Source organism: Peromyscus leucopus, chromosome 5 (genome assembly GCF_004664715.2).
Source record: "Peromyscus leucopus breed LL Stock chromosome 5, UCI_PerLeu_2.1, whole genome shotgun sequence".
NCBI lineage: Eukaryota > Metazoa > Chordata > Mammalia > Rodentia > Cricetidae > Peromyscus > Peromyscus leucopus.
Window position 1 is genome coordinate 22,856,003 of NC_051067.1, and position 57,362 is coordinate 22,913,364.

General features: G+C 44.2%; 1 protein-coding gene across 1 annotated transcript; it reads left to right on the forward strand.

Annotated features, from left to right (window-relative positions):
- Positions 1-3,337: 3,337 nt before the first annotated feature.
- Positions 3,338-49,426, forward strand: Elovl2 (ELOVL fatty acid elongase 2). Its single transcript, XM_028867764.2, has 8 exons — positions 3,338-3,394; positions 30,799-30,862; positions 35,916-36,103; positions 38,924-39,001; positions 40,966-41,137; positions 44,191-44,315; positions 44,721-44,855; positions 46,595-49,426. The coding sequence occupies exons 1-8, from the start codon at positions 3,392-3,394 to the stop codon at positions 46,718-46,720; spliced, it is 891 nt and encodes a 296-aa protein (XP_028723597.1). The 5' UTR covers positions 3,338-3,391; the 3' UTR covers positions 46,721-49,426.
- The last annotated feature ends 7,936 nt before the right edge of the window (positions 49,427-57,362 follow it).

The window sequence follows — 57,362 nt, forward strand, 5'->3', positions numbered from 1 at the left end:
TACTTTCATGTCTCTGTTTTAGTGACTCACTGAGTTTTAGTGACTCAGTGAGCATGAGTGTGGGTTTATTTACTAAAGCATGACCTTTTTGCCCATGGCTATACCATTGAAGAATAATGCCTCCCCTTGCTTCAGCAGCCATTAACTACCAACAACTTCTTAGCTAGGGATGGGGCCTCAGAAGTCCCTCCCCCATGTGTGTTGAAGGGCTCACTCAATACTGTGATCCTGTGCAGGATATAGTTATAGCAGCTGTGGATTCAAGAGTCTAACAGCCTTGGCATTTCCAGAAGGTTCCATTTCACAGCACTCCTCTCCATCCTCCAGCACTCACATTCTTCTGACCCCTCTTCTGTAATGCCCCTTGGGCCTTGGGTGGGGTTGTGGGTTGAAGCAATACTAATGCCACATTTAGGGCTGAAGACTCAACAGTTACCTAATCTCAACATTTTGAGCAGTTATGCATCTCTGCGTCAACCATTGCCACTGCCGAACGAAGCATCTCTGACTGCCCTGGTTAGGTCTTACTGACTTGACACAGCCTAAAGTCACTTGGGAAGAAGTCACTCAGTTGAAGAATTGCCTCAATTAGATTGGCCTGTGGCCACATCTATGAAAGATCGTCTTGATTGGTGGTTGATGTTTAGAGTGAACAGCTCCTTTTGGGTGGCTTCAGTCCTGGGTAGATGAGCCTGGGATATATAAGAAAACTGGCTGAGCAAGAAGCCAGAGAGCAAGCCAGTAAGCAGCATCCCTCCATCTTTTCTGCTTCAGTGCCTCATCTGATTGCTCTCAGTGATGGACTGGGGCCTGGGAATGTAGGCCAAATACACTTTTCCCCACAATGGTTTGGGTCAGCATATTATAATACAGCAACAGAAAGCAAAGTAGAACACTGACCACGGCTGATATATGGGAATAAACGTAAGTATTTAGAAGGCAGTTTGACGGCGTGTATGTTTAGCAAAACTACAGTAGCAGGCTGTCCCCTAAGGCTTCTGAATTCCCCAGATATGGGCTTTGACAAGATTTACAATCTCGGGCATGAATTCATTGCTGTGCAGTGTGCTCAGATCAAACCAGAAAGTGGTTACTTATCCCCACAGCAATCATACCACTGTTGCACTAGCAGTCATCTTTTGCCTAGAAATTCAGTATTGTAGTACCCAGGTCCACTTCCAGGTAAGGTCAGAGAGGGGCATTCTCTCCCAGCAGCCTGCACAGTAAGTAGTACATTCTGGCACTCTGAAAGCTACCCAGCAGGGAGGAAGATTCCAGATCAGTTCCAGCTTGATTTCTTTGTCTCTTGCAATCCAAGAGTGTGATGTCTTTAGCAATGGGGTCTTACCATCTAATTCTAGTAGGCAACCAACAAGGCTCTTCAAACCATTGAAATATCATTGGTTTTTTTTTTTCATCTCCATATTCAATAATTTATTGGACAATAAAAATGTTAATTACATACAAGGAGACTAATCTTGTTTTTTGTTTACCTGTGTGCTGGCTGGTTTTATGTCATCTTTACATAAATTTGAGTCATTTGGGAAGAAGAAACCTCTACTGAGAAAATGCCTCCACCAGATTAACCTGCAGGCAAGCCTGTGGGCATTTTCTCCATTGATGATTGTTGTAAGAACACTCAGCTCACTTCAGGTAGTGCCACCCCTGATCTGGTGGTCCTGAGTGCTCTATGGAAGCAGGCTGAGCAAGCATGAGAAGTAAGCCAGGAAGCAAGACATCTATGTGGTTTCTGACTCCAGGTTCTTGCCCTGACTTCCTTCAATGATGGACTGTGACATGAAATTGTAAGTGAGGTAAAACCCTTTCCTCCCCAAGTTGATAATGGTCCTGGAGTTTTATCACAGCAATAGAAACCCTAAGACAGGAACAAAGGTTTACTTTGGCTCATGGTTCCAAGGTATGGTCCATCATGGTTGAAAATTATGGTAGCAAGATTGTGAGGCAGTTGATCTCATTCTGTCCACAGTTAGGAAGCAGGAGAAAACAAATCCTAGTGTTTGGCTCACTTTCTCTTCATATGTGATGGTTTGTCTTTCCACATCATTTGAAACTCTCTGGAAACATTTTCACAGGCATGCCCAGAGGTGTGTCTCCTCATTGGTTCTGAATCCTGTCAAGTTGACAGTAAAGAAGAACCATCACGGGAGGTGTGGAAAAAAGAGATGCTTTAGATGAAAACCACAAAAAGGGACATCAGCCAGTGCCTACACTCCCCAGGTTTGATTACGGTGGGTCCAGGGTGGCCGTGGAGATCAAGAGAACACTGGTTCAGGATTCCTCACGGTCACCATTAGCCGTCAGTCGTCTCTAACTTCTCTCAGATACACTTCCCATGCGTGAAATGTAAGATACACAAAGAAAGAGAGAAGGAATGTATTTTCGGGTTTAAGGTTCTTAGCATTTTTATGATCACCATCTCTTTGTCCATAGAGGTACCTGATACCTGTGCATGTGTTTCAGGTCCACTGCATCAGCTGTCAAAGAAAAACACTAGCTCATTCTGAAGGAAAAATGAAAAAGTTATGTGACACACCAAGGCCTGGGATCTAATTCTCTTCACCGTTAACGAAACATTGACTAAGCCACCCGAGCCCCTGACACTGTCTGGAAGTAAGATCTGAAAAAAAAATCTACCTAGACTGAATATTGGAGCTGATCTGCTCCTGATGGCACCCGAAAGGAATACAACCTATCGCTTGCTTTTTTTATTTACTTATTTGAAGCGGGGTCTCATGAAGCTCAGGTTGGTGCTGAACTCACTAAGAAGCCAAGGCTGACCTTAAACCCTTTCCTATTCCTCCTGTCTCTGTTCCCCAAGTGCTGGGATCTCAGGCAAGCACCACTCACGCCCGCACATACCCCGTCTCTGTAGCTACACCACCTACATCGGGCGAACCTGTGCGCCCAATTTAAATCACCTGGCTTTCGTACCTGCCTACCCTCGCCCGGTCCCCCTCCTCCCAGGGCTGGCGGGGTCGTGGGGAGTGGAGAGCAGCGGGTGACTTTTCCAGGGGGCCTGGGTGGATGGATAGAGAGAGACAGAGAGCTGCGCCTGGGCGCGTGCGGACGGCGTCAGCTGGGCTTGCACATCCCCGCCCGGCCGGCAGGGGGCGCCGCGTCGGGCGCCGAGCGGGGGCGCGCGCAGGCCTCTGGGGGCGCCCCGGTCTCGCTTCCCCCGAGGGCGAGCGGCGCGGGGCGGAGGAAACGGCCCGGAGCGGGCCGGGCGCGGCGCGCGCCCGAGGGGGCGGGGAGGCGGGCGGCGCGCGGGGGCGGGAGTGGGGGGGCGGGGGCGAGTGACTAGCGCGGGCGGCGCGCGGCGCGGCGCAGAGGAAGGCGGCTACCCTGGACAGCGCATCGCGGCCGCGCGGCCATGGTGAGTGAGTGAGTGAGTGGGGCCGCGCGCCTCGTCCCCGGCGGGCGGGCGGGCGGGCGGCGGACGTTGGGGCCGCGGTGTGCGGGCGCGGGGGCCCCCGCCCGGGGCGCCGGCGGGTAACGGGGCGCGGGGGCGTGTCGGCGCTGCAGCCGGGGCCCAACGCTCTCCCCGAGCCGCTCGCCGAGGGTCTCTCCCCCATCGCGAAGCCAGGCGCCTGGGCACAAAGGCGGAGACGTGGGTGCTGCTGGGCTCCGAGGGAGCCGGTCCTGGGGCGGGCAGCGGTTCCAGCCCTCGGGGAGGAGCTGAGGCAGGAGGATTGCCGCGAGTTCGAGGCCAGCCTGGGTCACGGTGAGACACCCTGTCTCAAAATAAATAAATAAATAAATAAATAAACCACCTCCCCGCTAAAGAAAAGAAGTCCGCCAGTCCTGCGATTGTCTTCAAATCCGCATTTGTCTTCATTGGTCTTTGTCTTTTCGCCTCCACTTCAGGGCTTGCTAAATTCGTGAAGCGCCTGTCGCTTTTCTTGCCCTACCTGACACCAGGCAGCCCTAGATTGCCCCCCTTCTTCCACACCCTCTCTACTTGATTGAATGTCTTAGCACTAAAATTCCAGCCCAGCCGTCACTTTCTTATTCTCCCTACCTCCTTCATTTTGTTTTCTCTATTAATCAGCATGCTATAATCTGTTTCTTTATTTAGTGTATTGAATGTCTCCATCGCCAAAATGCAAGTTTTGGTGAACAGTCTTTGTCCACAGTGCGTGACACATTTCATTTATTTAAAAAAAAAACAGCAAAGGAAAGTACTTTGTGCTATGCTAAGTGGGAGACAGCAGTGTCCTTGGAGTGAATCACTACAAGAACTGAACACTTGACAGAGGTGATGAGAATCTCAAGTGCGTGTAGGACGGTGACACACTCTACTCTCAGACAGGAGGGACTCACTGATCAGAATATTGGTGGCCGCCTCATGCTTCCTCTGCCACTCGAGTCTCCTGACATCCGAGTGGACAGAGCATTTTTTTAGCGCTAACTGGCTCTCTGTCTCCCCCGCCTCCACCCCCACCCCATCCCGGAATCTTTGTTCCAAAGTAAACCAGAGATTTTAGTTAGGGAAAGCTTCCAAGAATATTTAACTCAATAAAGCAGTCAATGGGCATTGACTTAAAAGAGCCAACGTCAAGGAAAAGTCTTACAATTTTGTTCTGTATCGGTTGAGCTCCTTTTCAATAAGCATTTTCAAATCTGTGTCCAAATCAAGCAGTGTCACTTTTGAGAATTGGGGCAGACAGGGGGAAAGGGTGGGGGTTGGGTTGGTAAGTAAGTGGGCCAGTTGATAGACTCTTCTACACCCGAGTCAAAGGTGTCTCTGCTAACTAGTCTAATGGCAAAAAATACTATTCCAGTTTCTTTTCTTCCCATTTGCACAGTGTAAATTTATGCCAGTGGTCTGTTATTGGTCTAGAGAAGTGTGTTTATTATAATCAGAGACAAACTGTCAATGCATTGCCATGGAAGATTTGAAAATGATGGAGTTAAGATTGTACACCTGGTGGTCCTCAGCTTGTCTTGTCCAGATAGAAATTAAAGCTTTGTTTTTGAAATTAAAACCAGTGAACTAAACATAAATTAATTATATTTCATTTTTTTATTTCAATTTGTATCGCAGGAGATTTTACTGTTAGGATTATAGCAAAAAATAAGAAAATAAGATTTTCTTTCTTGAACTCTTTTTTTTTTTTTTTTGAGACAGAATCTCTTAGTTCAGGCTAGCTTCAAGATCTCAATCCTCCTGCCTCTACCTCCTGAGTGCTAGGATTACAGGATGGAACCACCATACCAGGCACAATGTATTTTTAAGTTATCCAGCTGGGTAAGCTCAACATTTTAATTCTTTGGTAAAGGGTTGAATGAAATGCATTTCAGTTTGGGAGGTTCAAAGACTGTGGTCTGAAAAATTGCTGGAAGTGTGTTAAGTCTATCTGTATCATGTATTTTAGTTGTGTTCAGAAAACAGGGACCTTCCTTCTGTTCAGGGTTATGTCAATGATGTTTTTCCTCTGTTGAACAATTAGATGTGGTCCACTTAATTTTTTTGGTGGGGGGCGTGGAATTGTTGGGAGTTAGGTGTTCACCAAGGAAAGAAGTTGCAGTGGAGACTTGTTAGCCTAAGAAAGTGAAACTGTGTGAACATTGTTGGTAATTCATCATACTTCAGAAGTCACACATTTACCTATTTTTGTTTTCAATTATGAGTAATAAGATTAGGTCATCACTAAGTCTGACAAGGAACCATTCTAATGAATTGTTACTTTCACCATTTAAAATCTAAAATCTAACCATTTAGTGACTTGAGAACATGACTTGTTTTGAAGTTGATGTGATCTGGTGTCATAAGTTTGAATCTCAGCCTCACATTTAACTAGGTGACCTCAGGATTTTCTTCCATAAAAAGTGATACTATTGCAGGACATTGAAATGCATACATGTAATTCTAGTGTGTGGGGGGACTGAAGTAGGAGGGCCTGGAGCTTGAGATCAACCTGGGTTAGCCATAGGGCCAGCCAGAGCAATAGTGACTGTCTCAAGATACAATATTATAAGGTTTGGGGGAGGAATAAATAAGATCATGTACTTTATGAGTCCATTATATCTAATAGAAATATAATATAAAGGATATATGTGACTTTGAATTTCTTGTAGGCACATTTGAAAAAGAGACTCTGGAAAGCAATTTTAACATTTAACCCACTCTAGGCGAGTGTTACATCCACTTGCAACCAATACAAAAAGCTAAGGAATTTTACGCATCCTTTTCACACAAAATCTTCAAAGTGTGTCCTGGGCATGGGGGTGCATTCTTGTAATCACAACACTTAGGAGACTGGGGTAGAAGGATTGTGAATTCAAGGCTTCCCTAGGCTATAAAAGGAAATTCTATCTGAAACAAAGAAACCTCCAATTTTTTTTTTCTCAGAATTCTAGTGTATTTATACTCATAGCTCATGCCAGTTCAGGGTGGCTGTCCGGGTTTTAGTTGGTCATGCTTTGGAAGTCATTACACTGGACAAACAGCTCTCGGTAGCAGGCACATCAAATTCATCTCTTATCTCTGAGACCCTTTCCACTCATGAGAGCCTCGCTGCCACCTTAGACCCAGCACTAGGCAAGGAAAGGTGCTCACCTTTCAGCCTGCGCTCAGGCTGCTGGTAATTCCACCAGCTCTCTAGGTGACTGTGTCAGAAATCTGATTCTTGGTCCAGTCTTTTCTTTCATGTTGTTTTTTGTCCAATATTCTCAGGCTTTTGTTTGAAATGTTTTTATTTTTAGTGTTTTTCTCACCTCTAATCTTTCTGCCATGTTTGCCCTTCCTACAAGGTTTCTGTTTTTGTTTTTCCCGGTCTCTTGATTTTTAATTTCTTGCCTCTACTGAGAAATGATGTTATTGAATCATTGGGCTCCACATCTCCCTATTCGTCTCTCAGTTCTTTCTCATGGTAAATCAGAATGGTTTCTATTTTGTAGTTCATTTCTAATATCCAAAGAGTCATAATTACTTTAAGTGACAGACTGGTATTAAAATGATCCATCCAAGAAAAGAAAAGGAAAATAAGCCACAGAAAGAAAAAAAGTAAAACTGATCCTGAAAAACATTTTTATAACTTTATTGAACATGAGCTTCATTTAATCTTTCAAGAAAAATCAGTGGCTCCAATTATTAATAGCGATGACCATGACAGTGGTGACCTCCCACTGAGTGATGCTTGGTGAGAAGCAGAGAAGGCACAACACAGACACAGGACACTGGACAGGTGGTCAGGAAACCCGGCTTCAGTGCTGGCTGGATGACCACTGGTTCTGTCCCTCAGGCAGGTCACTCTGACACACTGTTTACCAACTTGCTAAGTGGGGTTAATCTTTTGCATATGATTATTTTGTTAACATCAGATGGGACCCAAGCCAGGCCTCTTCCCTGCAGAGTAGTGGATCTGTCTTCTTCCACCACTGTGATTAGATCTATAAGCACGCTGCTGAAAGCGGAGCCTGCCTATCTTCTCCATATACACCTCAGTACAACTACTAACAGTCCACTCAAGTGCTCGTGGCCCCTTCTAATCCTATACTTACTAATGGTGTCTTTTGTCTTTGTGTCTCTTACTGAATTCAAACTTCCGGAGGACAGATGTTGTCTGTGTTCAGTAATGTATCTCACTATTAGGTGATCCTCCTAGGGATCTGCCTAGCATATCATAGGCACGAAACATTATTGCAGGTTGAGCATGTGAAAACCAGAACTCCTGATTCCCATCACACTGCTTTTCCTCCATTATCTGTAAGAGTCCATTGAGGAATAATCATTTGATTTGCAGAAACACAGTACATTCCTCCAGCCAGTGGCATGCAATAGCATTCAGCAACATTTGCTTTACCAAAGGGAAGCCAGGCTTGTGCCTGTGTTGTATTTAATAAGCTATCATCTATGTATCATCCTGGAGCTGCATTTGCATTTCACAGTCATATTTGTGATCATACTATTACTTTAAAAAACAAAATCTAATCATAAATTCTTCCTGAAATCAAAACATGTAATTGTATCTAATAATGTACTTTGTAAAAGAGGCCAGGTTATATTCTTATTTATACGTAATGAAATTTATAGTGTTACTTTTTTACTGAAATTAAAAATGAATATTTTCTTAATATAGACAAAGCTGTGATCTATGAATTTTCTGGTAGCTTTTCACTTCACATATATTTGTGGTAGTTGGCCATTTAATTATAACTTAAATACACTGTCGGCAGGGGAGATGGTGGTCAGTAAAGAGATGCTGGGTCAGCAAGAGGACTTGAATCCAGATTCCTGGCACCACATAGAAACCAACAATCCAAAGCTAGGCATGGTGCAGAACATTGTAATCTCAGTACTGAGGGGGCAGAGACAAGAAGATCCATGGGCTTGCTGTCCAGCCAATCTAGCGGCATTGGAAAGCTCCAGATTCAGTGACAGACTCTGACTCCAAATGTGGGAGGGAGCATATTCTCAGTGTACATCCCTAGAATGACATGAGCCCCTCTGCCCATGCTGCAAGTATAGCAATACTATTTTGTATTAGTGAATATTTAATATTTGTACTCATTTAAACATAATTAGGCTTTACTATAGCTAAAACATTAGATGGTTTTCAGTGCATTTTTATACATACTATTTTGAAGTTTCCCTCATAAGAAAGTGAATCCTACAACACTAAGCTTACATCATAGGTAAAAAAATTGAGTGTCAAAGAAGATAATTTGTTCAAGGTCACATGCAGAGGTACCTTTTTCATTCCTCCATAGTGCCTTATCCACTAGCCAATGAGTAGACCTTCTTACACATTTATAAAAAGTCAACATTTAATTTCAGTATGGTCCCATTTTTATACACAGAACGATAAAGCGAGTAACTGTCCCATGTAGTTTCCACCCCGTGAGTTACAAACATGGATACGCATATGGATGCCTATGCGGGCTGAACATTCTCTGAAATGCTTCTTAACAGAGGTAGCTTGGATTTTGGATTTTTTTTTCAAGATTTTTAAGTATTTGTAAACACAAATCCTAACACAATGACATATCTTGAGCAAGGTAAATCTAAACACAGAATTTATTTATTTTTCATAACACATCTTGTATACAGCCTAAAGGCTATTTTACACATTTTAATATACTTATGTTTTGACTATAGCATGAGGTCAGGTATGGAATATTCTACTGTGGCATTATGTCAGTACTCAAAATGTTTGATAGTCAACCTGAGTATGTGTGCATACATACACACATTTAAATATTAAATATGTAAACATTAAAGCTTCATTTCATATACACAAGATCTGGAACATACAAGTGTTACTTATATAACAGGAGCACCCATATAGTAGATGAGTAGCTTTCAAGGGTCAGGTAGTCTCTGGTTTGATTAGAATGCCTGTAATATTAAGACCACCAGAAATAACAACAGCAGCTTTGCACATTTTATGTCTTAAGAGTTTATCACTTGGTTTTAATTGCAGTGCTTTAAATATGTAATTATATTGTATCTTTCATGTGTTTAGGCAGAACTTGATTTGTGAGATCTTTGAATTCTGTAGGTATTAGGACTACTTGGAGACCCTTATTTAGTTGACAGGGTCAGAACACTTATTGGCCATCACACTAAGGAGTTAGATTTAAATTAACTTGCACCTTTAAAGTTGAATGTGTCTAATTGCAGAAGCACTGTTTGTTCAGTTCAGTTCAGTTCTGTTTTGAGACAGGATCTCACTTTATAAGCCAGGCTGGCCTGGAACTTGCCACTCTACCTCAGCCTCCTGAGTGCTGGGCTAAGAGATGGGCACACCATGACTAGCAAGCTGTTTTCAGCATTCACTTCAGCTGGCTTTCCTCTCCGGAAAAAGAAGCATCTTGTGTGCCTGATCCCCCCTGCTCCTGTTCTTAGCGCCTTCCTTAAACTGCCCGAGGGAGGACACTCAGACCCATGGATTTCTTGGCTTAGAAATCAGATTCCATAGCCCTTGGTAAGTCAGTGGCAAATTCAGCTTGAGCGGGAGAAATGCCGCTAGGGTACCCCATCCTAACTGTTCCAGGGGGTTCTTTCACATCCTACTCCAGAGGCTGAGCAGTTGTGATTCTTTGTATCGTCAATACACTCAGCCCCCTTCTGGCCTTTGTGTGTGTGTGTGTGTGTGTGTGTGTGTGTGTGTGTGTGTGTGTGTGTGTGTATGTGTGTGTGTGTTCTGACTCCTAAAAAGAAATGGCATTCATCACAAGTCATTTTGCAATTTACAGCCTGAAGTTTGTTTCAAATGCCAAGCACAAAGCAGCCACAACCAGTAACTTTTGTGAGCCACGTTTCTCGTTAAATAGTAGTAGGCTCAGCCACCAGCCACTTGAAAAGTTCTGCCACTGTTGCTAGACGCTGTCAAGTTCATTTTGCAAATTAGGTTAACTGGCTCCTAAGTTTCTTTCCTCTTCCAATTTAAAAAGGGAGTGGAAAAGTCCCTGGGTTAGGACTTTCTGCAGAGAACTCTTAATCTTATCAGCACTTGCCTCCGATGGCAGAACAAGCCTTTGGGACAACAGTCCTCAGTGCAGACTTTGGAATGAATAGTTTGCTCTTCTTTGAAAAAATAAAATCTGCTCTCTGTATTGAGTAACTTACTCTTTTAAAACTGGTTTCAAAGAAACCTACAAATGTCTGTCTCCTGAGGGGAGAGCCTGGGATCTGCATGCCAGGAATCAAGTGCACACAAATTTGAAACTTAGTGCTCTGGAGCTGAAACCAAAGGGGTACTTGTAAAAATGTTCAGTGTGTGCCTCAAGGAGTTGGGATCCACCTGGACTGTGACTAAGTCGGTTTTGGTGTGTGGGAAGACAATGTGTAGAGCTGACTAGAGCCTCACAGGCAGAGGAAATGTCCAGTAAGGCGACAGAAGGTAAAGGATTTGAGAAACGTCATCCTGGGAGCACTTGGTGGACAAGGCCGTGTCTTCACAGAGCCTAGTCCATGCTAGGATAGTTCAGTGAATGCTTTAACGTGGACAGTTGTGGGCTTTGTGACAGGGAGAGATGAATCAGGCCAGGTTTGGACGAGTGCTAAACTTGAGAGGAAGATGTAGGTAAGATTTTGAAGGAGGTAGAGAAGGGTGGTTGTGTGAGGAAGAGGCATTCTGTAGGAAGGTTAACCTAGTTACTCTCCAATCCAAGGCTCTGAGCATCTGGACATGGGGCTTATGTAGGGGCTTAGCTAATAACATGTTGATTCTTTTCACTAGTTTTCATTAGTTTTTAAAAATCCTCTCTTCAGTTCCACACTCTTGGGTTCAGTTCCTTGGTCTCTGTGTCCCCCAAGTTGTTTAGCCATGTGAAGCTCAGCATTCTCATCTCTAGAATGGAATACATAGTGAAGACGAGCTCAGATGAGACACTGAATGTAAAGCCCTTCCCAATGGGTAGATGGTGATTGCTTACTGAAGCTTGGGCATCTCCAACTTTACAGCTGTCTTTACAGCTGTGACTTCCTGTATGCATGAATTAGAGAGGTTTTCAACTGTCTTGATTAATTTAAACACATTTGCATTTAAAAAGAACCTTACATCCCTATGAGGATGGATGTTAAATTTAACATTCAGGATTTCCCAAGCCCCCACCCCAGAAGAATGAAAATGTGGGAAGGTTTCATTGGCTCATCCTCAGATCCCTGAGGCTACAAAAATTCTATTCAAGTAATTGATGAAAGAGGAAAACCTGAAACACAGCGTGCATGTGCATTTTAAAAAAAAACATTTTCTTACTGAGTGATGATTCTCCCTGTAGAGGCTCTCATGTCATAGCAAAGTGCCTGCTTTTCTAAAACTGCCATGGATTTGAATAACAGCTTTAGGCAATCCAGAGAGCCTCCTGTAATCAGATTAAGCCATAGCTATTTGCTCAACCACCCACATCAAATTGCCTGACTTGAGCTTCTTAATGGTGCTTAGCCTAAGGCCTTAGCCCCTAAAAACACTCTACTCAAGAATATTTCTTCCATCTCTGCCTTTCCCAATGCATCCTCATTCCTTCAGTTACTAAATCTAAGCATAGCAAATAATTGGATTTGTGTGTTATAGAGAAAGAATGCATTGCTTCTCTTGTCTATTAGTTTAGAGCTAATGAAAATAGGCGAGACATTGAAGAATATGAGTGAGAACAAAATAAGTGGAGAATGAAAGACTGTGTTATCTAGGCGGGATCATTGGAAATGCAGTTTGCAAGTGCTGGGACCCAGCCTGGCTGGAGTGAGTTTACTATGGAAGGCACTGGTGGAAAACAGGCTTGGGGGGGACTTTGAACCATGCAGCCTGAAGTTTCTGGGTCTCTGGGTAAAGTCTGCACTGCCCTCCAACATAGCGCTTCACGCTTCACTTTTTGGTAGAGTGACTCAGTCTGCCATGGCTTGACTATCCACCCCCTTTCAAGTAAAATGCATCACACGCACACACCTTGTTTGTGATTAGCCCCAACCCTAAAACTGTGAAATATAACACCACATGTTTGTTTGGTATGTTAGTACAGAAACACATCCCGGCATCATCTGTTTAGTTGATAGCTTGTTAATGCTTGCTTTAAAAACAAAAAAATCTCTCTACCACCCAGTCTGTAAGAGTGAGCATTTCCCCTGCCATCTCTACTGCTGATTCCAGACCACAATAGGAGACACACGACACGGAGAATACTGTTTGATAAACAGATTTGTAGCTTTCCGGTGTTTGAGGATACCAAGACTCAAGAGTCTAGTTATAAATTCAGAATCGTAAAAACAAGTGCTAAAGTAGCCCTGCTTGCTAGAGGCAGGGGAATCCTGAAACCTGGATTTTGTAATTTGTAACAAGCAAGTGGTGGACCGGGGACTCAAACTCCCTTCATGTCTGTGTTTCTTGTCTTCTCCAGACCATTGCTTGTGGTGTCGTGTCTATCTGCTTTTCTCGTGACCCTGATGAGGAGTTTGTTTATTTATATTAATTATTCAGTTTGTTTGCTTGACAAACATTGCATTAAAAGTTCTCAAACTGAGGCCCGGCAGTGGTGGCACACACCTTTAATCCCAGCACTCGGGAGGCAGAGCAGGTGAATCTCTGTGAGTTCAAGGCCAGCCTGGGCTACAGAGCGAGTTCCAGGACAGGCACAAAGCTACACAGAGAAACCCTGTCTCAAAAAACCTAAATAAATAAAAGCTCTCAAACTGACCTTTCCCTAAAACAGAGAGTGTCTTGAAGGAGGCAGAGAAGGGGGCACTTAGCGTATTTGTTTGCTTTATTTTTGAGACAGACTAGTCCAGGCTGACCTTAAACTCACAAGGTAGTTGAGGGAGTGACCTTGAACACCAGACCCTCCTGCCATCACCTCCCAAGTGCTTGGATTCCAAGCATGTGCCACACACCTGGCTTGATTTAACATATTTGTAAAGAAATTCTGAATTCCTTCAACGACTTTAATACTGTTTTCCACTAGATGCTATTTCCTTGGAATCCATTTATGTGACAAATACTTATGATAATTATTTGCTTCATATTTATTTACATGGTAGGTATGTCAGTTCATGTTTGTGGTACATAGAAGGGGACCAGACAATAAATGTGGACTCTACATAAAGACTCTAACAAATAGCATATGAGAAGGTAGATGTCCTATGGATAAAACTGTAGAGCAGGATGAGACAGCGGGCATGCTGTAGACAGAGGGAAGCTTGTTAGTGTGACTAGGAATTGGGCATTTTTTTTAAAACAATGTATCATTAGAGAAGAGGTATTTAAAGAATACTTTTACTCATGAGTCATTTTTTTTTTTGGCATTTTATTTGGTGGAGTTCTTCACAGAGAATTGTTTTTGTAGTAATTGGACTTTTAGTAACAGAAAATAATATACACACTACTTTGAGTAATGTAGAACCAAGTGTTGCATGTTCATATGCAAACATTATAATATATTTATTTGGGGCGTGCCACTTGGTTCTAGACTTCTTACATTCTGCAATAGTGATTCCTTAGTTTAAGTCATTTCAAAAGAATATATTAGTTTGAGGAAAGTGTAGTAAAAAACAAAAATAAACAAAAATCACTGCACCAAAACTTAACTGTCACTTTAGCCATTTGGAACATTCAATATTTGATTTTATTCATTAAAAATTTAAATTATGTGTATGTGTGTATGGAGATGGGAAGGGGTATGTGCATGTGTGCAGTCACTCAAAGAGCCCAGAAGAGGGCATTGGATCCTCTGGAGCTGGAGTTGCAGTAGATGTGAGCCTCCTGATGTGGGTGCTGGGAACTGGACTTGAGTCTTTGCAAGGGTAGTACACATTCTTTTTAACTATGAAGCTGTCTCTTCAGCCCCCTTTTAGGTTTTTAAATTGTAATTATGTGTATGTGTAACATAGATGTCCAATATTTTAATGGACTTACAAAAATAAAATGAAAAAAGTCTTCACGGAGGAATGTTGTCAGCACTTTTCCTTCCAGAAGTTAATCTGAGTACTTTACCTTTGTGTTAGCAAACTCCTTTCCTAAACAAAGTGTTAACGTAGGCCAGCTCACTAGCAGAAGGGATACCTTGAAAACTGTACACTTTGCAGTCATTTGTGGCATGTTTATGTATTGTGGAAATGTATGATATTTGAAATTCCTGAGACTTGATGTACATGAAAGAAAAATAGTTTACATTAGATTTTTGTGCACTGTACAGACCCAACTTAGTCTTTTCTACTTTTCAACACTTTGGAAGCAAATTGTGTAGAGATGTGAGAATTAGTTTATGCAGCCACTTGGGAAACAAAATTCTGTGGTTTTAATGGCTTGCTGGGAAACTTTTCTTAGGGCCTTCAAGTGCCTTCATGGCTCAGACCTCCAGTAAGAAGCAGGTAGACAAGTGCATACATCCACAGCCACGGCCAAGCCGAAGCACAGGAATGGGGACATCTCCAGCATGGTGACAAATCGACCTGACTTCTGGTCATGAGGATCACAGGAAGGAGCATCCTTGGTTTTGTCCTAGCGGCATGGAAAGTTCCAAATAGACAACCAAATGAGGCAAGCAGAAGGGGAAAGATGGGCAGGTGTTGGTCTTAATAAGAGTAGTGTCCAGAACATGGAACTGTGCTGAGACAATCAGGTCTCCCCCTGACACTGTGAATTCTAGATCTTTAAAAGGCTAAAGAAAAATGAAACGTTAAAACTATTGGCAAATAGAGGGTATGGTATGGGTAATTTCTTGGCACAGAACATAATATATGATGTTTAGGCTGGAACTATAGGTCAATGGTAGAATGTTCTTGGCATGGATGAGGAGATACCATAGGCCAAACTTTAAAAAATGAGGATAGCTAGAAGGGATTGCAGTGAACATAACAAAAAGGTAGCATGCAGGACACACGATGACTTTGAAGCAAGAGGCCAAGCAACCATGAGAAGCATGGGGTGATGGTCATGGAAATAACAGCTCACTGAAGAGGAGGCTTTTGTAGTATGCTGATAAAATGTGTAAAGACACGCACAACTCTGGCAGTAATGTGGAAATGCAAACTGATACCACTTCCTACCCATGAACTTGACAAAGATTAAAAACAGACAGTGGCAAATTTCACAAATATTATAGAGTAGTGTGGTAGGTTTCACAAAAAATTTAAAAAATGCATTTCCTAAACAGCATAGCAATTTCACAACTAGATTTTTCCCCATAGAAACTTTTACTTATGGGTACTAGAGATTTTTATAAAGCATCATTTTTGTAATAACAGAAAATTATAACTAAACTATCCATCAGGAAATAAGTAATGTGTTAGATTCCTATGGTAAAATGCAGCCTGTGGATGAATGAACTAGATTGTAGGTTTCACTGTGAACAGATGCCATCAAATCCTGAATAACATAACAAGCTACAGAAACAAGTAGATGACCTATACAGAGTGTGTAAAGCCTCCAAAAGCACACAGCTGCTCTTTGTGACTGTCACATCAGGTCTGTCTGTCACAGGGACCCAGGCTGAGGAGTTGAGCAAAAGGAAATCATTACTGTGAATTCACTGCTTCATTACTGTGTTCTTATCTTCATGTTTAGCCTATCAGAGACTCAAACAATTGCTGAATTAATGTTGAGAGATTTGAAGCAAATATGACTGAATTTAAGCACATGCATGAGATATATTTTTTGTGTATGCATGCATGCATATGCACATGTGTGCATGCATGTGTGGAGGTCAGAGATCGACTTCAAGTATTGTTCCTCAAGGAGCTGTTTTTGAGATATGGTCTTGATTTTTGAGATATGTCTCTCACTGACCTGGAACACACCAAGCAGGCTAGTATGGCTGACCAGCAAGTTCCAGGGATCTGCCTGTCTTGCCTCCCTAGTGCTGGGATTACAAATGGGACTACCACACCTGGTCACTTTACTGGCTGAACTATCACCCCAACCCTGACATATTTTATTTTCTACATTTTAATACATTTGTATCTTTCTGCCAAGTTAAAATTTAAATTTAGACATTGCCAAGTTTAAATTTGGGATCTGTGTTAGTGCCTGAGGTCCAAGGTCAGCTCCATATGAGCGTATCCAAGAAGGGTGAGTCACAGGCCAGGAAACTGACTTTTGTTTCCTTAGACCCTAGTCTGGTCTCTTGGCCAAATCAACATCTGAAGGGACATTTTAGAAACTGAAAGATGTGGTCAACAGTGGGAAAATATAAGCTGATTGTTCCCTATATGGAAAGTGAGTGACCAGATACACAAGCAACTAATCCCATCTTCTCAGCAATAAGAGCCGTCCTTGTTGGCACTCATTTCCACAGCGTGAGGGGAGTTGGTTACTGACAGGGAAACTGAGGTAAGCTGTGGAGAGAAATGTCATGGAAAAAGGAGAACTTTTGTGCTCAAACTGCATGGCATCAATATTTGTGCTTTACAACTTTGAACTCATGTCAGGGAGTCATGTCCTCTCTCCTTTCTCTTCCACAATGAACTTTTCCACTCAGTGTTGGTTTTGAGACACTTAGGCCTGCCTTCTCCAGTTCACCTGGAGAATTGGGAATGTGTCTTAGTGGTAGAACACTTACCTACCAGGCACAGGGCCCTGGATTTGAGGCCAGCACCAAAAGATAAAACAACAAAACACTTCAACTGGAATGCTTGCTTCTCCTTATTAAACCACTGCATTTCCCTTTTAATTAAGAAGGCCATCACTGGCCAGGCAGTGGTGGCACATGCCTTTAATCCCAGCACTCAGGAGGCAGAGACAGGCAGATCTCTGTGAGTTCGAGGCCAGCCTGGGCTACCAAGTGAGCTCCAGGAAAGGCGCAAAGCTACACAGAGAAACCCTGTCTCGAAAAAAACCAAAAAAAAAAAAGAAGAAGGCCATCAGGCCATCACTGTTGAGGACTCAGAAGGTAAAAGCACTCACTTGCCACACAACCTTGATGACCTGAGTTTAATCCCTAGAACCCATGTAAGGTGGGAGGAGAAAACTGACTCTGTAGAGTTGTCTTCTGACCTCCACACAGCTCCATGGCAGGCACATGCCACAACATACTCATACACACACACACACACACACACACACACACACACACACACACCATGAAAGGTCATCACTTTTGAGACAGGTTACTTAAAGGATATTCCTTTTCTGTAATGTCACTCCTTTTAGTATTCAATTAAGGTGGCAGGGGAGTTGTAGGGCAGAGGCAGTGTGCTCCACACTGGGATTTGAAAATGCAGAACACTTAGTTCAGGTCTCTTCTGTACCAACTTTGTGTCTTGAGCTGTCATAGATGGCTTTACAAACATGCAATTATTTAATATTCCAGCCATGCTGTTGTGAGATGTTTTTTTTCATCTCACAGAGAGCGAAGGGACCACTCAGGTTGTTTCCCCCAAGAGTGTGCTCTTCATGTGAAAGCCATAGCCACGCCTGTTCTTTGCATTGACACATGGTGTGCCATGCTGTGTCCTCTGTAGCTCAGGTGACCATCTCACAAATACTCAATTTCAGACTGTCCCAAAAAACCACACATGGAAGGGTGGTGAGAATTGGCATTCCTGCAGACAATAGTAGCTTTTTGCTGTGAATGGAGTAGTGTGGTTTCCTTGCCTAAGCCTCACTTACCTTACTTGTCACCAACAATGCCTGTCTTACAGAGGAGGGACTTGAATGCACTGGTAGCCTGTATTACACCCAGTGTGAACAAACCATGGCCACTTTCATTTGGTGTTACGTTATCAGTCATATGTGTGTCCTATATAAAATGAGGACATAAGTGACAGTAATTCTGGAATTAGGAGTTTTTGATACCTTGTCTTAAATTAACAAAATATAGAAAGTAGGGTCCTGACAGCTCTAAATAGCTAACATGGGAAAATTAATCTTTCTTCACCAGTGAAAATGTGGAAAGGAAAGGAAATCCTACAAGTATTAGTGCATTTCAGGGGCACCCGACTCATCTGATGAGATGGTTACTCTGGGCAACGTAAGTGAACACCCCAAGAATGTGGTAGAACTATCAACTCTCTTATATTCTAAACACTGTTTTTCTATTGAGAGAACCAATTCCGTTTCCCTGAGTTTCAAACTCTCCCCTAACATTCTTCCTTCCAATGGATCTAATTAGGATTAGGTGTGGGGCAGGGGTGATAGACACACATTTTACTCACATCCATCAAGCGAATGACAACGAGAGAGTTCCCCTGTAACTCCATTGCTTCTCTTAGAGGCTGTTTCTTCCTTGGGGATTTGGTTCCTAGCTTTGGATCTGGATGTAGCATTTTAACTCTATGGTAGATTAAAATACACTACCCTAGAAAAGCATATCCATATCTTCCATGATAAGCCACGGCCTCGATTCATTTTTCTGACCCTTCTGCTTACCACAGAGGAATTACTGTTGACTAGAAGCAAGCAGGGAAACGGAATTGGTTCTCTCAGTAGAAATACAGTGTTTAGAATATAAGAGAGTTGATAGTTCTACCACATTCTCGGGGTGTTCACTTACGTTGTTGACAACTAGAGTGAATCCAGAAGCAAATGCTGGTCAGGCATGGTGATACTTGTCCAAAATCCCAGAATTCTGGAGGTGGAGGCAGGAGGATCTCCTTGAGTTTGAGGTTAGCCTGGATTACATAGTGAGACCCTGTCTTAAAAAACAAAACAAACAACTGAAGGGAATGCTCTAGAACAGTGGTTCTCAACTTTCCTAATGTGATACCCTTTAATACAGTTCCTCATGTTGTCGTGACCTCCAACCATAAAACTATTTTGCTGCTACTTCATAACTAATTTTGCTACTGTTGTGAATTGTAAACATCTGGTATTTGACCTCAAGGGGTTGAGACCCACAGATCGAGAAGCACCGCTGTGGAAGGTGAGGTAGTCCTGAGAAAACTACCTAGGCAGGCATGTGTCTGGAATCTCATACTCAGTGGATCTCCACCTTTGTGGAAGAAGGAAAGAAGGAAAGCAGGGTCAGATCATTGACAAGTGGAGGTGGGGAGGGGCAGGGAGGAGGGAGGCAGAGCTTCTGGAGCTGATTGGCTGCAAATGCAGGAGCTAAGCTCAAATGCCTCCTTTCCAAATAGCCCAAGAGCTACCATGTGGAAGAAAAGTATGGCTTGTGTGTGACTCCAGAGGGAAGACGTGGGATGTTCAAGTCACGCTGGAAGGGAAGAGATGAGCACTAAGCTCTCTGCGGGTGAGAAACAGTGAAATGGAGTGTGCTGCTGGGCTTTTCCTAGGGCGTTAGGGACGTTACCGTCCACATGGGGCAGAAAGCAGCTATCCCAGCTTTGGGTGGAAAGTTGAATTAGACGTCTGTGAATTGTAACTGTCTGTAAACAGTTCCCCTTCTCATCTGGAGTTTAAAAACATCACTCCAGGGCCGTGAGATGGCTCAACAGGTTATGGAATGTGCTGTCAGCCCTGACAACAGGAGCAGGATCCCTGGAGCCCACGTGATAGAAGGAGAGAACTGACCCCCCCCCAAGTTGTCCTCTGACTATGCACACACAACTTAAGTCAATGACAAAATTATTGACAAACCACTCCTGTGTGAGCTGATTTCTATTCATAACAACGCTGTATGTTTCACAGCTAATTCTTAGGCCCTTATTGTAGATTTGTATGAAAAGAGAAAGTCTTTATAATAAAAATTGATATTTTCATATTTTTAAAGTTACATTTCAAAAATATATTTTTTGAAAAGCAAGTTTAAGAAATGCATAAGTATTCATACCGAAAATTTCTCAATATTGGCTTGTTACTGACAAATGTCTGTTGTTAAAAGACGAGTAATTTAAAGAGTTGGATATTGTGATTACATTAGTGTTCCATGAACTCTTTATAAAAAATCCTTGTTCCAGTGAGAAATGTTTTAGCAGCAGCTACCTCCACTGTCACAGGAAGGAGATATAGCTGAGATAATGAAGTCCATGGCCACACAGCTTTCATTCATCGGAGTCCAGAGAAGAACCTGGGCCTCCGGACTCATCCCCTGTTGCTTCCTGCCTTGTTAGAATGATCATCAGTGTCACAGTGAAACATCTGTCTTTAAGGTTTCTGTGGAATTGGGAAAAGCCACATGACGAAGTAGGATTTTATTTAATATATGAGCCGTCTCAGCCCTCCGCATCCTGACTTCCCATTAAGTGCATGTGAGCTGAGAATCTTCTGGGATTCTTAAATCTTAAAAAATCTTAACAAAAAAAAAAAGGCTTTACTCTGAATGATATTGCCTAGGGAGGAGTAACCATTGTTGGCATGGTCAGGTGGCTTTCTTTGCAATTGAGTGGTTCCTCCATTAGAAGAGTCTATAGCCCAGAGAACAGCAGATTAAGATGAACATTTGGTAAAAATCAACTCTGTAGCAAGCACTGCAAGCCCTCTTCTGTGGCCGTTCCCAGTGGCTTTCTTCCTAAGTCTTTAAGTAGTCAAAGGACCCCTGAACCATGAGACTGAGGGCATGCACACAGTGCGGTCGACAACTGTGTCTTCCCTGCAGTGCCTGCTTGTCAGGTGCAGCAAAGGAGGCTCTCTACTTAAAATCAGATTCCAGATGCACGTGGTGGAGCATTGCAGCCCCAACCAAGCTTCACCTGTAAGTAGAACCACTGCTGCTCCTCCTGAGACTCACAGGACACCTGCCCTGACAGCCCACCTGAGACTCACAGGACCCCTGCCCTGACAGCCCTCCTGAGACTCACAGGACACCTGTCCTGACAGCCCTCCTGAGACTCACAGCAGACACTTGTCCTGACAGCCCACCTGAGACTCACAGGACACCTGTCCTGACAGCCCTCCTGAGACTCACAGCAGACACTTGTCCTGACAGCCCACCTGAGACTCACAGGACACCTGCCCTGACAGCCCTCCCGAGAGTCACAGGACACCTGTCCTGACAGCCCACCTGAGACTCACAGCAGACACTTGCCCTGACAGCCCTCCTGAGAGTCACAGGACCCCTGCCCTGACAGCCCACCTGAGACTCACAGGACACCTGCCCTGACAGCCCTCCTGAGAGTCACAGGACCCCTGCCCTGACAGCCCACCTGAGACTCACAGGACACCTGCCCTGACAGCCCTCCTGAGAGTCACAGGACACCTGCCCTGACAGCCCACCTGAGACTCACAGGACACTTGTCCTGACAGCCCTCCTGAGAGTCACAGGACCCCTGCCCTGACAGCCCTCCTGAGACTCACAGCAGACACTTGTCCTGACAGCCCTCCTGAGACTCACAGCAGACACTTGTCCTGACAGCCCTCCTGAGACTCACAGCAGACACTTGTCCTGACAGCCCACCTGAGAGTCACAGAGGACACCTGCCCTGACAGCCCACCTGAGACTCACAGGACACTTGTCCTGACAGCCCTCCTGAGAGTCACAGGACCCCTGCCCTGACAGCCCTCCTGAGAGTCACAGGACACCTGCCCTGACAGCCCTCCTGAGACTCACAGCAGACACTTGTCCTGACAGCCCTCCTGAGACTCACAGCAGACACTTGTCCTGACAGCCCTCCTGAGACTCACAGCAGACACTTGTCCTGACAGCCCTCCTGAGACTCACAGCAGACACTTGTCCTGACAGCCCACCTGAGAGTCACAGAGGACACCTGCCCTGACAGCCCACCTGAGACTCACAGGACACTTGTCCTGACAGCCCTCCTGAGAGTCACAGGACCCCTGCCCTGACAGCCCTCCTGAGACTCACAGGACACCTGCCCTGACAGCCCTCCTGAGACTCACAGGACACCTGCCCTGACAGCCCTCCTGAGACTCACAGGACACCTGCCCTGACAGCCCTCCTGAGACTCACAGGACACTTGTCCTGACAGCCCACCTGAGACTCACAGGACACTTGTCCTGACAGCCCTCCTGAGAGTCACAGGACACCTGCCCTGACAGCCCGCCCACCCTGACCTTTCTGCCGGGCCTGCTGCTGGCTGCCACAGACATCCACATTTCCACCCCTTGGGTTGCTTTAAAGCTATACAAATGAGTTCGACTTTCTCTTTCTACACCAGCAATAATTTGAGAAAATATTCAGTCTAGCATCTCTTTTTTTGACTTTTTTAAAATGCCTAAACCCAACACGCATTTTCTTTACCGAATCAGATGGAAACTTCCAGTCCTTGCTTCTCCAGATACTAATTTGGCTCTTATTGGAGAAACAACTGGAACACTGTGGGGACTGAGACGTCACCTATGAAGCCCCAGTCCTGAAAGCATTTCTGCTGAAGGAGAGTCAGGCAGGGTTCTTCCTCCTCCCTCCCCGGGCTATCACCACTACCTGTGGATGTTGCTGGATTTATGTCTTCGCTTTTACAAGTGGAGGGGAAAACACTACAAAGCTTCCATGGTTGCATTAACCACTGTAATCACATGCTCTAAAAGTAAGTTTGAGAGTTGAAAAATTAGATGAATTCTGTCTAGAAAATATTTTCAAAACCAAAATATCATGACATAAAACAGTGTAATTGAATGTTTCTTTTGTAGAAATCAGATAGTTTCTAGTGGTTCCTCTAGGGAACAGATTGAGCACATACTTTTCAAAAGGAATTTGGTTGTACTCTCTTATACACGTGACTTTGAACAGCTAGGCTTTCCTTTAATGTTTATGAAGCTGTTTTTACTTAGCACTTTAAAGAAAATTAGAACATACAAAGTTTCCCTTCTGATTGGCAGGATTTATGCAGGTCACTGAGGCCTTGCAAAGCCATCTGTTGCTGCCCTGGCCACACCACTGCTAATGAGGCCTCAGAAGTCTTCTCTTCCCAAGGCCAGAGGCTCTCACTTCTCTGAATTTCTAAAATGCAGGGACATAGGAAAGTTGTATATTGATTTCTCTGAAATATCTAGATGGGAAATTGAAACATATGCCTGTGGGGTTTGGGAACAAACTTATCAGGCATTTTGTGTTAACCAGCCTCTCTCCACATAGTCCATCAATTAGGTCAAGGTTCCTTTTGTGAGTTTTGTATTTTTGTTTCAAAATCCGTGATAATTTCATGTTGGCTGCTTCCTGATACATGGTCAGCAATATCTCAGGGTCAGTTCTTTGTGTATGAATCTGGCACTCTTCCCATCAGCTCTGAGGCTGGAAGAGAAGAAAGAACAAGAGGTCGGGAGAACAAACATTCATTATCTCTTTAAAACTTCGAGCTGGAGAGGGAGGGCCTCAGAAGGCATGTACTCAACACCGAATGACTTTTGTAATTTTAAAAAGTAGTCTACAGGGATGCAATAAGAGGTGTAAAATGATTGCATTTAATTAGGATCATTTTGTACTACAAAGTGCTTTCTACTGCCTAATGAATAGAAATATTTATAGTAAGAAGGGGGTTAGTGATACTTCATTAATGTGCTCATTTTAAAGGTATGGGAACAGTAATCCAAAACAGGATTTCTGATGTCGCTGAATTCTGAAAATGAGGATCAAAGTCTTACATTTATATTATTTTGATAGTATGTTGGCAAAGGCATTAGCTTTGTCACGTGTGTGTAACTCATAATAATTTTTCTTCTGCTTCCATTATCTGTAGACAGACCCTTTGTTACTACCCTCTTCCCTGCCCTAGAAGTCATATCCATTGGCCACATCGCCTTGTGATTTACTAGTGATGAACATGAACTGTTAACATCCTATGATGCTGAAATATGTGAAAGCTGAGGACCTAAAGCTAGCCTGCAGTACTCTGTCACAGAGGCCAAAGAGAATGAAATTACAGGTCTTTGCACAGCCCAAGCTTCATTCTGCTTCCAGATGGTCTGCTGTTCTTATAATAACCATTAATGGCTCTCATCTGACACTGCAGAAGAGCTAAGGGAGAGGTGTGACATCCTTCACCTTCTAGGAAAGACTGCAGGGAGGAGCCAGCTGTCACTTTAGTGATGACACACTGCCAAACAGAAGAATGTGTCTGAAGGGTTTCATTCATCAGGGCTAGCTAGATCCTATTCCTCAACAGAGTCCTTTAGGAGCTGGTTTCACAGCTTAAGGGAAAATAGAAACTAAGCTAACCACATGGCTATTGGGTTCTCTTGTTGGAATTTGCAGTTAAAATACACCCGACTTTTCAAAAAATATATTGAAATGTTGTAGATATCTTTATAATATATAGCTTGACCTAGAAATAAAGCAGATGTGACCTTTGCTTAGGAAATCAGGAATCAAATCTGGCCCGTGCTTTCCCATGAAAGCATGAGAAGCTTTGCTTTGTTCTTATTCAAAGGGAAAGCACTTGTCCACGAGAAGCACAGACCTGCTTCCCCTCTGCTGGCACTTGACAACCAGGGCACAGGCGAACACAATTTCCTTTCATCGCCTCTGCTACTTGTGAAAGAGCCTCATTCTTCCCGTGTCCCTAAGACACGGAAACTGCAATCGTCCTGACTAGTCCGAGAACAGAAATCTGGCTTTGGCTTAGTCTCCAAGGAGTTTTATAGTAGCTTACCACTTCCTGTGGAAGCAGAGGTTGTAATGGCTGTGGCAAAGATTTTTGACCTAGTAGAACTGTTCATTGTGAAACTGGGGCTCCTTGTTCGGTGTGTAGTGAATTTCATCTTAATTAACATTAAGGCAAGTTATTTATTATCTTTTAATAAGATCAAACTGTTATAAGAAGAATGTTTGCTTTTTATTTCTAGTCTCTTGGAGGGAAGGCCCTAACTTTTTTTTCAGTTGCTTGCATTTTTTCAAGTTATTTAAATTGATTTCATTGTCTATATTCACTGTGCATAGTACTATGTTACATAAGAGCATTTTCAGACAAGCATACATTGAGCATGTCCCCCTTCTCACCCCACCTCCTCTTCATTTTCGTTGCCTTCTCCTCCTAGGGTTTCAGCTCTATTTTCTTACCATGTATGTATAAACAGTTTTACATATCTATGTGAAATCTACCAACCAGAGTGAGAAAACATATTAACTTTTGTTCTTCCAAGTTTAGGTTTGTTTGCTCAATGTGATTATCTCTAGTTACATCCATTTTCTTGCAAACACCTTTGTTCTTTGCTATTGCTGGAAATGTCATGCTATACATATTCTATGTGTTTTTAAGTTCCCTCTTCTGTGTGGGACACCAAGATAGGCTGTGTAACTTAGCCGTGTGTGAGTAGTGTGCAGTAAACGTTGATGGGCCTGGAGTTCTGTGATATGGTGGCTCAGAGTCCCTCAGGAAGTCCCTGAAATCTTGAAGCTGGCTCATAGGGTAGATCTAGATTTGTTTAGCTGAGGAATCTTCATACTGACTCCTACAGTGATTGAACTAGTTTACACTCCCATCAACAGTGTATCCTCACCAGCATTTGTTGTTTTCTTAAAGACCATTCTGATTTGGGTGAGGAGGAGTATCACTATCATTTTAATTTGCATTTCTCTGATAGTCAATGAAGAACCATGACTTCTAAATTGACTAGAAAGAAACTAATATATTCATTTTTATGAAATATATTTAATAAAATATCTTTAACCACTGAGTTAATATATAAATCATTTGTGCCTTATGAATATATTTTTAAGTATGCTTTTGGCTATGGCAATTGCTCAGTGGTAGAATGCTCATCCAGTATGCATTAGGCCCCAATGTGGCAATAAATACATTATTAGCTCGATTTTTGATGTGTCTTTGATAACCAAGCACCATCCTGCACTCTATAGATAGCCACTTGATATGAACTTACAACTCTGTGTGTATGTGATTTATGTTTCACCTGTTTTACCCCAGCTTTAAAAAATCCCCTAAGTACTCTGTGCCCAGAGGCACATGTACCAGATCAGTTTTTTGAAGGAGGTCCCCAGGGTTAGTCATGACTGATTTTGGCCTGTTGCTTTGTGACATCTGTGGAGATGGTCATTTTCTTTTGCTCAGACACTCTTTGTTGGGCAGGCGTCATGTCCACAAATAGTCTCCTCCATCTATGGATGCTGCACACTGCTGTGTTGCTGTGCTATTGCCCTGCCCAGTGTCCCCAACTCTTCTGGGTACTGGTCCTAGCTAGAGTCCTCAGTACAGACTTCCTGCAGTGTTCTCTGGAAGTTGAGGAGAAAGCCTGCATCCTTTTTAGTACTTAGATTGTAAAATACTCCTATCTTGCAAACTTGGTGTTTTTGTAAATATAAATACATTCTTTTCTTTTCCTTCCTTGGGCAGGATCTTGCTATGTAGCTAGGCTGACCCTAAACTCAACTACCCTCCTTCTTCAGCCTGTCCAGTGCTGGGGTTGCAGACATGTTTCACCGTATCTGGCTATCCTTTTCTTCTTGAGTATTGTTTTCTCTCTGCTCATGCTCCCTGAGGAACAGCTGTGGGGAATCCCGGGAAACAGAGCCTTGTTACCCATGACATCACTCGTTTAGTGTCCCATGTTCTACACTCAGAGGGCAGTGTCTGGCCACTCCATCAACCCACCTCTTTGGGCTGAATGCATTTCAGAACATTGCTTGGGTTCTTGTGTAAAGTGGACTGTCCCACCAGTTCACAGAGCATGCTGACAGCAGAGCGGGAGCCGGTCCTCCCACTCTAGCACGTGCAGATAGAAGCAGATGGAGGAACGCATCCATGCCCTGTCACACTCCAGAAAGCTGTTCTTGAAAGCCCATTACTGATTTGTACTGAACATTGATGGCTTGAACATCTAGAATAAGAAAGGTTGGAGCTATAGACGTTGTTCAGCAGCAAAGGCCTTGCCAAGGATCTAGAAACCCCTGGGTTCAGTTACCAATACTAGAAATCTATTTTTGTTTGTTTAGAGCTTGCCTAGTTGGCAGTTTCCATTCCTTACATTCAGCACAGCCTGCTGCTCCAGCCTCACTCTGATGCTTTGCTGGAGATTTTGCAGTCTCTCTTCTCTCGGATCTACTCTTCACTTGCCAAAGACAAATTCCCAATGTCCAGTCCGTATACCGTCAAACCTGCCGAGAAGAGAAGCGTGTTGTCAAAGGGGAGTGGGCAGAAGTGGAGCTTGCTAGCCCCAGTTCTAGGTGACTGGAGCACTCACTCATTAAGAGAAGCATTCCACAAGCTAAGGAACCCCTAATGTGTGCCAGACAAAGGGCTATTGAGTAGTTTGAGAGAAGGGAAATGCAGAGAAAACAAAATGCGCTTAAGAGGCATCCAGGTATTAGCAAGCAGAATCCATGCAGTGGCACAGAGGAAGCATATGATGCAGGAGGACCACTCCAGTAATCACACATGCCTGGGGCAGAATGCACATGAGGACATGGACACAGGGAGGCTGAGCAAACAGGAAAGATCACTGAATCTGGCCCAGCCAGCCAAAGGGGTTAATAACAATTATTTGATTTTCTAAAATTCTCCACATTGTATGCCCAGTAAGAATGCTAGTTTCTGAGCCAAGTGTGGCAGTGCATGTCTGTAATTCCTATTCTCAGGACACTGAGGTGAGGGAACTGCAAATCCCAGGTCAGCCTGGGCTGTATAGCAGGGCACCACCAAAACAAGTTCCTCTTGTAATGGCTGATTAGATGTCAAGGAGTTGGGGTCCTTTGCATATGCAGTTTGCCTAACTGTAGTCCACTGAGTGGGAAATAGGAAAGAATAATCCCCAGGAGTCGGCCAACAGGCTCAGTGGTTGACTGTCATCTTGAGCCCTGGACACAAGGTAAAGGTATGTTCCACAGTCCACATCTCCTTCTCCCGAGTTCCCTACAACTTAGTTCTGGCTTGAGGCTCTTGGGAAATTTCTGGTGCTGGAATCACACCCCATTTCCTGATTTGCTGTCACTGAATTTTTCAGCATTACTGTATTTGGAAACACATAAAAAGAGAAGTAAAGATTTTTACATTGTTACACTCAAATGTAGCCATCTGTTTGGTGTCTTAATGTGCTTGTTTTGAAAAGCAGTGAACTTCTGGTGAAAATGCCTATTCTGTCTTTAAACCATTCTCAAAAACTCTGCTAATAGAAGAAACACTCAAGATTCTGAGTCACGTTTTAAAGTACAATACAATGCCACCATAGGCATCGAGAGCCAGTGAGATGGCTCAGCAGGCAGAGGTGCTTGCTGCCAAGGCTGACAGCCTGAGTGTGACAGCTGGACACTATATTGTAGACGGGGAGGACCACCTGATTCCCACAAGTTGTCCTCTGCTTTCCACATACATGCGGTAGCATGTCTGTGTGTGTGCAGTCATAGCACACACACATACACACACACACACACACACACACGTTCATGGACATGCCTTTAAAATACCTAAAACATAAGATGGAAGTGTGAAGAGGAGGAAGAAGTAGGAAATGGAAGAGGAAGGAGAGGCAAGATCTCCAGTCCTGTATTCCCAGGGCAGGATGAGGCTCTTCTCTCCCAGCCTCCTGCCTCTGCTTCTACAGAATGGCTCTTAATTATGATGCTAATGGTCAAACGTAATGAAGCCTTCTTAGAGGTAACCCAAGCCAGTGAGGGGCTCAAGATGTGCTTCAGGAGCAGACAGAAAAGAGCCCCCATTTGAGATAACCTGGTTTGAACTGACCGCCAACTAGTGCAGTTAGAATGGGTAGGCATCCAGTTGGCACTGTGGTGGCAAAAAGCTAAATTCACTCTTTCTTGTCCCCCAAGTGCTCACAGAAGCCAGTGGCTAGGGCGAGGGCATGTCCCAAGAAAGCTGCTAAGGTTCCTGTAGTCCGCTGGATGGACCACCACTCCTCTAGGTGGTCTTCATACTTGTGGGAGTAGAAGCAGATCTTAGGAGTGCTGCTTCTAGCTGGTCGAGGTGAGGTGAATATGGTGGTAGAGATGGCACAGGGGTCCTGTGTTAATAGTGGACACCATTAGGTAGGCAGCCCAGATTGCTTAGGGGGCTCTGGGCTACGGCTTTTCAGTTCAATTCACATACGGTGCTCGCGGCTTTGTCTAAACTCTACTTTACATATGGCATCGTTTTCCTTTTGCTTGAAGATGTCTTCAGCATACTCTGAAGCACAGTCCTGTTGGCTGTAGGCTTCCTTATGTGCATGTGCAAGTGTCCTTATTTAGCCCTTGCTTTTGAGGATACTTTTTTCCCTGCAGTTCTCAAGCAGACACTGACTGCTTTCTGCCACTATAGTTGTATTTTCCCAAGATTGCCTGCATTTCTACCATATGAGCCACTAGAGACCTGGTCATCAGGGTTTCCTAGATGAGCTGTGCCTGGGTGTGCTTGCTTCTGTGACTCTCCTGAATGTCTGTTCTTCTTTCCTGAGACAAAGTCCCTGAGGGTCAGAATTCAGCAGGAACTTCATCTCTTCCTGGTGCTTCTCAAGGATATCTGAATTAAAGCCTTGGCTCTTTTCTAATATAGCTCCGAGAGCCTCCTAATGTTTTTAGCCCTGGAAGTCTGAGTTACTCTCTAGACTGAGAACTCCATGAGGATGAGGACCATGTACAGCTGACTTTGCACTAACATCACGCTGGCATCAGTGTTTAGTGAATGGCAAAGAATGAAAGACTGGGTGCCCTTTTATTCCTTTTCCTTCTCTGCTCTCTCTTCCTGTTTTTTTGTGTTTGGTTTCCACGTTGTAAGTACATTTCTGCAACTTTACAGCAGCAGTGAGTTTGTAGCCTACTAATCAGAGCGTTCTTAGCTCTCTAAATTTTGGAAAATGGATTTTGAACCCGAGCAAACAAACCAAAAAAGTTCAAACATTTGTCCATGGTGTGGCAACCACCATGAGTCCATCTGTGAGGTTAATGCCCTTATCTGTTGAAGAATGGAATGTCTGACAGAGACCTGAATATCCACAGCTGTACAGCTGGTATTCTATCCTGCCAAGATGTCACATCACTGCCCTTTCTCAAATCTGGAATTCAAAGACACCCCACATGGAAGCCAAAGATAAAACGGTGCTTTCAAAAGTTCAGGCTTGACTTAGCAAAACACTTTTTACAGGGATGTTATGAAATAAGAAAGATAAGGTTCCTAACTCACAGGCTGGCTGTAGTGGGTGCTCGTGAGTGCTCTCTACTCCCCAGCCTCCCTTCCAAGCTTCCTCAGGGTACTGAAAACCCACTTTTTTTCCTTGAAATTTCAGGATCCAAGAGTGAATAGGACTAGTGTCAATACTGAAGCCACCCAGGTCCTCTCCTCAGATGCCTGATCGTCAGTCTTCCTCTCTGAGCCTGGCCTGTCAGAGTGTCTGAGCATGAGGTGCTATAGGGGCCGTGACACTCTACTTTGAATCTGGAGCTTATTCTATGTGAGGCTGTCCTGAGGCCATCACACCAGCTGCTACCAAAGTAATCACCTGAAATTCCTTCCCAGAACCCTGGATCCTGCTCGGTTTTCGTCCCCATTGCTTGAAGTGGCTTGAGAATTAAAAAGAAAAACCTGCTTAATCTTCCCCTCTCTTTTAGGAGCATCTGAAGGCCTTTGATAATGAAGTTAATGCTTTCTTGGACAACATGTTTGGACCACGAGGTGAGTGAGCTGCTTGGGAACATGCAGGAAGAGTGCTATTTGCTTGTAGGAAAGGATTGTTGTCTCTGGGGTTCTGAAAACAGTGTGGCATCTATCCCTATGGACTGTAAACTGCCTATGTGTGGTGCCCCTTTCCCAGAATAGCAGACTCCTCGTTCCTTCTGCCCTGCTGTGTTTCCTGGGGTGAGAGGTAAATTTTCCCCCAAGGTATCAGCTGTGAAACCTGGTAGTCCCTCTGCTTTCTCCACCACCTCTCAGCCTCCAGTCAGAGCCTGTCTTCCTCACTCACATGGATACAGCCCCTCCAGACAGCTTCTGACTCCTTCAACGTGTAAACGTGGTTTATTTGCTGTTTCCCTACACCTGGACTTGCTGCCTGCTGTGTCTCCATCTTTCCAGTCTGCTCAGCTCCTCCTCTTGTAGACACCAGCTGTGGGCTTTCTGGGGTGGCTTCCTCTCTGCTGCACCTCATTGCTCTAGACTCCCCCATTTCTTTCCACATAGGCTTCCTAGTGGCCGCTTGTCTCTTGAGAGCAGGAGCCATGACCCTGTTCACCATCTATGACCAGGGCATCAACAGCTCTGGGAACAGAGGACCAATAGTTCTGACTAGATGAAGTCAGGACAGATGTTTTGCTTTACTTGAGTCTGGTTGTTTGACAAGCCTGTGGGAAATACTTGGTTTCTACAAGTGGTTTCCTCAAGACTGTAAAGACAGGAAGAGGAACTGAGGTCTTCCCACTCCTCACAGCCTTTAAACAAACTTGGAGATATTTGGACCAGTCCCGGTTTTCACTGAGACTCTGAAACCTGTTCTAAGTGAATAGTGACTTTGGTTTTTTTAATAGAAACTGCAGTTTTTTGGGGAGGGGGGCAGGGCAGTGGCCTTCCATTCTTCCCCTTGAGGATCTTTTGTGGTGGGCCAGCAGTGTCTGTCTGTAACCTCTGCATACCCTGCTTGCAGTTCTAGTCGGGTGAGGAGGAATTGGCCCAGAGTGGAGAACATGGCCTCTTGCTTCGGCAGGATGCCACAGGAGCTGTGAATTCTTGGGGACCACAGCTTTCTGTTTCTCTCAGCAGAGAGTTAAACATTGTCCTCTCTGAACTAAGTTCACACTAACTTTGCTGTCAGTAGATCAGTGGAGCTAGACTGAACATAGACATGGGACTCACTGAGGAAAGGATTGCAGTTGTTTAGTGCGCTTCAGCGGTTCCGGTGGAATTGTTTCCTTTGTAGCAGGGAGATTATAACGTTAACAGTTTGACCACTGAATTGGGTTACTGTAGTCACATCAAGAATCCTTGTCCCTTCCTAAAGGTGACCCGCACTTACAGTGACTGCCACACCTAGTGACCTCAGAGGCATCCCCAGCTTTTTCTGATCTTGTGTGCATCCTGTCAGTAGCCTGAGGGATAGGCCAGACACAGACAGAGTAACACCACTCAAGTGCCAAAGCAACAGCATGGCAAACCCTTGCTCCCAAGCGTTAGTTGAAGCAGTGGCGATCGCCTTTAACTGTGGCGATCGCCTTTAACTGTGGCACACATGGACAGCAGCATGACAAACACAATACAGATCTCAGGTGCTGTGTTCAGAGTGCCAGCAGATGTAGTTTACATGAGTCTCCTCCTAACTCTAAGGATGTTAGTTCCAGGTAAGAGGAGAGGAGACTGGTTCCTCCTCACGGAGCACAGGCAGTGACTGCAGAGGGAAACCTAGCATGTGGGAACAGTCAGGATGCAGCCTAAGTATGCATTCCCTGGCACTAGGTGACTTTGAGAATGACAGAAAGATAATCCTGCAGTTCTGAAGTCAAGGTAGGGCTCGCTTTGTTCCCTTGTCATTATGGGAAGACCCCGTCTGCTCTCCCCGGGTCAGGTTGCTGGCAGTCTGGTGTTCCTTGGCCTCTAGCTGCATCTCTGTCTTTACGTAGTTTTCATTTATTCTTTTGTTCCTCTCTTGGAAAGACATGACTGACTAGGTTAGGGCCTACCCTAATCAGTATGGTGCAATCTTAACACAATTGCAACCGCACAGACCCCAGTTCCAAGGGAAGTCACATGCATACAGCAGGTGTCGGGCTTGAACATGGCTTGGAGGGATGCAGTTCAGCCGCAGCGTCGTAACAGGTGGGGAAACTGATCACCGTGAGTTTTCTGCCCTCTGTGGCTGATGTTCCCTAAGGAACTCCAGGAATGGCTCTATTATTTCTCTAGGTGGATTGCTTTGAGAAATCTGTCAATACATGTCAAGCTTTAGACAGCACCTGAGATGGAGAAAGTCTTTGCAGTTAGCTATGGCAGGATAGCTTGAACAAGAAGCCAAAGTGGCCGTTATCTTGTTGAGCAAGTGCAGCTGTGGCTATGACAGGGCGTGGGAAATGCCTCCCCTCAGGAGGCATTAAAGGATGGACAGGAGGGCTCATAGCACATAGGCTTCTGTGTGAGTATGAGCCTGTGCCTGAAAGGCTGTAGCACCTCTGAGCTCGGAGCTCCTATCACTCACCTGTCGCGTGATCTCTGTCACCAAAGGCGCTGTCTCTGGAACACTCCTTGGCACAGTGGCGGTGCTCACAAAGGCACTCTCCTCACTAGTTTGCTCTGTAAGTGTGCTAAGAACAGGTCAGAATAGATGGTGTGGGGCACACCAGGGAGGGGGACTGAGACCGTGGGAGAACCAGCAAGGCCAGAAAAAGGACACCGCCTTGAGTGGAACCAGTTTTGTTGTGCTCTGTGTAGATTAGAAACAGCATGCAAATTTCATGATTCCAGGTCAATCTTTAAACAAAAGGAGACTAAAGAACAAATCTCATTTGTACCTACAGGTCACTTCCGGGTGTTACCCAGTGTTAGAGATTGATCATAGGCTGTCACGTTTCACTCTCTGGAGGAAGAGCGTCTGGTGACTCCTGACTCTTAACCTCTGCTGTTGACATGTCTAGTCCTGAGACAACTCTGTAGCCACAGTTTTGTATCATGCTGTTCTCAGCCACTCCAAGGCTTTGCCTCTTTGTCCTCAGTGCCCATACTCTCTGTTCTGGAGTGCCACCACCCTGTAACCTCTGGGTGCTGGGGGTTAGGATGCAATGTGCCCTCTTTCCTCTGTCCTTCCCAATGGGAGGGTCTCCTCGAGGAAAATGGGTTGAGGTGGCAGATGTAATTGAAATCCAGACACTGCTGTCATTGTATTCCTTTTCTCGGTTGTTTCTTCACCCATAAGATGTGTCAAGTTAGCGTGAATAAATGCAGGAGCTGATACAAAGCATTCGGTGGTCAACTGAAGCCATTTGTCCCATGCAAGCTTTTCTAACTTAAATACATGTGTGGGCTGGTCTGAGCTTATGTGCTCTGTGTATATACAGGAACCTGCAGACATCAGAAGAGGCATCAGATCCCCTGGACCTGGAGTCCCCAATGGTTATGAGTAGCCATGTGGGTACTAGGCACTGAACCCTGAGTACTGTGTGAGAACAAGTGCTCCTCAACTCCGAGCCATCCCTCCAGCCCTTAAATATTAGGGTTGTGGTTGTTGTTCTTGTTTTTGAGACAACGTCTCATTATGTAGACCAGGCTGGTTTGGAACTCAGATCTGTCTTCCCCTACCTGCCAGGTGCTGAGATTAAAGATGTATACCACCACTCCCAGCCCATGAAAGCTTTTGAGTTTATTTTTATTACTTTTAATTGTGCATATATGAATATGTACACTTGAGTGCAGGTGCCCATGGTGTCCATTCTAGTGAAGCTGGGTAACTGCTGAGTCATCTCATAAGCCCCTACGAAAACTTCACTGTGCCTCCCTGCTGCACGCTGGCTTGCTTACCTCAGCTTCGTATTGTTGCGCGCACATGCGTGCGTGCGTGCGTGCGTGCGTGTATGTGTGTGTAGTACCCTTATCTGAGGTCTGAGGTTTTGTCCCACAATCTACTATAGTCCAAAATATTTTAATGGCAAATTCCAGAAGTAACAATTTTTGTGTTTAAAATTACATACTGTTTTGAGTAGAATGATGGACTCTCTGTCCTGTTTGGAACTCGAATTATCCTTTTGTCCAGTGTATCCATGCTCTGTATCCTACCCGCCCTCAGTTATTCACCAGCCTTTGCTTGTCAAGGGTATACAGCAGCCACAGGGCTTGTATGGAGGGAACACCTGCTTTACTTAGTGTTGGCCTCAGGTGCAGGAGCGACGGTGCTGGCGATTTGGTTACTGCTCAGAAAACCATAAACTGCCTCCTTCAAGTGAAAAGGTAAAAGTTCCCAACTGAATAAGAAAAATTCCACTGCTCATGTTGCTGAGGTCTAGAGAAAGAACTAGGATGTCTGTGGCTTTGTTCAGGGAAAAGCAGCTTGAGCTGGTTATGTGAGTGCATCTCAGACAGCAAGTGCTCAGTGAGGACAGGAAAAGGGTTCGCTGGGCACCTGGGGACCTCCCACCTCGGAGAAGGGCGCCCACCCGCTGCCGACTGAGTGTGTGAGGCAGTGTTGCTGACTGCAGGGAGCACTCTGCAGACTGAGTGTGGGAGGCAGTGTTGCCGACTGCAGGGAGCACTCTGCAGACTGAGTGTGGGAGGCAGTGTTGCTGACTGCAGGGAGCACTCTGCAGACCGAGTGTGAGGCAGTGTTGCTGACTGCAGGGAGCACTCTGCAGACTGAGTGTGTGAGGCAGTGTTGCTGACTGCAGGGAGCACTCTGCAGACTGAGTGTGTGAGGCAGTGTTGCTGACTGCAGGGAGCACTCTGCAGACTGAGTGGGAGGCAGTGTTGCTGACTGCAGGGAGCACTCTGCAGACCGAGTGTGGGAGGCAGTGTTGCTGACTGCAGGGAGCACTCTGCCGACTGAGTGTGTGAGGCAGTGTTGCTGACTGCAGGGAGCACTCTGCCGACTGAGTGTGGGAGGCAGTGTTGCTGACTGCAGGGAGCACTCTGCCGACTGAGTGTGGGAGGCAGTGTTGCTGACTGCAGGGAGCACTCTGCAGACTGAGTGTGTGAGGCAGTGTTGCTAACTGCAGGGAGCACTTTGCCTCAGGCTCCCCACCCTGTGCTCTCTTTCCAGACTCTCGAGTGCGAGGGTGGTTCCTGTTGGACTCTTACCTGCCTACCTTCGTTCTCACCATCACATATCTGCTCTCGATATGGCTGGGTAACAAATACATGAAGAACAGGCCGGCTCTTTCTCTCAGGGGAATCCTCACCTTGTATAACCTGGGAATCACACTTCTTTCTGCGTATATGCTGGTGGAGGTAAGTGTGTGCGGCTCTGAGTGTTTGAGTTTGAGGACTGGTCAAATGTGGCCTTCCAGAACTGTGAAAGGTCGCAGTTACCGAGTACCACTCTGTAAGAACCCAGAAAGCTGCTCTTGCTGGTACCCTTCCTTCCCAAAGTGTCAGAAGCCTCTGTTTCTGACTTGAATTTAGGCCTGTTTCTGGAGTCCTTAACCCAATTAGAATTAGAATCATGATTAAGACCGTGCCGTATAATTTCTTCTGTACCTTATGATCCTGATTTAAATGCACTAAATGTTTCCATGTAGCTAGTGTACATAGATGCAGATGTCTGGACTGCGCTGGCAAGCCTAAGTTGACACTAGTTGGCTCTAGCTGCCTACCAGGCCTTCAACTCCACCCTTAAAAGCACCTAACCACAGAAATAAGTAATGGTTGCTTTGCCTAATACAACCAAGAGTTTCTGCCATATAATACAAGGAGAAGTCTAAAAGTATTCAACTTGCTCTAGCAAAACTAAAGAGGAGTAAGAGGGACAAAACCAATCAAATTAGGATAAAACCATCCATAAAGGTTATAAATGGCTAGTAATGATGCAAGCAGGACTTTTCTACTGATCTAAAATTTAAAAAGACAGAAATCTGTATCTTAAAATGCTGGTTTTCACTCTGACTTTATTTTGTGCATTAGCTAATATACACCATTTTAATAATGGCCATTAGCTGTTGCCATAGTGACCAAAATGAAGCACTGGTGGGTGGGATTTTGGGTGAGGAAAGCCATATAAAGTTTCAGCATCACATCACAGGCAACCACTAAGTTTTCTGACACTAAACAGAGTTTTAGGTTCTTTGCTAAGGTGTAGTTAGCATGATAGGTGTGAGCTGGACAGATAAAGCATGGGTTTAGTTTTTTTCTTGAGACAGGCTTTCTCTATGTAGCTATGGCTATCCTGGAACTCACTATGTAGACCAGTTTGACCTCGAACTCACGGAGATTAAAGGTGTGTTTCACCGTGCCCAGTTAGACTTAGTTTCTTTACATGATTGCAAGGAAAGAGACCTTCCTTGATCAGGAGCAAGCCTGGAAGCAGTGTCCCAGGAGACGGAGCACACAGCTTCCCAGGCTGCAGCTGCCAGGAGCCTGGACTAGGTGGTAAGGTTGGGCTGAAGCTGATGGACTCTAAGTGAACTTTAGAATTAGTTCCTCCATCCACAGCAGCTCCGTGTTAATCCTATTGACAACCTTGTTTATTTCCTTCAGTACAAAGGTTAGGTGGCTTTGGTACTCAACCCAGTTAGAGGATTATGAGTAGCCCAGGAGGCCGCTTAATTCTGCTACACAGTTACTAAGTGGTTAGATAGATACCAGGGGATTGGTGACTGCCTGGAAAATCTGGATAACACAGGACATGCCCTGGGCAGACAGAATATGCCCTGTTCGCTAAGGGGTTACCCTGCAGCTGCACTGTTACTATAGAAACCTATACTTAACCCTTCAACTACAGCTTCCATCCTGCAAATAGTTTAAATAATATTTGTGTGCCACATAGCTTCCTAAGTCTGAAAACTGACCAGCACACACACAAACGTGCTTATCCTTACATCCTGTAAGGCATCCCAGTCTCAGCCTGCCCCAAGTGGGCAGTTCCAGACAGGAGCATAAAGCCCAGGAGGCTGCTGGGAATCTGATTAAAAATGGAGTGCACTGGGAAATCCCAAGGGATTCTGCTTTCGTTGGACTCATTCGTCCTCAGAACTATAGTTATAATTACATTACCTGAAGGTGGTTACGTTAGAAGAGAAATACACCAACTGCATCAGAACTGTGAAGAAGAGACCAAGGATCCAAACAGTAGTTACTTAGTCATCAATATTGTTAAGGCAGAGGAAAATTCTAGCCCTTTGCCTAGAAAACCCTATATTCTAGAATTTCAAATTGTTACAGGGAGAGAGCTGCTTTTGTAGAAATTCAATGAAGAATTTAATAGATTTGTTTTCTCGTGTTATAGAAAGAATAGAAGAGAGTGAGTTAGGAACCCTGAGTTCTAGTGATGTCCCCACCACTCCTTAGCTGTGCAGCCCTGAGCACATCACTCACTCATCAGGTATTACTGAGTACTCACTGCTTCCTGGGAATGGGTCAAGGATGGCTAGATGATGGGTTTTTTAAATGGCAGCTTTTTATTAGAGAATACTGGGGAAGGTAGGTATCAATCACGTCATTTATTTGATTATCAAGTAGTACAGTGAAGAAAATGTTTTAAGAACTTTCTGACCCTCCCCACCTTTTTTAAAATTTATTTATTTATTATGTATGCAGTGTTCTGCCTGCGTGCATGCTTGCAGGCCAGAAGAGGGCACCAGATCTCATTACAGATGGTTGTGAGCCACCATGTGGGTGCTGGGAATTGAACTCAGGACCTCTGGAAGAGCAATCAGTGCTCTTAACCTCTGAGCCATCTCTCCAGCCTCTCTGACCCCTTTTAATACCTGTAAAACAATAATATACATTTCATCAATGTATTAAATTGAAGATATTTTTGTAGTTTGCTCCCATGCGTTTATAATTGTATGTTGTAAGACAGATAAATAGATAATTTGTACTAAAGTTATAGATGCTCTTACATTTGGGTGATCTGAATGGTTAGAAGTGTGTGAGGGGACAGAAGCCCTGGCTTCTGTGCAGCAGCAGGAGGTAGCCCCTCGCTGGTGTGTGAGGGCAAATGGCTCAGATTCTGGGCGCTTCTGCCCTACCTGGGAGTGCAAACTGGTTGGAAGTGTTCAGTGCCCTCACGTGCTTGTGTTGATTTCTTTCCCTTCCTCCATGCTCTGGCAGCTCATCCTCTCCAGCTGGGAAGGAGGCTACAACCTGCAGTGTCAGAATCTGGACAGTGCGGGAGAAGGAGATATCCGGGTGAGCCCTGAGAAGTACTGCCATAGAAAAAGAGCAGAGTCTTCTGTACAGTGAGAATCTGGGATTACATGAGGAGCTTCTGGGTCTGACGGAAAGACAGTGACAGACATGTCTTAGAAATGCTGGGTGGCGGGCTTACTGAACCACACACATCCATGAACGGAAGCCTCTACCAGGTGCAGTGAGCCTGGCCTTGGGACCATCTGCTGCTTCAGGACACATTTAAGTGCAAACCAGCCACTTGCAGGCTGTGTTGATCAGGAACACTTTTGTGTGACACAGCGTGTGTATTGACATCTGTATTTTTAGAGGGAAACCGTGGCAGGAGAAACAATTAGCTTAGCTGGTTAGAAGAGCCTCTTCCGCGGAAGTAGGCGAGTTGGGATAGGATGGGTGGCAGCCACACTGCTCTCAGCACACACCTCGTTTGATTTTTGAAATCATCCTTTTACATAAATTGTAAACAAAATTAAGTTTTAAAAGGAAACAAGGCAAGTTTCCTCCCCAAAACATCAGAAGCAAAGTAAGGTAAATGAATTCACACGCACAGGAAGGTACCCATCAGAAATCACAACAAATAGAGGACAGCCATGGTGGGCAGATAGCTACAGTGGGCAGCATCTTCATTCAGAATCCTGTGTTGCTATTGTTTAGTAATAAAAATGCATTGCTGCTTTTAGACAGCCACGGACATGGGAGATAAAGTATATAATAAATAACATCATTAGTAACTATTACTTGAAAGAGGTATGCTTTTAAAAGTAGTGAGAATTAGACCCAGTAGTCGTAGATGCAAATTGGAAATGTCATATTAACCTCATGAAAGAGGCTGTATTTTATATCTTTTATCTGCAAAAAAGGCCCCTTTAGTCTATGACAGTCCAAGGCACTGAGCTAGATTTTACAGAGTGGCTGTCTATCAGAAAGGATGAGGATTCTTAGAGCATGGCCAGTTCCAGGTTTGGGCCAGGGAATGTATTTCAGATGACTCTGTGACCCTTAGCAAAGGAGCTATGCATGACTATTGGGGTCATGCGTGGGTACAGGAACCACCTTGAAAACTCCCTCTCATTGGCTGTCAAGGACAATCCAAGCATCAGAAAGAGCACTGCCTGCAATGGGCTGGAGCACACTAGAGAGATGAAAGAGAGCACATCTCTAAAAGAAAATGAGTCCCACTGTTCCCTTTTAAAGGTTGCTACACCAAGTCATTGCAGAAAAAAATTAAGGCAAATAACTGAACATTCATCATGTCTTTATATGCGAATTTTCAAATACAAGAGGAGGGGAAATTCCCTATAGCAGAAAAATATGTGAATCAGAGCATCACTTTGCATCTCCAAGCAGCACGATGCATCCCTTTGTAAAACTGTCCATCACCTGAACAAGAGAGCATCCACTTATGGTGATGTGAAACACACTGGTGGATCCACATCACGCACTTTTAGAGCTCTGACTACAGAGGTATAGTTAAGGCAGTCTGGGACTGTAATGATTCTGAGAAAAAGGAGGTAGCTCAGGAAAGTTGCCGAGAGAAGGCGGCTACCAAGATGAGGACTAGGGAAGGATGGCTAAAATGTGCCGGATCTGAGGTAGGAAAAGTGTTGGACGTGGGTGGGAGGGAGAGTCAGTGCCCACACAGGCTGAAGAGCCCACTTTTAGGGTTCACAGAAGCCTTGCAGAATGGAAGGTAGTGGGAGATCCTGTCCTTAGGTGGGGAATCGTGGACGAGAGCCTGTGGGTGGCAGGGAGTAACTGGATTGGATGCATGTTTGGGGAAGATGGCCCCTCTTTCAGTAGAGAGTAGACTCACAGAGTAAGAGGAGCTGGGGGAAAGACAGCAGATAAGCAGCACTCTGCAATCTGAAGGAAGCACAGATGGGGAGCAGAACGCTGTGTGCAGGGCAGAGCTGGGGTACACTGGGGTACACTGTCAACTTTTCTCCCTCTTGAACTTGCTGTAGGTAGCCAAGGTCTTGTGGTGGTACTACTTCTCCAAACTAGTGGAGTTCCTGGACACGATTTTCTTTGTTCTTCGAAAGAAGACCAGTCAGATCACCTTCCTTCATGTCTACCACCATGCCTCGATGTTTAACATCTGGTGGTGTGTTCTGAACTGGATACCTTGTGGTCAAAGTAAGTCCTTTCGGTAACTCTTGATTCTGAGAAACGAGTCTCTCAAGAGCACCAGCACAGCTCTGAGTCCACCCAGTAAGTACTGACTAGGAGATATGGGAGCCCCTAAAGCAATGTCCTTGTCACCACAGGAAGCAACATTTACAGGTGGCTGTTTGGTTTCTGGATTTTTATGTTGGCAAAATCTGAGCAAGACCTTAAATTTAAAAACTGATTTCTTTACCATGCACCAATTGTCGGATGGGCAGAGAAGCACAGGCCTCAGCCAGAGCACTTGACTCCATAGAGGGCAGTCCTTACCACTTCAGGCAGCATCTGCCACAGCCACCATTTCACTGTGACACACGTCACCATTTCAGCCCTTAGAGGTTCTTCACTTTACATTCTGGAAAACTAAGAGTTCTCTGCACCAAAAACTAGCTTTCACCTTTTTTAATAGACTTTAAGCTAGGTGTGGTGGTTCACACCTGTGGTCCTAGTGCTTAGCAGGCTGGGGTAGGAGGAGCTTCAACACGGCAAGACCCTGTCTTAAAACACATGTCCATGCCTGCCTGTATACACGCACACATGTACACACGTAGCACAGTAAACTAGTGTGGTCACTCATATCACATACTTTGTGTGGAGCAACAGCTCCATGAGGTAGTCTTGAGCCTGGCTTTACCTGGAGCACTGTGGTGTGAGGTAGTGTTGACCCTGGCTTTACCTGGAGCACTGTGGTGTGAGGTAGTGTTGACCCTGGCTTTACCTGGGGCACTGTGGTGTCTTGTTTTAGTCCTACTTTACTTTTTTTTAGTTTTTACAAATTTTATGTTGCCAGGTGGTGGTGGTGGCGGCATACACTTTAATCCCAGCACTCAGGAGGCAGAGCCAAGTGGATCTTTGAGTTAGAGACCAGCCTGGTGTACAGAGTGAGATCCAGGACAGGCACCAGTACTACACAGAGAAGAAACCCTGTCTTGAAAACAAACAAAAAAAAATTGTGTGTATTGGTGTTTTTCCATGGGTGTCAGGTACTCTGGAACCGGGGTTACAGACAGTTGTAAGCTGCCATTTGGGTGCTGGGAATTGAACCTGGGTCCTCTGGAAGAGCAGGCAGTACTCTTTACCATTGAGCCATCTCTTCAGCCCCCCTCCCTGCCACTTTACTGACTGTAAACAGTTGATGATGTCTTTCTCTACGATGACATCACAACCCATAGGGACTGGGGCAGGGTACTACCTTGTGACTGAACTAAAGAGAACAGAACTTTTATTTAAATCATCATGTCCCCATGACTTTGAAAATATCCTATGAAAAATTAGATGGGACAAAACAAGAAAAAGTGTTTTTAGAGAGCCGAGTATAGAGCTCACCGATGGAGCACTGGCTTAGTATATACAAGAATGTTCCATGCCAGTCCCACAAAGAAGTTGAGTGACAGCTTTTAAAAAGTTTAAAATGGGCCGGGCAGTGGTGGCGCACGCCTTTAATCCCAGCACTCGGGAGGCAGAGGCAGGCGGATCTCTGTGAGTTCGAGGCCAGCCTGGGCTACAAGTGAGTTCTAGGAAAAGGCGCAAAGCTACACAGAGAAACCCTGTCTTGAAAAACCAAAAAAAAAAAAAAAAAGTTTAAAATGGGTGTGGTGGCACACACCTTAGGAGTTGGGGTCTTGTGTCAGTGATAGAAAGTGCCAAGGATATGTGGGATGCAGATACCCCTTGACACCGAAGAGTCAATTCCGGTAAACCCACCGTGAACGGAAACTACCCTAAGTGAAAACTGCGTGTGATGTGCATAGCCCACTGAGCACCTGTCATGGTCTCAGTGCAGGGCTCATATCAAACGGCCTCATCTCCTGGTTGCAGTAGGGAGTGAGCTGCAGTCATTTCCATCACCTGCCATCCAAAGAGCACTAGACCACTGTTACTAGAGGTCAGCAGTCAGGGCTCAAATTTCGGTTTCTACCAAATGTGTATAATTTGGATCCGGTCAACAAGTTGAAAGATCATGAATAGAGCTATCGTTGGTTGCCTGATATCCCCGGCTGTCAAGGTCCAAGTGAAACTTCCAATGCAAGAGATGGAAGTGCACAGAAGACAGATGGCCTTTACACTCGGATGACAGGCTCCCGGGGGGCCTGTAGGTGCTAAGGAAGATTAGTGAAGGTCACAGGAGCAGTTTTTTGAGGAGTTGTTTTTTTTTTCCCAGTTTTGACAGTTTCATTATGCATTTAAAAATCACATTGCACTATTCAGAGATGGTCCTGTGAATATTTGTGTGCTGTATCTCCAAGATGATTACAAAAATTATAAGTACAGAGCTTCTCAGACATGAGAACCCAGATGGACAAATCTCATCTTGGCCTGCTGAGTACTCCCATCGTTGGTTCCCCCCCGCCCCCCAAGGAAACCCAAGTGTCATCGCACATACTGGCCAGTATTTGCTGAAAACTTACTGTACGCATCACGCTGTTGGTTTTGTTTCCAGTTGTCTAGGTTACTGATATAGGGTGAGAAATGGGGACTAAAGAACTGAAACTAAGAAGAGGTAGGCCGCGCTCTTTAGTTCAGACAGTGCAGCACTGTCTCTCAATCCCACCACAGCTTTCAGTGGTTTCAAAATGAGAAAAGAGCTTACACACAAACACATTCAAGACATAATAAACCACTAGGCAAGCACTCCAGCCACAGGAGGCTCTGTCACCAGCATGGCTTAATCAAGGTTTAGGCAAAATAAAGTCAGTTCTCCTGTAGTGGGATTCTGCAACCAGACTCAGGTTCACCTTTCTCTGCCTCCCTGCTTAGCTGATAAGAATAACCGCTGCAGAGACAGTGAGCCCTTTGCAGATACAGGGTAGCTGGCTTGGCTGGCTGAATGTCTCTCCTGGATTACACCTCTGTCTAGGAGGTTTTACTGAATCCTGGAATGACGGCAGCAGTTAGAGATCTCTTCATGAATGCTGTTGCGTGATTGTCTATACCTGTTAGCACTTTTCAGTCAGGATAGATAAGGAGGAAGGACAAGTGCCTCCCTTTCTGGGAGTACTAACTCACATACTCCACTGTCCTAGGCTTCTTTGGACCAACCCTGAACAGTTTTATTCATATTCTCATGTACTCCTACTACGGACTCTCTGTGTTCCCGTCCATGCACAAGTACCTTTGGTGGAAGAAATACCTCACCCAGGCTCAGCTGGTATGTTGCTTCCTTTGCTTCTCCACGTGCCTCACAGACAGGGAAGGAATAGGCTGCCTTTTATCTTAATGTGGCCTCGAGGAATCATACTTCGGCCACTATAATGTCTTTGTGTTTGCAGTTAGTGGAAATTTTCTGGTTTGAAATATAAACATTTTTTGAGTTAATGTAAAACTTAGATCATTTTTTAAATTAAAATAAACTTAACTACTTTTCCATCAGAAAATAGACAAATTTATATACTTAGATAATTTCAAATAAAGTCTCTGGGCAGGGTAGTGGACTATTGGGGTCTTTCTCTTGATTTGCTTCTGCAGAACATAGCAATGGACAGTAGCCGTGTGTAGACCAATGGGGCCTCCCTCCCACGGGACCTGTACTCAGCTGCAGCTCTCTGCCTTGCAGGTGCAGTTTGTGCTGACCATCACGCACACCCTCAGTGCCGTGGTGAAGCCCTGCGGCTTCCCCTTCGGCTGTCTCATCTTCCAGTCTTCCTATATGATGACACTGGTTATCCTGTTCCTAAACTTCTATGTCCAGGTAAGGAAGGTGTAAATGCTCAGGCCTGAGCGACAAGCTGCCCCAATGCACGGTGTCTCTAAGATAATGGGACGCCAAGGAGGAAGTGAAGGGTACCCTCCTAACCCTTCTCCCCACATCCTCCTCCAAGAACAGCCAGCTAACAGTCCAATTGGCCTATGCTGAGAGCTCGTTCTGAAAGACTAAGTTACATTATATCTGCACCTGTGTTTGCCCCCGCCGCCACCCAGATCTGACGTCGGAAAGCCCAACAGGTGTAGTAACACAGAGCCAGGAAGCTTGAGTGGAGAACAACTTGACAATAGTGTTTCGTGTTTAATAATGAATTCAGTGAGCCTCCGTCAGCTGCTCTGAGGTATGGAGGCAGTGTTCATTTGGGGAAATTCCTTCAAGGCAAAACCAGCATGGACATGGACAAGGCATGCTGGCTCACTCTTTGTCAAGTGACATTTTCTTTTCAATTAACAACTGAGAGGAGAGCATCCTGCACAGTGACTTTGTTCTAAGGACCCACACAGGCTGGGGCAGCAGAGGCTCAGGTGGCTGTGAATTTTAAGTGGTGGGGCTAAGGAAGTGGAAAGGCCGCTTCAAACCCCAAAGAAAACCCATAATTTGTGTTCAAACAGTACTTCTGAAATTCTAGTCAACTGTGTTTTCTAGTTTTTGTTCCATAGTGGACCTTTGACAGCTTTTCAGAGTGTGTGTTTCTGAACTGGACTGGCTGGCCTTTGCCCTTCTGACAGATCAGTCTCCTATGAGGATGTCTAAAGAAAGATGCATTGGTGGAACCGAACAGATCCTCAAGGGAATAGCATAGACTCACCATACCCGGCAGTGGTAGGCAATGGCTACCAAAACTATCTCTACACACTGCTTCAGACTTGGTACCATTCCAGTCTTGACCCTTTTAATGCCAGCATTGCTTTTTAAAAAAGTAAAAATGCTGTTATCCTAGCACTGAAGAGGTAGACACAGAAGATCAAGAGTTCAAGGTGATCATGGGTAGCAAGTTGGAGACCAGCCTGGGTGGAATGAGACCTTGTCTCAAAAAATAGATAAATAAATAAAAATGAAGTGACAGATCAGGTATTTCATCAGAATGAGAGAGCAGGACATAGAAGGCTGGAGTGGAGTTCTGTGGCAGATGACATAATTAATATGCATGAGACCCTGCTTTCCATCTTCAGCGCTAAAGAGAACGTTTAAAACCCCTCCAGAATCAGGTAATGTTGTAATTACAATCTCAGAATAAAAAAGTAAAACAACAGCTCCTTTTATCTTGAATTTTAAAGGAAGTTATATTTTTCCCAAGTGAATTACTAATATAAGCTGCTTTGCATGGTAAGCAAATTATGATGTAACACAGATAAAGTGAAATAACCTGTACTGACATTCCTGTATTTGCCTTGGTTTTTGCCTGAGCTTTACAGCAAGAGGCTTCAAAACTCACTTTTTTTTTTTTTTTTCCGAGACAGAGTTTCTCTGTGTAGCTTTGCGCCTTTCCTGGAACTCGCTTTGGAGACCAGGCTGGCCTCGAACTCACAGAGATCCGCCTGCTTCTGCCTCCCGAGTGCTGGGATTAAAGGCGTGGGCCACCACCGCCCGGCTTAAACTCTTATTAGGAGGCCCGGTGCCAAGGAAGATTGTGAAGTGCTTTAAATGCATGCTGTGTCAGAGGGTTAGAGACAGTGACTTATTAACCCGTCTCCTCTGCTTTGCTCCTGTCTACTCTCTGACAGACATACCGAAAAAAGCCAGCGAAGAAAGAGATGCCAGAGCTGCCCGCAGGGAAAGAGGTGAAGAATGGTTTGCCCAAGGCCCACTTGGCCGCAGCTAACGGTGTAACAAACAAGAAGGTGCAATGAACGGAGTGATGGGAAGCATCACAAGTGCAGCAGCCCAACAGATGAGCTTGTTTTAGAGCCAAGACTGAATTGAAAGTTGTCTGTTTTAGCATAAACTAATTCCTTTTGAGTTTGTAAATCATTTGTACCCAGAATGTATTATAATGTATTGCTATTAGGTTACTCTATTAACTGAAGCGATGCCGACCTCTACAAACCTCAGAACAGGTGCAGCGCCCCCCCTCTCCTGAACTCTTCGTAATGCCTTATTCACGCAGAAAACCGGGAGACACGGGCTTTGTTTTTCATGGCAAGTCTTCAGAGTTAATTTTCTTTAGATTAAATGTGTAAAATAAAATGTTAATTATATTGTAAATGTCAGGGTCTGCTCTAGTCCATGTCAAGCAATAACTGTCAGTGCATAAATCGATGATTAGTCTACTTGCTCCTTAAGGTATCCACCCTAGGAAGCGTTTAAATGGAATCCTTAACAAAAGACAGAATCTAGCATCACCTCTCCCTCTCTCAAGCCAGGGAGGCAGCTACATTTTTAACCACTCTGATTCTAAATTTAGTGATGTAGCAATGAGATTCATTTTTCTTCAACACAGTTTGAAGATTAGTCATTCTATGAACGAACAGCTTCGTGAGCTAGGTATGGTGGCATATACCTGTGATCCCAAGTGTTTGGGTATCAAGACAGCCTGGGCGACATGGGCACAAGAAGACCTTGTCTCAACTAGAAAACAATTCTTTTGCCAAATCATAACTCAGGGGCTTTGGGCAGGAGCTGTCTCTCCGTTTCAATTAGCTTCCTTACTTATACATTCCTGTCTACCTCCCTTGCTGATCTGGATTCAGAGAGTCACATTCTCCATATCAAAAGCTGGGTCTACACATAGCTGCCATGTCTTTTCTGAACAAAGGCTGGAGTCCACTTGCAGTTCTCCTTGGCACAGAAATGCGACAGGGATACTTGTAAATCATAATCAACAGAGCCAGGGGCAAAACAGACATCCCATTTTTCAGCTGTTGCTTCTGAGCCTATTCATGAATATTAGCCCAAGTAGTTGCTACTAGTCTTCCTAAGTTTACATTTCAGAAAACAGAAAAGGATGTGGTCATTTGGAAATATCCCGTGGGCTGGGAATAAGCCACAGTAAGAGTGCATCTGGCCTAAGCAGCACATGCTTTCTCTGCTCAGAACTGTGGTCTCCACTGCGAAGCCAGCACAGAGGCAGACCGAGGCCCTGGCCACTTCCTTCCCCCCATTGATGCACCACCACTGTTAAACTCTACCAAGCATGAGACAGGACATTTCCCAAAACTCACACAAAACATGACTTAGTAACTTGGACTACGTTTCCTCCATTTTAGCGCTATGTGCCTGGGTCGTGGCTCTGGCCTCCAGCACATGACAGGCTTTTCTTACGTGCCAACAGAGGTGCTGCCCACCCCTGTCTCCCCTCTCTGGGCAAGCTCCCATTTTACTTTTCCCTGTTAAAAATTGTACTGACTTTTTCAACTGAGTATTCCACCCTTCTCGGTGGTATATTTGGACAAACACTGCAGTCCTTGTGTCCTGTGCCATCCCACACTGTCACTCCTGTTGGACAAGCTCCTCCTGTCTGCTCACCACCTACTCTTCCATGTGTTTGCTAAATGATTTTCTCAAACTGATCTGCTCCCAGGTGCTTCTCCGCCATCTCCAGTGACTCAGACTCGAGCTAGAATGTTATTCTTTCCCAAGCATTGGTTTTAAGGGCTAGCTCTGAGAATGATATTGTTCTTCTGTGACAAGAGACAAGTTAGCCAAAGGAGCAAACTCCTTGGTGAGGTTGGAGTTCAGTTTTAGTTCTCAGACATGACCTGAAATCTGTCACTGAAGTGAATTCTGGGTAAAAATGAGACAGACGAGGCATCACTGGTCCTTGACCCACGTTACTCTTACTTTGCCAGTGAGGCATCATGCCTGTAGTTGGGATGTTTGCGTGACCTCACATCTGTAAAGCACAGAGGACATCATCTTTGTATAGCAGTTCAGTAATGGCAGCTCAAAGTACCAGCCAGGTTAACCCTCCCAGAGCAAGCTCAGTACACCACCAAGCCTTAACCCACTCAAGGGCCAAGACGACACACAGAGCTATGAAACCTGAGCTGAAAAAATGGGATCTGGCAAACATTTTAACCCATTTATTCTTAGTGTGAATTTTCTAAAATAGAAGTAAAACAAAAAATGTCTATCTCTATAATCTGATAAAACAGTTTTCCAAGTAAATTCCCTTTTATTCACGAGAACAGAAATACTTGGGTACTATAAAACCTTAATTTCCCCAGCTTTTTAAAATAAAATGGAATATTTGCTGAATGTAATTAAGCATAGAAAATGTCAACCCGTCAGAATTGTATTTATACATATTGGTGGATAAGTTCCTGTCTTCCCACATCAGAGAATTATTATTTTTTTACCAAATGGGCAGAATAGCATTTTGTATGTGAGAGACCACTCTACTCTAGTCCTTCCCAACATTCCTGTGTCATTTAAGAGCGTTAGTAGAGGTCCCCTCTTTGGAAGTGGAGGGTTGTACTTTTGTTTTCCTTTGACAGTACTGCATCTAAAGAGCACAGTATCATGACGGGGGTGAAAGGGAGGCAGAAGCCATTTTTCTTTTAGATAAAAAGCATTCTGTGTGATTGTTGTATAATAAATTGATTTTTATGCTAAAACGTGTTGCACTTTTCCTTATTTGGCTCAAAGAAACTAAAATGTGGGCCTATGTGGTATGCCAAGTGGTCTGTTATTTGGGGATTATTTTTACCAATGTGATATTTCAGTGATTAATCTTAGACTCTTAATTCATTTCAACAAGCAGTGGGACGTTATGTGACATTATTAATACAGCATTTATATGCCAAGTCAAACTAGCTAAGATGTTCATCACTCACAAGGAAAACTGAATACCGATCAGACAATCAGAGTCTGTTAAAAACTACTAACTATTTAGTATACCAGTATACTCTGCTGTACGTGTACTATATATATTACACCATCCAATGGGGGCACAAATGACATTAGTTACAAATACCCTGAGTACCTTTACAGTGTCTTCCTAGGTGGAGGAAGTGGCCACTTCACCTCAGGAGCTGAAGCAGGGTCACCATCTGCCATTTGTCACACAGAGGCTACAGTTTCCAACATGATGGCGATCACAATGCAGCAGCATGAAGGTAGCCTCAATAGACATGTTCAAAGTCTGACCAAAGTCGCCTACATCCCAAGCTAGAAATGGGTGGGGCAGGAGAGTTAGGAAGATGGGGTGAGGGGGTGGGGACGAGGGCAGAAGGGACTTGGAGTGGATGAAGGCTAGAGTTTAGGGGAGGGTGTCATTATTTTAAGATGTGGGTGGGATCATCTCAATAAACATAAAAGGCTAGGCAGGATGCAATCCCAGCACAGAAGAAGCTAAGGCAGGAGGATTGCTCTGAGTTAAAGCCACTCTAGGGTTTAATATGCTGGTTCCTAGAAATTTTGGCTATGGAGTAAGACTTTGTCTCAAAAAAAAAATAGACCCAATGTTTCTATGAGAAATTAGCTATTGCAAATTAAAAGAACTGTAATGCATACCAATGTCTCCTTGGTGCTTCATTTAAAGGAAAGTTCAGCACATGGTTTGGTGGTTGCAGGCCTTCTTCCAAGTCAAATGACCTTCGCATATCTCAGCTCCTTTCTGACACATGCAAGGAAACATTCTCTCCCAAAGACTACAGTCATCTAACTCTTCCTTGCCATCCAGTAAATGTGACCTAGTCACGGGGTGGGGCTATATAAGTCATTTTCAACAAAGTACAAACGCTTTAAGGTTTCACAACCTCCTACAACCATGTCTTGAGCTGAGAACCCACTATTCAAACACATTAACCTATGGGAGACATTGTATATCCGAGTCATACCAAAGCCTTGATTTTTTTCAACCCAGTTGTGGTGATATATTGTGTACCTTAATAAACTGCCTGAAGATCAGAGAACAGAACACGCCACTAAATTAAACATAGAGGCCAGGCAGTGGTGGCACACACCTTTAATCTTAGCACTGGGAGACAGAGATCCATCTGGATCTTTGTGAGTTCAAAGCCACCCTGGACTACATGAGATTAACTCAGTCTAGAAGACAAAGAGAGCCAGGCAGTGATGGCACACACCTTTAATCCCAATACTTGGGAGTCACACGCCTTTAATCTCAGCACTTGAGAGCTCATGCCTTTGCTTGGGAAGCCTCACGCCTTTAATCCCAGGAAGTAATGGCTGGCAGAGAAAGGTATATAAGGCCTGAGGAAAAAAGAACTAGAGGCTTTTTCACCTGAAGCCCTTTCAGCTGGAACTCTTTCAGGCTGAGGAGTTGGTCAGGTAAGAGGTGGTGGCTGTGGCTTACTCTGCTTCTTTGGTCTTTCAGCTTTCACCTCAATATCAGGCTCTGGGTTTATTATTATTATTATTATTATTATTATTATTATTATTATTATTATTGAAAGACAATTTTAGAATTTGTGTTACACCCAGGTTAGACTTAGATTAATGGATTAACTCTAAAATTTCATATTCAGTAAAATATTTTCTCAAATCTATGCTGTATAGTGCTGTGTGTTGTACTAGAGCTACAGAATGATCCAGATGAATATGTGCCCTTAGAGTCATAGTCTAGGAGAGACCATTTAGTTCTAAAACTTAGAAATGGTTTACACCAAGATGACATTCCAGAAGGAATTAATGCTGAACTTGGTTTTAGTAGTTGAGGAATTCAAATAAACAAGGAAGGAATTTTATTTCACAAGATTCCTGGGGACTCCATCTAGGTGGCTATGGGGTTGTAACCACCCATGGCAGGCTGCGGCTTTTCAGTGATACAGTTATATTGGGGTCACCCATTCACTTGCCCATTGTACCAAGGAGACTCCATGCCTGAGAAAGTTAAGTCCCACCTGTCACCCAGGTAAGGGCTGCACATCTGTATGTCTCCAGTCCTGCCTGCCCAAGAAGCTCCATACACCATGAGTCAACCCAACAAGGTGTGTCCAAGAGGCTGCAGCCTCAAGCACTATGATAAACACAGTGTATCCAGAGAGCTTAAGTCTCAGCCATTGCCCCAGTGCTGTTAGTGTATCTTCAGGACTTCATTCCCCACCACATACCATTGCCTTGAAGAGCACAGCCCTGTCAGTCACCCTGTGAGGCTAATGTGTCCAGAATACATCATTTCCACCCATCACCAGGAAGAACAGAGTACCCAGGAGGTTCTAGTTCTACCCATCGCTCAGGTGAGTTCAGTGGGCCCACAAGTTCCACTGCCTCTTCCTACTATCTCTCCAGGGATAACAATAACCTAGTATATTGCCAACAGTTTAAATATTTGCTCTGAAAGAATAAAAATCAGTCAAAATAAAAAAACATAATAAATTCAACAAATGACCCAGCTCCCTTCACAAAAATACAAGTTTAAAAAAACATAATCAAGGAAATCCAGCTCCTTCCAAAATTAATCCTATAGTAATGGCCTCCAATGCTAATGAGTTAGATGGAATCCCAGAAAAAGAACTTAAAATAAGGATTATAAATATATTCAAATAATACAAAGAAAAAAAAACTCTCGAAAGTACCCCAAGAAAACATGACACTGAATGAAATAGGAAGGCTAGTATATGATAGGAAAGAGGAACTCAAAAAAAAAAAAAAAAGCTGGGAATCAAATAGAAATAGTGAAAACAAGTCAAATAAAAATTGTGTGTAGCCGGGCAGTGATGGCGCACGCCTTTAATCCCAGCACTCGGGAGGCAGAGGCAGGTGGATCTCTGTGAGTTCGAGGCCAGCCTGGGCTACCAAGTGAGTTCCAGGAAAGGCGCAAAGCTACACAAGAGAAACCCTGTCTCAAAAAAAAAAAAAAAAAAAAAAAAAAAATTGTGTGTAAAGTTTCACCAATAAGATAGATTGAGAGGAGGATAAAACAGATGGACTTGAAGACAAGGTGGGGATTTGGGACATTCCAATAAAGACAGAGATTAATTGGTCAAGAGGCATGGACAGAACTTGTACGCCACACAGGATACTCTTCAATAACCACACCATGGACATAAAAGAAAGTGAATTCCCTTCTAAAGGAACAGCAAGCATTTTAAATTGAAGCCACAGTAGAAATTTCCTTAAATTAGGCAAACAAAACAACAAAAACCACCTGTGTAGACACTGGAGGCATTTAGAACAGAGACAGACAAGACCAGGAAAGGGCTTCCCTCTTCATGTCATAATTAACTCGCTTAAATACTGAGAAAGAGAGTAGAGTAATCAAGGGAAGCAGCAGTTCACATGGCAGAGGCAGGCCTGTCAGAGTGACCACAGACTCTCAACAGAAGCTAGGCAAGCTGCAGTGGTCTGCAAGGCTTGGGATGATGCAGGAGCAGGGAGGCTCTCGGAATGATGCTTTTCAAGTTTTGAAAGACAACAACTGCCAGTACAGACTACTATACCCAGAAAAGCTATCAGTCATAATTGAAGGAAAAAAAACTTTCCATAAAAAAAGTAGGCTGAAGGAATTTAGGACCACTAAGCCAGCTCTATACTGAAGATACTTGAAGGAACTTTTTACTGATGAGAGACACAGACACATCCATGGGGTCTCAGAGAAGAATGAACCACTCTTGAATAACAGTTAAGCAAAAGAGGAATAGAAAACACCAAATAATACAAAGTCAAGAAGATGATAGGAAATTATATGTATACACTGAACGTGATAGAAGAGAAAGTGGGAAATAGTCTTGAGCACATTGGCACGGGGACAACTTTCTGAACAGGACACTAATAGCGCAGACACTAAGATCAACACCTAATAAATGAGACCTCGTGAAACTGGAAAGTTTCTGTGAGGCAAAGGACACTGTCAATAGAGCAAAACGGCAGGCAGCCATTCTTGATGACCCAGTAAAAATGACCTTTCCTTGTGACTTTGCCAGTGTCAGTTATCTGACAGTGAGTGACACATATAAGGAGTCATCTGGATGCCCTTTGACCCCAGTCCCCAGAAAAGTCCTTACCATCTACAGTCACATATCACTATGCATCCTAGATTCTTCCATATAAGCTAAACTCAAGGGTTTTCTAGAAAATAGTGTTCAAATGTGTGTCCCCCACTTAAAGGAAGTCACATGTACTCTCTAGGTGTCTATCACTAATAGCAGTGAAACCCACAAAATACTGTATCATCAGAAGTGATGAGCCTTGAACTGGATGTGCCTAAATGAAGTAAGAGCAGTTAACCTCATTAATTGATCTTTTTTGAAAGATTTTATTTTTAATTGTATGTGTGTGCATGTGCACACACATGCATGCACACTACTCTTTAATTTTCTGTACCTAAACATATATGTGCTCCTTAATAAATGGGACCTCATGAAACTAAAAAATTTCTGTAAGGCAAAGGATGCCATCAATAGGACAAAACAGCAGCCTGCAGAATGGGAAAAGATCTTCACCAATCCCAAATCCAACAGAGGGCTGATTTCCAAAATATATTTTTAAAAAAATCAAGAAACTAGATATCAACAAACCAAATAATTCAACTTAAATATGGGGTACAGATCTAAACAGAGAATTCTCAATGACTGAGAAATATTTAAGGAGATATTCAACATCCTTAGCCATCAAGGAAATGCAAATCAAAACGACTGTGAGATTCCACCTTACACCTATCAGAATGGCTGAGATCAAAAACACTGACAACAACTTATGCTGCAGAGGATGTGGAGCAGGGGGAACACTCCTCCATTGTTGGTGGGAGTAAAAACTTGTATAGCCACTTTGGAAGTTCATGTGGCAGTTTCTCAGAAAACTAGGAATCAGTCTACCTCAAGGCCCAGCTAAACCACTCTTGGGCATATACCCAAAGGATGCTCATTCATACCACAAGGACAGTTGCTCAATTATGTTCATAGAAGCTTTATGTGTAATAGCCAGAACCTGGAAACAACCTACACAACCCTCAACCAAGGAATAAATAAATGTGGTACATTTACACAATGGAGTATTACTCAGATATTAAAAACAAGGACACCGGGAAATTTGAAGGCAAATGGATGGAACTAGAAAAAATCATCCTGAGTGAGTTATTCCAGACCGAAAAAGATAAGCATGGTATCTACTTACTCATAAGTGGATATCAGCTGTAAAACAAAGGATAACTATGCTACAATCCACAGACCCAGAGAGACTAGGTAATAAAAGGGGTTTATGGGGGTGGGGAACCCAGATCTCCCTGGGAAGGGGAAATAGAAGAGATTTTGTGAATGGACTGAGCACAGGTGGGGATGGGAACATGAGCCATCAGGTTGGGGTGGGGAGATTACTAAAAGAGACTACTGGATATCGGGGTGGGGTGGGGTGGTGGTGTTAGGTAAAAAAAACTGGCACAAAGGAATCTCCCAGGAGTCTACAAGGATGACTCCAGCTAAGACTCCTATCAATAGTGGATACTTGACCTGAACTGTCCATCTCCTGTAACCAGGCAAGACTTCAAGTAGAGCAAGTGAGAAATCAACCCAGCCACATAACCTTTGATCTACAGTCTTTCCTGCCTATGGGATGTGCTGGGATAAGGGTGGCCTAGAGATAAGTGGCCAATGAATAACCTGTCTAGCCTAAAACCCATGCCATGAGAATAAGCCCACCCTTGACACTACCTGCAGGCTAGATGACCCAGAGACCCAGGATAGAACCAAACATGATTGGAGGGGAAAATGTCAATGTAATGATGCCTAACAATATTCTGTTATACACTTAGATTGGCGCTTAGCTCAATTGTCATCAGGTTTCATCCAGTAACTGATGGAAACAGATGCAGACCCACAACCAAACATTAGGCAGACCTCTGGGAATCCTGCAGAAGAAAGGGAGAAAGGATTGTAGGAGCCAGAGGGGTCAAGGACACCACAAGAAAACTCACAGAACCAACTCACCTGGACTCATAGGGTCTCACAGAGTCTGAACCAACAAGCAGAGAGCCTACATGGGACTGACCTAGGCACTCTGTATATATATTACAGTTGTGTAGTTTGGTCCTCTTGTGGGACTCCTAACAGTGGGAACAGGGGCTGCCTATGACTCTTTTACTGGCTTTTGGAACCCTACTCCTCATACTGGGTCACCTTGCCCAACCTTAATACATGGGAGGTGCTTAGTCTTACTGCAACTTGATATGCCATGTTTTGTTGATGCTCATGGGAGACCTGCCCTAAACAGAAATGGAAGAGGAGTGGATTGGGGGGTGGGGAAGAGAGGGAAGGTAGAGGAGAGGGACTGGGAGGAGAAGAGGGGAAACTGCAGCCAGGTTGTAAAATCAATAAGTAAATAAATAAATAAATTAATTAATTAAAAAAAAACATGTGCTCTTATAAGCAAAACCTTATGGCACTAAATGCAGTAAAGCATACTTCATTAAAAGTTATAAAGAAAAAATACTCAACAATTCAATTAGGATCACATACATTTGTATTAGAAAAAAACTACAAATTAATATGGTCCCTATAACATAACTACTTTATATTGAGAACATACTGCTCAATGCACTCTCTACTGATGCAGTCATAAGCCATCTGACATTGTGAGTGGCTTTAGATTATATGGGCTTTGTTTAATTTCTTTAAAATAAACTCAATGCCCCACTGTACAAGCAGCCCTCTACAGACAAACTTCAATGGAGACTTAGTAGTGATCTCAGGAGGAATATTTCTCCTCGACTGAACACGTGCTTTGGTAGAGGGCTGGAGACGTGGAAATATCTGAAGAGCCTAGTGTGTTCCCCTTATAATTTCATGTCAAACTGTTCTCATCCAATTCTGTTTCTAGGTGATTTTTCCTTTAAAGGAGTTCATGAAATAAGCCCTATGCTGATGCTGCTGAAGTTCTAGTTCCTATAAAACTTGAAGGCATTTCTCAAATTAAAATAAAGTTTACTTTTTAAATTGAAAAGTAGACACTTGAAACTGCTGAACATCTTGGGCTTTTCTATTATTGGACCACATTTGAATAAGAAGCTTAGTTTCAATGAACAAATGGGTAATATGGTACACGATGTGAACCCGCCCTAACTCAGCACCCGCTAAGGGCTATTTGCTGCTGAACATAGCTCTGAAGGACAGCTCTTGGGCCAAGGCACCACAGACTGCATCTCCATATCTCCCATCTCAGGCTATTGTACCTGGTGGAAAAGGAAATGGAGAATAGTGATTAATCGAGGCACAAGCATCATACCTCTTGGGCCCTTGGAACTCACAGTCAACAAGAACATCACTCCTTTTTGAGAGCCACGTCCATGACTCTGGTATTCTGGGAAGCCACAATCTTAAACATGGCCCTCAGTTCTATGCTTAACTGTTAGTAAGAAAGCAGAGAGAGTGGAAACCAGACGGGGAGCCAATCAGCATGCTTGGGCAAAAGAAGCGACTAAGGACTATACTCCACATCCTGTGACTGACCACAGTCAATGCACTTACCCGAACACAGCTATTTTGTAGATGAACTTATTACGTGATATTTTTATATATGAGTTTTTGCTTGCATGTATGTCTGAACACATGTGTGCAGTGTCCAAGGAGTCCAGAAGGAGGAATCGGATCCTGAGAT

Coding starts and splice junctions, on each gene's coding strand:
- Elovl2 (XM_028867764.2), top strand. Junction 36,104..38,923: donor CTGCGTATATGCTGGTGGAG/GTAAGTGTGTGC, acceptor ATGCTCTGGCAG/CTCATCCTCTCCAGCTGGGA. Junction 39,002..40,965: donor CGGGAGAAGGAGATATCCGG/GTGAGCCCTGAG, acceptor AACTTGCTGTAG/GTAGCCAAGGTCTTGTGGTG.